A 72089-nucleotide genomic window follows, 5' to 3' on the forward strand; every position below is an offset into this window, starting at 1 on the left:
AAGAAATAAAGTCTGGGCCCCCAGGTCAAAAACACCCACAAAACACCTACCAGGAAAAATCCTCTGACTAGTTTCAGACAACTCTGAGGTGAAAGTCTACACTAGAGCATAGCTGGGCAATGACTACAATTCTCTCAGAAGAGGAAAAATGTGAATGAATAATTTTTACCCAGGCAAAATATTATTCAAATGAGAAGATAAGAGTCAAATATTTTGAATTTGCAATAACTAAATTAATACATTTTCATGATCCTTTTTAAAGTTAGCTGTGATGAATTCTAGCCAATAGAGAGACAAATGAAACTATTGCAAAAGACAGACATTGGGCACAGAATTCATTTGATTGGAAGATTAAAAGAGATGTGGCACTGGGCACTATTGGGACAGAAGATAAATGTTTCAAAACCTAAAAATGTGGACATGATATAGGAAAATTCAGGAGTAGAAGGAGGAAGGGAAGATGAGAAGTAGTATCAGAGCTTTGGTTCCATGGTCTTTTATAACTTGGAGTATAAAAATATAGAAGTAATTGAAGCAGAGGGATATTTAAACTATTGTAGTCAAGGATTGACATTCCCTGAAGTGGAGCAGTATCCAACATGAATGCACATACATGAAGATTCTATTTCAAGACAATGGGCTAAATACTAAAAAAAAAAAAAAAAGGTACAATCGGCTATAAGTGGGTGGTGATGTGCTGGGAAGGCATGGAGAATAGAAATGCCTTAGTTTCATTCTTGCTCATGGTAAGGGCCAATAAAAACTACCTAAAAGCAATAAGTTCATTTTGTTAAAATGTAGTAGCTAAAAGCGCAAATCTTTCTGCCTATGGAAACACACAGAAAACAAAGCAAATACAGGATATATGGTAAGAGGAAAAGGCAACGAGATCATAAAGCATACCATGAAATGTGATAATACAGCCAAGACTATGCATATATCCTGTATCTATATTTCTAAATGGACTAAATGAAAATATTAAAAGAAAAAGGATTTTTTTTTAACCATCACAGAACAAAACCCAGTTATATGATGCATATGCTGAAACAAAGTAAGTCAGAAAAGATGAAATTAAGAAGACAGGTAAAGGGCCGCCAGGCAAGTATATACAAAGAGAAAACACAAGGAGAATATCTTAGCATTCAACGAGTGAACTTCAGGCAGAGAGGGTTAAAGGGGACAAAGACACGTTATAATAATAGGAATTATAATCAAAAGATCTCATAATTTATGAGTATCTAGGTATTTTATATGTTCACCAACACTTAGTAAACAAGAATGGAAGAAACCCAAGGAGGAATTTGCAGAAACTCACTGGTAATAGATGTAATCTCCAGGCTCTCAGCCCTGGCCCAACCAAGAGCTGATCCTGAGGACATAGGGACATATGCAAACACATGGCGTAGAGTAAGTGATATCCACCTGACATTGTGATCTGCAAACAAGGCTTACAATTTCTTTTGTTTTTAAATTTAAAAAAAATTCATGTTAGTTAACATATAGTGTATCATTAGTCTCAGAGGCAGGGATCAATGATTCATCAGTTGCATATAACACCCAGGGCTCATCACATCACGTGTCTCCTTCATGCCCATCACCCCATGACCCCACCCCCACCTCCTCCCCTCTAGGGACCCTCAGTTTGTTTGCTAGAGTTCAGCATCTCTATGGTTTATTCCCCTCTCCGATTTCATCTTACAACTTCTTCATGTAGGTAAGGACTAAATTGTCATACATAACAATTGACCACAGGGGGAGAAAAAATCTTGTGAAAACAAAAGAAATAGTTCAGATTATGTTCTCTGGTCACAATGCATTAAAGCTAAAAATTAACCACAAAAATCGCAAGACCAAAGAAAAGTCTCGCTACATGGAAGATTAAAAATAAAATGAGGGTAAAAAAGGGAGTGAAAACTGAAATCTCAGAATCTCCCAGAAATAATGACTATAAAAAATTAGATGTTGGAAGCGGTGGGTCACAGTAGGGTTCAGAGGAAAATTCACAACATTAAATAATTATATTGTCCTCATACATGAGAAAGAATAAAATAAATTAAGTACCCAACAGGACAAGTTAGAGACTTATTAATTGAATGAGTCTTAGGGAAGCAAAATGAAGGAATTAAGACAATAGAGGAAATTGGTGAATTTTAAAACAGAAAGTAGACAAATAAATACAGTGGAAGGTAGTTCTTTTGGAGGAAAAATAAAGAAGAGGAAACACGACCTATTAAAATCTCTTCCCCCCATCCTTGCCAGCTCCTGCTTGACACAGATGTTGGGCAGACTTAAACTCTCCGAGAAAACACTCTGCCTCTGGAGCTCCATGCAGATGTGTCTGATGGCCTGTGGAAAATGGCTGAGTTTTCTGGGACTGTGACTTACCAACACTGAGTCCAGAAGATAGAGAGAATATAACTGGGCCAAGCAACAGAGGAAACATACAGAAATAGGGCAAGTATGTCAGGCCTGATCTCATAGGAAACCAGAGAACCTTTAAGAAATAGCTGTTGGCAAGGACATTGAAGCTACGTCCATGTGGAAATAGACTTCCAAATTCTCTTGGTGGAGTAAAGCCTGATAGCAAAATCAGACAGAAAAGAGCAGGAGAAAAGAGAGCTTCAGCCACGAGCTCGTGTAAAAGAGCAGCACCTTTTCTGAGCAGAACCCTGGAGAACACAATCTGATGATGTAGAGAAAGAATCATGTTAACTTATGCAGTGGGGTTTGTTTCAGGAAGCCAAAATTCAGTATTAATATATTGTTAACAGTGTTCAGTATATTGATAAAAATTTAAAATAGATGTGAAAAGCACTTGATAGCATTCAGCACCTCTGTGTGATTAAGAGACACCTTTATGATTCTGCTTCTTTTTTGTTACAAGATCAGATACAAATTTCCATGGGGCTGGAACCTATACGTTCAACTACATGGCATTGTGTGTGATGGGAAAACATGGGAGCACTGCCTTTGAGGCAGGAAAAAAAAAAAAAAAACCCACCGGGGATAACCATCGACATCACTGTTGTCTGGTATGCTGCTGGATGTGCTGGGTCATATAGTCGGATGAGAGCATCCCAGGTGTCCTAAAAATTAGAAAGAGTTAAAATCATCATTATATTCAGAAATACAATTATTTACTTAATAAATACAAGGGAGTAAATTGAAGAGCTGTGACAAATAAAAGAATTTTGTGAGGTGGCGGGGCATGAAGTATATACAGATTAATACCACTCACATGTACCAAAAATATTCAGTTAGAATCACTGGAGAAATTTGCAATTGCAACAGTCAAAAAAAATACCAAGAGATGCACGTCATGAAAAATGCTCAAATCCTATCTATCTGGAAATTTAAAACGTAGAGTGGGATCCAGAAGGAAAACTATAGAAAAGCCTACCCGCTTGGGAAGACTCATCATAAGGAATCACTTTTCCCTAAACTAATCTATAAATTTAGTAGCAATCCCAACAGAATGTATTAGGGGATTCCAAGGTTATATTGAAAAATTAGCAAGAATCGCTAGGAAAAATCAGAGCAATTTAGCACCGCTAGACTTTAGATTCTAATGTTGTGTAATGGTTGTGGGATATTGGATTGAGGGATGGTAAGAGATGTGAGGGCATGAAGACAGAGTCCGGAAGTGGTCTCAGTCTACACTGCAGCTTATTACACGATATTACACGATAAAGTTCAATTGCCCAATACATGCCATTGGGACACTGGGTAACACTCTCCTTAAAAATAAACTAATAAAATAGATACCCCTACCTCATACCTTCATTCAGAACAAGTATCAACTGGACCAAAGATTAACACAAAACTAAGATAGTGTCCAACACAAAATTAGTGTTTTCCCCCCTGAATCTTGGGATGGGGAAGGTCTTTCGAACTATAAAACCAAACCTACAACGTATAAAGAGTAGATTAAGTAACTCAACAACATCAAAATCGAACAACTTTTAACACTATGAAGCTGAAAGACAAATGACAAATTTTGGGGAAATATATATAATTAATCTCACAGACACAAGGCATTATAATTTTCTTAATATGTGAAGGTCACCTACAAATCAGTTAAAAGATACCAGTAACCCCAAAGAAAAATGTATACGAACAGTTTACAGAGAAGAAAACACAAATGGATCTCAGACATTTTAAAAGATGTTCCACCTGAGTCATAACTAGAGAAATGCATTAAAATCATACTGAGATTTTTTTCACCTGTCACCTATGCAAAGACGAAAACTTTGGTAATACAAAGTTTTGATGAGACAATAGGCAGACGGGAGGCCTCATTTATTGCTAGTTGCTAGTTACGGTATAAACAGGCCGAGTGTCCACAGGTGGCGATTTGGTAATGTCTAAGAAAAACACAAAGCTGCATATCCTTTGACCCAGCCAGTCAGCATGGGAGGATTTATCACATACGCACATTTAAGTGTGTGGAAGAGTGTACTTGGATATTCGTTGCCTTGTTTTTAATAGCAAGAGTCAAGATTCAAACCATCTAAAATACCCACAAAGAGGGGACTAGGTAAGTAATTCATGGTTCATTTATTTTTTGGAAGACTCTCTGAAGATGTTAAAAATACCAAGCAATGGGGCGCCTGGGTGGTTCAGTGGTGGAGCATCAGCCTGTGGCATGACCTGCGGCGGGGGGTGTTCTTGGGATCCCACATTGGGCTCCCCGCAGGGAGCCTGCTTCTCCCTCTGCCTGTGTCTCTGCCTCTCTCTGATTCTCTCATGAATAAACAAATAGAATCTTTTAAAAAAAATACGAAGTGGTTCTCCATACATTCCTATGGGAAGATCTCCAAGAAAACAAACAAAACACCTCCAGACACATGGCAGGCAGGCTGAGGATTCTGGTAGTAAGACCCTCTAAGGCCTATTGTTGGACATGTTCCCCATCAGCCCCTGGGCCGTTAGCTTCAGACAGGGCTGGGGGGTGGGGAGCCTGCCGGGTCTTTGCCCAGACCTGGAGGTGCCGGTTGGTAGGGGCGCAGCAACCTAGTCAATAAGATCAGATGACATCCGGTTGCCGCGGAGAGGAAGCCAGGGACAAAAGTTGCCCTGCCTCCTGCGGCATCTATGATGGTGGCAGAGCCGGTGAGCTCTGGCAGGTTTCCGGCTGGGGCGGGGGCACTCTGCAGTGATGGGGTTGGTGTCCTCAGTTCAAACAAGAGTCGTCCTTGCAGGATCCTGAGCCTGGCTGAGAAGAATGGGGCTCAAGACTGTCAGGCGTCGTAGCTGCTGCCCCTCCACACTGTCAGTGGCCTGCGACCCTCACCACTTCTGCACCTCTGCAGGGTTTGAGTCCCCGCGGTAGCCCCTTGAGGACCCAACGCTACCAACAGATAATTTCCTGCAGTCGTCTTGTAAACGGAGGACTTTTAGTGCTGCTTTAGTTACTTCCTTTCCTTAAAAAAATGTTGTAATTGGGGACGCCTGGGGAACTCTGCGTGTGCCTTGGGCTCAGGGTGGGATCCTGGGTCCTGGGATCGAGCACCACATGGGGCTCCCTGCTTCTCCCTCTGCCTGTGTCTCTGCCTCTTTCTCTGGGTCTCTCATGGATAAATACATAGAATCTTTTTTTAAAAATAAGGTGGTAGGCTTGGTTAGCTTTGCAGGGCTGCCTGTCCCTGGGAACACTCCCGGCCCTCGGGTGACCGCGCCCGCCGCAGCTCGGTCCGCTCCGGACCACCCCGCCTCCCGCGGCTGAGGCTCCTGCCCCTGGTTGGTGGTCCAGGCCCTCCCGAGGTGGAGGGAGTCCCCGCCGAGACGTCTGCAAGAGGCAGCGCGCTGGAGGCTTGCAGGCCGCCTGCTTGACAAACACTTGGTCTGAGGGCCCGAGACTGACCATCCGCGCCATCTGCCTGGGAAGGTGCCCGATGCCCCACACCCGCGGCCTTGGCCGTGGCGCTGACGACCCGGCGGGCGGGTCAGGGGCAGGCCCAGCCCCGGGCGTTGCGGGGCGCCGCGGTCGCGTCCTCGCTGAGCAAACCCCGGAGAACACGCCGCGCAGTTGCTGACCGACTGACACGGTCCCGCGCCCTCCAGGCCCACGCGCGCGGGTCTCCTGTGCTCCCCGCGGGTCCCGGGTGACACCGAGGGACGCGGGCGCAGCGGCTGGGCGGGGCGGACGCACGGCGCTGCTCTGCCCGGCTCGGGCTTTGGGGCGGTTCCTAGAGCAAGGGGAGCTGCAGCTGCTGGGGGCGGGCGCCCACCCCCAGGGCCCGGAGCCCGCCTGCAGCCCGCGCCCGAGCTCCCCGCTGCAGCGCCGGGGCTTCCCGCGCGGTGGGGCCGGGGCCGGGGCCGGGGCCGGGGCCTTGGCTGCAGGCCCACCGGTTCCGCCTCGCGTGCGGCCTCAGCGACTCCGGCAGAAAGAGCTGGAAACGTTCCGTCTGCGGATTATTGACGTGCGGCCGCGGCCGCAGCACCGCCCCGGGAGCGCTCGCGCCACCTCGAGAGAAGGCGGCTGCGTCCTGAGCCATCGGGGCTGAGTCCTCAGAACATGATACGGTCCTTGGATTTGCTGCCCTTTGCTGAGCCGAGGGGCGAGGGGCGGGTGGGGGGGGGCAGGCGGAGCGCGACTGTGCCGGGGACCGGGCGGGACAGCTGCCTGCAGTTCCGGGCTGTGTGGCTTGCAGAGGGGGGACTTTGACCGGGACGTCGGGGGCCTCTGCACGGGCCTGGCCCCGCGCCTACAGGAGCAGACAGATGAGCACGCGCACCACCCGGAGGACCTGGGGCCCGAGGGGAAGCATGAATGCAGCGCCGGGGCCATGGGGGGCGTCTGGCTCTCTGGAGAGGGGTGGACATGCCGGCAGTGCACGGGCCTCCAAGGTCTCTGGAGCGAGCAGAGGCACTCTGGGCACAGGGTGTCACCAGACCCTGGGAGGAGGGCAGGTGGCTGGGAGGGTGGATCCAAACTCCGCAGAGGCTAAGCACTCCATGGCCTCCACCCGGTGGACCTCATTCATGCCATTACTGACATCCTCCATCCACCTCCCTGGCATTGGCGACACCACTTTGGATGCTCACTGTCTCGAGTTGTTAGAACACTTATGTCAGTGATCACGAGGATGCAGGTAGAAGCACAAAGCTGACGCTGACATTCACATCTCCCTTTCCTTTCTGGCCTTTTGGCCCCACCATGCCCCCCGCCTCCCTGTGACTGTACCCAAGGTTGGCTGGAAGCCGTGTGGACCTCAGAGGGGCTGGTCTGAGGATTTGGATGGAGATCAGGCTGGGTGCAGTCCAGGTGCTGCTGGGTGTCAGCTTCCCTGAGAGATTCGGGAACCAGGACACGAGACACCTTCCTCAAGTTTTGTCCAAGTTTTGTCATGTGGCCCCATGGCCGCCGCCCTGGCCTCCAGCCAACACCCGAGGGCCCTTCAGGCACTGACCCGCCCAAGTGTGCCCCAATGGGCAGAGCACAGGCACCCCAGGCTCTCATGCAGGATTTCCCACTGCCCTTCCCACACTCACCCCAGCCCCCCCCCCCCCACTTCATGCATTTTCATGGTTGCGAGGTGTTCCATCTTCAAATAGCCATGTCATTGGCCCATTCCTCTAACAATGGACACTTGGGTCATTCTTGATTTTTCTTTCTCTGTGACGGTTCTGCGCCCTTTAAGCGGCTCCCTCACACACATGCAAGGCTTTCTCTACAGTCAGTGATGAAAGTAGAGCTACAGGGTCAGCATGTATACTCAACTTTAACCTAACTAGCTGTTTCTTCCATAAAATGGCTTGTGAAATATGGAAACACTGTGTCTTGGAGAACGTCTGTGAGCAGGTTCTTCATTCCCAGAACAGGTTGGGGTGCCAGGGCGGTGTCTGAACTTTCTCCCTCTTGTGAGGATCCTCTTCTCTTTGTATCCCAAAGCAGACCCCAAAGAATTAAAAGCAAATCATAGTGTCCATTCCTATAAATCTACAGCTGCTCCACTATGAAATAATCAACAACAAAATAGGCACTGCAGGAGCGAGCATTTCCTGGAAATCATCCTAGGAAATAAACCAAACCATTCTCCGGGACATTTGTTGGGCTGTCGGAACAATGTTATGTGTTCAGAAGACCAACACGGTTTCCTGGAAATGGTTGTACTGTTTCCTGTTCACATCTGCCCGTGGGGCCCTGGGGGCCAGAGAGGTTACTGGAGTCAAAGCTGGACTGACTCTGGTTTGCCCAGCTCCCTGGTTAATGTGGGATTTTCTGGATGGTGAGCTCATCAGGAAGAGGTCTGGATCGCTCACTGAAGCTCCGAGGTGAACAGTAAGGCTGCCCTGCAGTTCCCGTCTTTCCAAGCATGAATATGACATGGGTGCAAGCCTTTGCCCCAAGTACCAGGGTATGTGTATAGGTGGGCAGAGCCAGCAGTGAGGGCACCTCTAACCTGGCGTCTGGAGGCGCATGGCTCTTCTTTCTCTCAGCTTCTCTGGCCTGGAGTCCTGGATACTGGTGCCCCAAGCTCAGCCCTTGAGCTATCCCACCGAATAAAGTCCAGGCCCCACCCTGGACTGCTTCCCCAGTGGCCGGCCAATGCCCACCCCACCTCCACCTCTGTGTGTGCTTCCACTTTGCCTCACATAGGGTGTTACCAGGATGATCTGCCACAAGGCCTCTGGAACTTTCTGTGGGTTCACTGTCCTGGTGCCACCTACTTGTCAGCTCTGAGATGACAGTGTGGAAACAGATTCACTATCTTCCCCTCCCTCCTCATCCTCTCCCTCCCTCCTCCTTCCTCCCTCCCTCCCTCCCTCCCTCCCTCCCTCCCTCCCTCCCTCCCTCCCTCCCTCGTCTTCTTTCCCTTCCTCCCTTCTTGTCATCCATCCATCCATCCATCCATCCATCCATCCATCCATCCTGTGGGGCAAGGTTCATCAGTGTTGGCAATATTTCAGGGGAGAGGATGTTGGTGACGATGAGGTGGTCCTGGAGGGGTTGGTGAGGGGTGGTCATCGAACAGAAACATTTGAAGAAGATGCCGCAGGGTGGGATGTGCAGGGGAGAGAAAGAGGTTGGTTGAGATTTGGGTCTGAACAACCCAGAGGTTAGAGTTGCTGTTTATAGAGATGGTGTCTCTGAGATAGGAGCAATGAGACTTGGTTGGGGGACCCAGTGCCCACCAGGCATCCCCGTGTAGGTTCTGACTGGTCACAGAGGCCATGTGGGAAGCCTGTGTTGTGAAGATTGCAGAGAGGTTGGGGAGGCCCACCCAGGAAACCACAGGAGGATGGTGAGATGGGGCCATTTGGCTTATAGACAGATTTATAAAGTATGAGCCCAGGGAGGCCACTACCCCACCTGAAGGTCCAGGCCTCTGACAAATCCCTAGGGGGCTTCTGTTCTATTTTATTTTGATTTTGGTGAAATGGGTGCTGGGACTGTGCCATTTGGTTACCCTCCATGGGCATCAGTGGCTAACACTTCTGAGGATGTGGACTGGTCTTTCTGTGGTCTCCCTGACAGTGGACCAGAATGGCCCATCTCCCTCCTGAACCTGAATCTCTGAGCTTGGTGGGGATCTGGAGGCCAGGCTAGAGGAGGTGCCACTGGAGGCCGTGGGCCTGGGGGCCTCACTGATGGATTTGCTCTCTCTCTGGTGAAACTCCCAGGCAGGCTACACAAAGCATGATTTTCTTGTTCCATCGAGTGGATTGAGCACATTTCTCAGGCAGAAAATATTTATTGATGGGCTCTTTATCATAGATGTCACCTGAATAAAAATAATTTTCTAGGACTCCAGTTGGCTAAAATACAGGCGTCAGGGCATAGGACAATCATTCAATGTAAGATAGCCACACATGAGGCTTTCCGTTTGAGAAGTGGTATCGTCGTGCGAGTCTCCTGACGGCCATCTATCACCCCAGCACATTAGGGGACCCTGCAATGCCACAGATTCTGCGATGTGCTGCCTCTGCACCCGGCTGCATGGCTGTGCGCTCCTTGCTGCCTCCCGGAGTGGCTGCCCTTGGCTGCACAGGAACCCCCACTGAACCAGGCCAGAAGTTGGCGTCAGTGCCATGGACGAGACCCTGGTGCGCGCACCTGGGGCCCCCTTGGCAGCGAGGCCACCCATTAGCTTAGGTAAGGTCCATCGATGTTCCTGCTGCGTGTGAGCTTGCGTGTTTGCGTTTCCCTGTCGTCAGTGTGTGCCTGGAACCCGGTGAGGGACAGGCATCTGTCCAGTCCTACACCAAGAAACCCACTTTGATCCTCTTTGTTTGTTTTTTTTTTTTTAAATTTTTATTTATGTATGATAGTCACAGAGAGAGAGAGAGAGAGAGAGAGAGAGAGAGAGAGGCAGAGACACAGGCAGAGGGAGAAGCAGGATCCATGCACCGGGACCCTGACGTGGGATTTGATCCCGGGTCTCCAGGATCGGGCCCTGGGTCAAAGGCAGGCACCAAACCGCTGCGCCACCCAGGGATTCCCCCTTCTTTGTAAGGATAATGTGGGTAAATACGTGCTCCCTGCCTGGTCCTCAATGCCAGGGTTGCCCTCTGACCCAGACAAGTGACCAGCTTCCCACAGGCTCCTGCCTGCTTGTCACCTCAGGTCTCTGACTCATGGTAGGACCATTAGACTGGACACCAGAGGTCCTGGCGCCACATGGCCTGTGTCTCCCTTGGGCTGGTCCTCATCCCCACGCTTTCTCGGGCTGCCCTGTGGGGATAGGGCCTGCTTGACACTCCACCTGCTCGCTGATGTGGTGACAGGTCGGAGGAGCACAAGACGAGGGTGATGAGCCAGCAGTGATGGTGGGACGCAGTTACATGGCCTGAGGCCAAAACCCAAGCCTGCGGGACAGTGTTGCCTGACACCTGGCACCAGGGGCTTGGCGTGGCTTTCCTCTACCTCTTCCATCTCATGGGTGCATTTGCTGGGTTGGCTCATTGTCACCTGGGACCAGTGTGGTGGGATGTGACATGGGACTGAACTGGCCCCATGGGGGTGGGGCTGAGAGTGTCCAGCAAACACGGGGTGGCTGGGTGAGCAGGCTGGAGCGCCTAGGGGTCCCTGGCCTGGCGGTGGCCTCAGTCCCGGTCTGACCCCTGCAGGCTGAGAGCCAAGGGCCAGGGCATGGACGCAGGAACGCCAAGAGCCTGACTGTCCTGTCCACTCAGCCCTGGCGCCGTCGGTGGGCTAAGTACGACTGGGGCCTTCAGGCCAGAGTGTGCTCTGTGTGATCACTTGACTTTGAGTGAGTCTGTCCTTGAAGATGATGAGTGATGATTTTCAGAGCGGACCCTGGTTTCTTCCTTGAAAAGGACAAATAAAAAAGTAATTATGGATCTCTGCACGTTCAGATTTAGGTCCCTATTCTGGCCCCGCACTCAGAAAAAGTTTTCATTACCTGGCTCATGGTTGGAAAATTGACTTTCAGCGATAAGAAACCCTTGCTTTTGTGTCAGAAATCGTATAAATTAACTCAGAAATGATGTCTTATGTGCATTTCTCAAGTACAATCTTAGAATTCCGTGTATGACCTGGACGGCAGGGTGAGATTTGCATTCTGTAAAATTTCCATCATCTCGGGTTGACTTGTGCTCTTTTGATCCTTAGAGGATGTTAGAAATGTGGTCAGGGTTTTGAGATGTGAGATTTTGGGTTTAATAAATAGTGTATCACAGAAAGTAGAATCAAAAATAACTATTTTTTTTAAAACCTCTCACACAAAGGGTTTTAAGAGACAGTGAGTCAGGAGTCTCAGATTTGAGGCGTTGAGTCCTGTGGACGACTATGAGTCCTTTGTGTGTCAGGTCCCAAATGGTCAGAAGTTAAAGATGAAGAGGGCAGATGTTGTCAACACATGTAATAGGATTTGAAGGGTTGGCGACCCCTGGTGGGGGGCTGGTCCCCTCTGGAGAGAGCCTGCCCCACTGGCATGCAGGTCCCAGTGGTAATGATGCACAGGATATAACCCCACTTAGGGTATTTGAGAAGAAGGGATCCTGAACAAGCTCTGCATTTTGGGGGATTTCCTGTAACTCTGCAAATGCTCTCTGAGAGGCCCCTGACTGTTAATAATTTCAGATATTTTCCCCAGACTTGTGGATTTTGTTGTGATGCCACTATACTGTTTCCGGTGGAAGCTTAATAGGACCACATCTCAGACACTCAGAAATACGTTCCTCTGAGATAATCTATGTTTGACGGCTCCATCAACCCCAGAGCTTCGTGCTGCATTGGGCTGGGAAGGTGCACAGCGTGCGTTCGCGAGGTGTCATACACTTACCTGCACCACCTGCCACCTGCCGGGCCATGGCCGCCTTGTCCTGCCCTGCCTCTGCGTCTGCTCCCAAGAGACTAACCCCATATCCCGCTTTCTAGATTTAAGGTTATGTCCCACTTAGCATCTCAAAGACGATTAATAATGTCTTTGAACATCCCAAGTGAACGGAACATTTATGTTAGTTGATGAAGATGAAGTTTTGGAAAAACAAAGCAGCAGTAAATTTTCACACTATAGTACAATTTGGCACAGCCCGACTTAGTCATGGTCTTTAAACAAAGAAATCAGAGGCACAGATTGACTGGATGCCAAAATTAGCCAGTCCCAGTGAGAGCTAGAAGCTGATTCAATCATTTTCTGGCAGAAAAAAAGAGAAAAGGAAGAGAATCCATTAGTGACAGTTACCTCTGTCACATACTTAGTCCGGAGGATGAACGCACCTAGTGACCTCGGGCTCTGGGGACTGGGGGGACCCTGGTTGTGGGTGGACTGGGTTTGCTCTCAGATGGGTCTGAGTTTGAACTCACTTTAGCTCTGCTGTGTGCAGCTGGTGACCCCGAGATTCGTGTCCAGGATTCCTGTTAGCCTGGCAGGGCTGGTGTGAGAGGTACACACCACCCTAAATAAAACAGGAAATTAAGTAAAACAGCATGCGGACGACATGCTAGGTGCTCTGTAAATCATACCTAAACTGAACCGCTCACCACCCTGCCCATTCCCGCCTTGCACTTCCTCACCACTCCCTCATCTTCATCGACACCACATGCCGACATATGACGTCATGCCCAGGTTTTGTGGGATGCCACTATTTTCGAAGTAAGAAACAACCATAAGTGGAGCCAAGAGGCCGGTCTTGGCTTTCAGGGCCTGTGCACCTGACGGCAAATACATGCCTACTTGCATGGCGTGCTGCAGCTCTGACCTGGTTCGTGGGGCATCCAGGGTGTGCACGGGGCTCAGGGCCCGAGACTTGCATGTATGGTGTGGCCGTCTTTGGTGCTAACTCCCGGCCCTATGGGCAGTGAAAGCCCAGCAGCAGGAGCCTTGGGGGTCTTTGGAGAACCCGGGACGCCAGGCAGCCTGTGTGACCTCACGGCTTTGCTTCCACATGAGTCTTGTTCAATTGCCGTTCCTGACCTCACTCACACTCAAGTGTATTTTATTTGAACATGGGACCGTGTGGACGGTGCAAACATCTCATCTGCTCTTTGGAAGGAAGAATTGTTTTTCTTGGCTTGAGTATAAATATTTTGTCACTCAGCTTGCTTCCTGTCCCATCCGGGGCTGTGCCCTCAGCTTCATGACACCACGCCTGGCGCTCGAGGATGTTGTAGCCCAGCACGGATGCGCAGGGACGGGAAAGGCAGAGTACGAGGCAGACAGGGGCACATGTACTGGGCTTGCAATCCCCCAAATAGCTTTGAAATGAAGTTCCGTGAAGCCATTAGAGGCTGAAGTAGCCACAACTCCTTTTCGTTGTGTGCCTGCTTAAAACACGAGACAAAACAAACAAACAAACAAACAAAACCCCCAAAATCTACACAACATGCAAAGTTTGGAGCAGAAAAATTAGCCCTGGGAAACTCTGGAAAAGCCCAAGATTATACAAGACATTCATCCTCAAGCTGATTTTTTTCTTTTTTTCTTTCTTTTTTTTTTTTTTTTTTTGGTACAATCCTGTGTTGTGCTCAAAACAAAAATCTGAGCATACTTCTTAAAGAGAAAACAAAGCCCGGCCCCGGCCACACATCTGTGAGTTTTGAAACAAAGGCTTGTTTGTGTGCTTCCCTCACTCCTACCCATGAAAGCAGACACTTACTTGAAAAACTTTTCAGGGAAACACTCTAAACCAACATCCTGGTATAAATTTGCAAAACGCAATACAGGCCTGATTGTTTTTGGAGTGGATGCAGGCCGCATACGAATAGCTCTTTCTGAAACGTAATGTTCTTTGCACGGCTCAGTGGCTAATGTACAATAAATCAACAAAAGAGGGTTTCAATAAAGCTGGTGGGCGGCGGCAAGACCACTGTTATTTTATCTTTTTACAGTATTTAATTGGAAGGTTTTTCCTGAAACTTTAGCCAGCCTTCAAATTACTGGACTCCATATAAGAAGAGATTGATAAGAGAATTTTTTTTTTCCAGGATTTTTCCCTTACAAGAGAGCAAGTTTTTGCAGAGGGAGAATAAAGTTACAAGTGTCTAGCATTTTGCTGAGGGAGAATGAAATTAGATGCTGAATGGGGCGGATAGGAAACGCTGGGAAAATGCAAAGTTGGCAGTGAGCGCTGCCAGGTCAGCGCAGAGCCCCCACTGTCCCTCGCTGCGCCAGGTGTCCGCCGCATTCAAATGATACTATTATTCATAGACGGGAACAGAGTATTAAAACTCCCCCCAAAAATCATTTGCAACTGAATAAAGATATAATCCTGGAAATATAACTCTCCATTAAGGGTCCCCATTAGCAACACAAGAGCCCCATTGTGAAGGAGTTATGTATATTTATCAAGTTTAGAAAAAAAAACTTGTCTTGGTGCTTACATGTTAATAGGAAACTTTTATAGCCCTGGTCTCAGAACTAGTTATGCATAAAATGTAAAGCATCTATTATTCTTTGGCAAACTCTTTACCGTTTGACAGTGAATTGCTAATACGTGAATCGTCTCCTGGCTGTGGATGGGTGAGTCCCCCTGGCTGGGCCAAAGGCTGTGCATGGGCTGGACCGAGCTCCCACGTTGGCGCGTGGGGTCCCGCCTGGACATTTCTGAACATCATCAGCGCTTCCCAGGTGATGGCACATCCTGACTATGGACAGTGGTGTGTCTTTGCCCCTCGCGCTTGCTTTTGCCATTGTTGGGGAGCACCTGCCCCCCCCCAGTGTGCCACCTGCAGTGAGCCAGCTCCCAGCCAAGTCGCGGCCCAGCCTGGCCAGTTGCCGCTGAGTGCCCACGGAGCTGCATGAGAGCCAGAGGGGCAGGTGGGGTAAACACAGTGAGCAGGGTGTGGCCTTGCAAGGAGGGGCCTCCTCCCTCCCCGCAGGCTCTTTCCACTTTCATGCCCGAATATAATAAATAGCGAGCAGTGTTGCGTCTGGGACCACGTGGCCGCCCTGCTGCCAGCATCTGATGCTAGGTTTAGGCTTTGCTGTGTCTGTCGTGGGTTTCCTGCCCCAGCCAGGTGCTCCTGCCGCTTGGCTGCGCTGGGATGAGCTAGTGCACAGCATCCTGCAGGACCCTTTTGGCGCAGACCCTTCCAGGGACCTGTGAAGGGGATTCCCTTGCCCCCATCTCTGCTCTTCCCTTACTTCTAGTGTGTTGGCCTTCTCTCCACTGCCAGTTTCATTGAGTGCCCTCAAATGCATATTTTGGAAGTCCCAGCTTCACGGTCTCTATGAGTGTGACCTTATTTAGATGATGAAGTTAAGGTGAGGTTATCAGAGTGGGCCTTAACCCCACAGGACTATGTCCTTACAAATCAAAGAAGTTTGGACATAGAGTCAGACACCCACACAGGGGCAAAACCGTGTGGCCATGAAGGCAGAGACGGCGATGGTGCATCTACCTGCCAGGTGATGTTGAAGATTGGCAGGACCCCCAGGGAAGAGGGAGCTGGAACACAATCTCAGCCCCCGGAAGGGCCAGCACTGCTTACCATGGTCTCAGACTTCTGGCCTCTGGAGCTACAGGGAAGTAGACTTCACTTGCTTAACCCCCAGTCTGTGGTTGTTCCGGTGGCCATAGCAATGCAACATAGACACACACTGTCAGAAGTCCCAGCCAAGGAATTTATGCAGAAGACTCCATGGCAGCTCATATCCAGACATTGGCAAAACACAGCTCTCCTCTTGGGAGCATCTTTGCCCTACACAGAGCATCCTCATTTCAGCCAGAATGTCCTTGCTGTACATGGAACATGCTTGTTCTACATGGAACATCCTTGCTCTACACGGAACATCCTTGCTCTACATGAAGCTGGTTTCTATATGGACCATCCTTGAGCTACATGAAGCATCCTTGCTCTACATGGACCATCCTGGCTCTACATGGACCATCCTTGCTCTACACACAACATCCTTGCACTATATGAAGCTTGTTCTACATGGACCAACCTTGCTCTACACAGAGCATCCTTGTCCTCCGTGGAAAATCCTTGCTCTTCATGAAGCATCCTTGTTCTACATGAAAGATGCTTGTTCTACATGGAACATTCTTGCTCTACATGGAGCATCCTTACATTACAGGGAAGTATCCCATGGAGGCCGATCATGATCCCATCAGTGCTTAGCCAAAATTCTTATTTTGACCATTTAAATTTCAGGGAGACCACAGTCATGCAGGGCCTGACGTCAGAACCACTGAGAGTACTGGAGATGGTCAGGCCCGAGAACATGATGGGATGAGACCGGAGCAGTGGGCCTGTGGTCTCCCGGGATTCTCACTTATGTGTAGTTATGGGCTGTGTGTAAGAGAAGCAATGCTCTTGAGTTAGAGCCCCTCCTACTTAGCTTGGCCAGTGCATGATGCATGTGAGGAATGTTGTCTAGCAGGGCTGAAGCCAGGCACTAGAGGGCCTCACAAAGGAGGGACAAAGCCACCCAGGTGTTCCTGGTGGGAACCGGTGCTCAAATAGTGTGTAGTGTGGCTGCCCTACTGAGCTTCAGGAGATAGGACCCACCTACGTGTTCACCTGCCTGAGCTGGCTGTGGGAGCAGTGCCTGCGCGAGAACTCTGTGCCCCTTCAGGGAGCTGACACCGTCTTCCCACCTCTTCCCCTGTTCAGTCTGTCTCTCTGTTAGTAATTTCAGAGGTGCATGCAGTGTAGGGGAGCCTGGAGGGGTCCCTTTGCTCTCACTGGCATTCTCTCTATAGCCCCATCTATAACGTATCTCTTCTCCCTCTTACATGTTCCCCAGAAACAAGCAACCTTAGCACTACAGCTGTGTTGTGACACTTTCTTGGCCTTCATGACAATGAACAGGGAAGGCTGGCTGGCTGGTGGGCCTGAAGGGCTCACTGTTGGGTACTTTCCACCTGGACCTGCAAATTCACAAGTGCCACATGAGGTCCCTGGCCAGGTCCCTGCTGTTCCTGCCTTGGACAGCTTTGTTTGCAGAGCTTCACTCTGCATGCACCACAGTAGATGAGAGCAGAGGACACAGAAGCTGCTTTTGGAAAGCTGTGGTTACATTTTCACCTGAATCTGGGCAGCAGCTGATTCTCCTTTTCACTCCTGATTGTGTCAGTGTTGCGTGAACCTCCAAGAGGCTGATAAAAGAACTGTGAGCAAGCACATCTGACCTAAGGGCAGAGTCTCCCACAGGGGACAGAAGCTGAGGGGTGTGAGCAGGGAGGCTGGCCGAGTGGGGATGGAGCATGCCAGAACTAGGGCTAGGTGGTCTTACACATTCGAATTGAAGCCATTTTCATTTTGACTTGTTGCCCAGAGCATCATTTAGCCATTTGGAGACTCAGTTCCTTTATTTGCAGATGGGAATAATAGCACATCTCAAAAGTGATGAAAATACCCAACAAGAAGCGTGGCCCAGATCTCGGGCACGTTCTCATGAATGTCTGCCTCTCTTCTCATTTTTTCTTGCCCCTCCCTTCTTCTTGCTCAATGGAGAAGTTGGCTAAGGTGATAATGAAAAGATAAAAGATCAATTTTTCTTTTATTCTTGCTGCTCAAAATTCCACAAGTTAAAGTAAGTACATTTCAATGGAAATAATGTCACATGCATTTGTCGCTCCCACACATGACAACACAGCACAGCAATGCAATTCCTCAGCCTCCTCCCTTATTAAATACAACCAAAATTAAAGAACAGTGCTAGTTTAGTGGCAAACTATTTCTTTCCATCCATGTAAACTCTGAAGAAAGCTGAATCAATAATAGCACCTACTATGTGCCAGATATTACATATTTAATCTCGATTTTCTTTTCCCTTAGACCATTGTTCATTCAAAGTAACTCATTTTTTGGTGGTCTTTAGAAAGGGAGCACTCAAGATATCTTCTCTGATTTTACTTTGCTTTAATGAGTGGATCAATTTTATTGAATGCCTGCAGCATTATGGGAAGGCTATCCTTGCCTGATTTTATCTGGGAGGAAGCTCGTCCCCATTGGTGCATACTGAAGACCCAACCCTGGGGGTTGGCAGGAGGCATTCCTGCTGCCCCTGGCTGCCTCCCGTTCAAAGTGAGAGGCAACATTCAAGGGAAAGGATCTCAACTCAAAACCAGAATTTTTTTTTTTTTTAATTAATGTCCCCTGCAGTGATGGAAGAGCCAGGAGAAGCTGGCGCGGAGGAGGAGGGGAACAGTAAACACAAGGCAGTGGGAAGGGCTGGCTTGTCCCATGTCACCTGCCCTCTCTCCCTCCTTCAGGCATCTGAACTTTTTTGGGCCCATTTTCTGCTTGCCCCTCTTGTCAACATAGGACAGATTTGCAGATTTCCCATAGTTTAATCTTTGTTTACTTCATGATTTTTCTAATTGAAATACAGCTGACACATGATGTCATGTCAGTTCCAGGAGGGCCTGCAGTTTGTTCTGGAGCCCGCTCCTATTCTTTAATTTTAGCTGGACTGAAACATGGCTTAAATCGTTGTTTGTACTTCTGTGCTTTCACTGAGAAGTAATACAGTTTTTGGCAATTCTTAATAGCAAATATATTTATTAATTTGAAAAATGGATCAGCAAATACATTTATTATAGCCTGTCTCCTACTACTAGGAAGTGTTTTGCGTGTTGTTATTATTGTCTTATGCTCTTTAATACTCTAAAATCACAGTGAAAAATTTTCTGGTATTTTAAGTCTAATAATCTTGCAGCAGAACATAGAGATACAAAAAACAAAAAACAACAAAAAAAAAACAACCCCACATTGTAAATATTCACTACTGTAAATTTAATCTAATACCATACTTTTAAGATGTAAAAGTACCAGATCACCAGGTTTCAAGTTCCTCTTGATCACGTTGATGCCAACATTTCTAAATACAGCAGGTTATTTTCTGAAAAGATCCAAATAATTTCAGATAGCTCAAATGAACTCTCAAAGTGTGACAACTAGAATCAGCCTGAGTGCTCTTCTGTGAGCAGCCCTGACTAGCGTGCATTTGCTCCATCACCCCCAGGGGAAGGTGTGGGCTGCAGCCTTCCCTGTCTGGGTCTGATGACCTGCAACTCTTCATTCTTTTCTCAAACTTTGCAGATAATCTTTCCAATGAACTTCCCTCCTTTCCCTGTTCTTTGATTGCTCTCAGTGGAAGTGATATTTTTAGGACTTTTCCATTTAAAACGATTGCTTGGAGTAGAATTATTCTTCTCTCCGAAATAATACCTCTCTACCCAAAATGTATGTTTTCCACTGAAAATACATTAGGGTATCACTGACCACAAGCAGCAGCTAGCCCTTGGGAACTGTGGAGTTTCCCTGGGTGCTCACAGCCCTGATCAAATAAAACAGGCAGGTGCATGTTAAAGGAGTACCCGATTATTTATGGCTTTTAGATACTTTGTGGGTTTAGCTGGTGAGAAAAGTTTTATTCCACTCACATGGACAAAACCCAACCAACTGTCTGGGCTGATTAAATTCACATTGTTGCATGAGCACATGGCAGGCAGGAGCAAAGTTATGAAATCTCACTGCCTGTGCCATGGCAACTGGGCAAACAGCTCATGGGAAGAATGTGGATAATAGGAAATAGCAATATTTCTCTTTGTGTTTTCACTGCTGACAGTTTTATCCGTACATCTGCCCAATGTCCAGCGCACAGCAGCGGGCGTCTGGGGGGCTCTTGCCGTCTTTTCTGCCTTCCTCATCACCCTCATTTGCTCAGTGAGCTGTCTGGAAGGTAACACTGTGCACTGAAGTTTCAAGGACACAGACAAGGAAAGTTTACCTTTTGAGTAACTGAAGATGGAGTGAAAAGCAGTAATGCAGGCAAAATAGCTGCAATCAGCCATTTAAATGAATCTGATGCGGTGTTATTATGGCTTTTTATTTACTAGGACAATCCATGTCTGAGGCAATGTGAGCTCAAGAGACCACAGCGCTCAGAATATTTGACCCTGCGTGAAAGCCTAGGAAACTTGCACAAATACATCTCCCAAAGTACTATGTGAATTACTTTTTTTGAGAGTAAAATTGAAAAAGATGCACTCTTTCCATTTTTTTTTCAGAAACAAATAGTGTGTGTGGTTATTTGAAAGCAAGCTCTCTCTTTCCCTTTTGTAATGTGCCAGTGGCCATGATACTCCAGAATGTTCCCTCTGCTCCCACTCTTCCCTCACCAGTGGCTCCTCCTCTTCCCCATCTAGGTCTGCATTCCTGTGGGGGAGATGGGCAGGACCCCAGTCATCCTGGACCAGGAGGCACGGAGTTGCCTGTTGGACAATAATTCTCCAGGACCATGGACAGCAAAGCAACAGGGGCTGGGGGGCTCAGTCCTCAAGTTCCATCTCCACCAACAGCACGGTATCTGTTTTTAATTCTACACACCCTTGATGCTGTGGCTACGATTCTCTGATTTTCTCTTCTTTAAAATTTGCCTAGTTTGCATGTATGGCTGTGTGTCCAAATATGGGTGGAACTGTCCATCTCTTTGACAAAAGTCCTTGCCGTGCCAACTAACTGACTTGGTGTGACCTTGGACAAATTACTTAGCAATTCTCTTAGTTTCCTTGTTTGTAAAATGAGAATGATAGAATCCTGTGGGTATGTCGTGAGCATTTGATGACGTCATTCACGAAGGCACCTTGACACGCACGTGATGTACAGGAAGTGCTCACTAAGGTAAGCTGCTGTGGACACTGCTCTCAAGTGTCTGGGGTTCTGGGTTGAGTAGCTCCCCATCACCCCAGCTCCCCGTCACCTGCACAGTGTTGTAATGCTCCTGATTCGCCAGCACGAGCGGGATGCGCTTGCCCACTCATCGAAGCAGCTGGCCCCCTTCATAGTATTTCAGGCAATTGCTTTGACCCTTTCTCCCTCTGGATGATTCTGCACCTGCTCGGATTCTGGTGCCAAACTCCTAGGCCTGCCTCTTGTACATGGTCTCCTGCCCTGACTCCTGCATTTACCCTGGATCTGATCTCCCCAGGACCTTGGTTTCAGGCTTCTGTGAGTGCTGACTTTGCTGCCTCCGGTTTTGCCACCATGTGTTTCCTTGGTGAGAATCTCTCACACCGAACAGCTTGGACAGCATAGTTTCCAGGCTAGTTCTGGTCCCGTACTTTTAGGACAGAGAGGGTGGGGGAGGCTAGGACTCTGGTTTGTCTTGTTTTTTCTTTTTGGGTACTCATTTCCTGTGATCCTTCATGATGCCTGCTGGTTTTTAATCTGGGCTTTTCTGCTTTCTGTAGCTGCCGAGATCCCAGCCCATTCTCATCCCCTCTTCTCCCTTCTCTTCTCTGGTTCCTGCAAAGAAAGGCTATCTGTTTATCAGTCAGCCAATCAATCAACAGAGTCAAATTAGCCAAGATTTACATGTTTATTGAGTGCCTTCTATGCTTACTTATTTTATTTGGTTCTCATCTACCCAGATGACCTTTCCCTCTATACTCACCTGTTTAGGTCCTCTTTGTATTTGGAGTCTTGTTTCTTACAGGAAGCCCTCCCTAATTCCCCGGGGTTGGGGTATGTCCCTGTGCCTGGTGTTCCTACGGTTCTTACCATGCATCCCGTCCTGTGCCATGACGCTCACAGGCTGCATTTCTCAGCAGCGCCTCTGTAAGCTCTTTGAGGGGAGGGCTGTCTTGATCACTGTTACATCTCTTGCCAGCACCTGACATGGCTTAATAGGTATCAACAATTATGCTCAATGAATATTGGTTTGAATAAATGAGTGAACGATCATGAGCTTTTGAGACCAGTGACCCTGACTTATTTAACTTTCTATTGCCAAACGTAGCATTTATCTTGACACAAAGTCTTTCATTCAAAAAAAAATGAAAAAAATGTAGTTTTGGTGACATTATTAACTCATTTATTAATTAATGTATGCATCGATTAATAACATATAATAATGCATCTTAATAATTCAATATGCTGGGATCCCTGGGTGGCGCAGCAGTTTGGCGCCTGCCTTTGGCCCAGGGCGCGATCTTGGAGACCCGGGATCGAATCCCACGTCGGGCTCCCGGTGCATGGGGCCTGCTTCTCCCTCTGCCTGTGTCTCTGCCTCTCTGTCTCTCTCTGTGTGACTATCATGAATAAATAAATAAAATCTTTAAAAAAAAATAATTCAATATGCTGCCACTATAAATGTATAGGAATTTTGAGATGGGTAAGGGATAATGCACTTTGAATGATTCTGTGTAGTTTAGAACATGTTTTTTCCTATGCTATTTAATTTAAACATGGCTGTAGCCCTGGAAGTACATTATTATACTCACTCATATCTGGAGAAAACAGGGCTCATGGAAGAAAATATCACAGAGTTAGGAGTAAAGACATGAGCTTCAGCCTTCTGATCCCAAATGTGGGGATCTCTCTACCTCCTCAACATGGCTCCCACTTGCCCATAGATACATTTCCTTAGGTTCTGGCTCCTAGTATGACAGAAGGGGATCTGATAGCTAACTTGAGAGGGGGTGTCAGTGTATTTTCTCTGCATGAATGTGACATGTTACGTCTCATGAATGGGGACCAGAGGTCTTCTGGAAGTGCACTAGTTTAAATAAATGACAGTGTAGAAATCTCTTTTGTGGTAGCAGGTTGGGGGCAGATGCATCTCTCACGTTTGTTTAGTAGGGACGGTCCCATTCACACAGATGGTGCAAGTGGGGATGAGCCTGGGGACACTGGAGACAGGGACAAGGTGGGCAGGGGGTTGGGGACTAATGGTAAGACAGCTTTAACTTTGGGTGCTGTTTATGCCAAGGGGAGAGCTGATCTCACTGCTTAAATAAACAAGAAGCTTATAACGTTTCAGGTAAGTGTATCACCCAATGTTGCATAGGTTTTCAGATCCCTGATGGGAATTCACTACCGTAGAGGCAGCCAGCGGAGAGCTCTTGAGTCGTACAACATCTGTGCCATGCAATGTTGACCTGTAATGTGTTGGCAAGGTGTCTGTTTATCACACATTTTTAGTAGTATTTTTTTAAATTTTTATTTATTATTTGAGAGAGAGAGAGGCACGAGCAGGGGGAGGGTCAGAAGAATAGGGAGAAGCAGACACCCTGCTGAGCAGAGAGACAGATGTGGGATTTGATCCCAGGACCCCGGGATCATGACCTGAGTCAAAGGCAGATGCTTCACTGACTGAGCAGCCCCATATTTTTGGTAACATTAAGAAATTTGCCATAATTCATTATTTTTTCCAGAAGAATAAAATGTCCTGGATATATTTAAATCTGGAAGTATGTAAAACATTTTCAATTGATCAAGACCTGGGATTCTCAACAGGAAGTGATCTTGCTCCCTGGGTGACACTTGGCGATGTCTGGAGATGTGGCTGGCTGTCAGGACTGGAGAGAGATGCTGTTGGAACGGATGGGTGGGGGCCAGGGCTGCTGCTCCTTGCTTGCAATGCACGATGCATCCATGGAAGGAAACTTATCCCCAGATGTTAGCATTATGAGGTTCAGAAACTCTTCTTTCCAGTGAATTTCCTCATTGGTAACATCTCTCTGTTTCCTGTTTTATTTTAATGGATTTTTAATCCATTGTAGTTTTTAACTACAAGGATATGTCCTGGTTTTGGCAGAGATGGAGTAGTTCTGTCCCTGCCAACTGCTTATTTTTCCAAGTGGGAAGTCTCGGCCATGACACAGCACATTCGCATAAGGAGACTGCAGGAGGAAGGCAGGCAGGCAGGGACCTTGACACTTGATGAGTGACATCACAGTGAGTTCCTTGGGTTTCCTTATTGTCTGCCTGATGTCTTCAGGAATGGAGAGGGCACAGCAGCAGCCCCCAACCCAGAACTGCCAACAGCGCAGAAAATAAATCTCCAGGGAAGCCAGGTTCCCTCAGCCAGAAGGACTAGAAAAAGGAAGCTCCCCCGACAGAAGAGCTCACTCCAGGTGAACACCAACAAAACTGCATGGCTTTGCTCCTTCCTGGGATTTCAACAGGCTTGTATGGGGGACGGATCTTGTCCCCCACACAAGCCTCTCCTCACCCTCTGCATGAACAGTCTGCATGGTGGAGTCTGTGGGCTGAGCTCCTTGCTGACGATCACTTACCCTCCAGTGGGAGCAGAATTATATTTTTTTGGATAAAAATAAAAAGTAGAAAATCTCAGCAAAGAGGTAGTAGTTATAAAGAAGAACTGAATGGAAAAATAGAACTGAAAAATACAATCACATAATAAATAATAATAATAATAATAATAATAATAATAATAATAATAATAAATCTCGCTGGATGGGCTCAGCAGATGGAGATGACAGAATCAGTGGACCTGAGGATAGATCAACAGAATTTGTCCAAATTGAAAAAACTTAAAAATTTCAAGCACCTGTGGATCGATAACAAAAGAGCTAACTTACCATTGATTCCCAGAAGGAGAGAAGGGAGGGAATAGGACTGACCAAGTATTTCAAGAAATAATTGCTGAAAACCTCACAAATTGGGCAAAAGACAAATATACAGATCTAAGAAGCTAAACAAATCCTAGATTAGATAAATTCAAGAAAACTACACCTACATTTTAATTAATCTCTTGAAACTAAAGAGAAAGAAAGATGTTGAAATCAGCCAGGGGAACGACATCTCTTGAGGTGCACACAAGCCCGAGCAGAGCTGGTTTCCCCGGTCCAGGGGCTTGGCACTTCTTAGGAGCTGAGGGAAGACAGGTGTTGGCCCAGAAATCTGGGTTCCATGAAAATGTCCTTCAACACTGAAGGGGATTTGAAATGGCACCTGTGTCCCAGTGTTTACAGCAACCATGTCCATAAGAGCCACACTGTGGAAAGAGCCCAGATGTTCATCAGCAGATGAGTGGATAAAAGAGATGTGGTCTATATAGACAATGGAATATTATTCAGGCATCAAAAAGATGATATCTTGCCATTTGCAATGACGTGAATGGAGCTACAGGGTATGATGCTGAGTGAAATAAGTCAGAGAAAGACAGTTATCATATGATCTCACTCATATGTGGAATTTAAGAAACAAAACTGATGAACATGGACAAGGGAAGGAAAAATAAAATAAGACAAAATCCGAGAGAGAGGGACAAACCATAGAGACTCTGAACTCTAGGAAACTGAGGGTTGCTGGAGGCGAGGGGATGGGGGACAGGGTCTTTTGATGGGCATGAAGGAAATGTGATGTGATGAGCACTAGGTGTGATATAAGACTGAAGAATCACTAAATTCAACCCTGAAACTAATAATACACTATATATTAACTGAATTTAAATAATAATAAAAAAAACGGGGATATCAAGATATTTTCCCATAACGGAAATCTAAAGGAATTTGTTGCTAGGAAACCCACCCTGGAAGAATGGCTAAGGGAGGGTCTCCAAATGGAACGAGAAGGCACAGGGCTTCAGAGAGGGAAGAGAAATGGGGGTGCAAGGCCCCACAGGTCTCCTAAGTCATCCTTGACTGTGAAAACATCAACAGTAACACCAAGTGGTGCATGCAGAGGAAATGGCACAGTCACTCAAGGGGACCTCAGGGGAATTAAGTTTTCGATACTTAACTCTAAGTAGTAAAATGTTGACCCTAGTAGACTGTGATAAATTATGTATTTACTGTCATACTAAGCAAAAACTCATAAAGTATTATTTGAAAGACACTATCAATAAATTAAGATGAATGCCTAAAACACCCCCAAGTAACCCAGAGGTGGGCAAGAGACAGACTGGATGAGAAGTAGGAGAAACACAGAACACAACCTGACCCGAGCCCAAATATGTCATAAGGGTAAATTGTCTTAAGGGTAAATGGTCTAAATACAACAATTAAAGTCTGAGTTTGGGAGAAAAGATTTAAAAAACCAAAACAACATGATCCAACAAGGGTCTGCCTACGAGCAACTCACTTCAAACACAAAGATGTAGGTTGGTGGGAATAAAGATGGAGATTTCTCCCAAAATTAAATGTGTGGACTGTGCTTACCGTGTGTGCCAGCTGTCACACTCCTGGGCACCTGTCCTCGAGAAAGTCTACGTTCACTTCAAAACCCATACACGCGTGTTCACAGCAGCCTAATCTTTAACAGTGAAGACTAGAAACAACCCGGTGTGCTCCAGGACATAACTGGTTGCTCACATTGTGGGATGGGCATCAGCAATACGGGGCCGGGACCCATGTATCCATGCAACAAGGTGGATGGATCTCAAGGTTATTTTCCTGAATGAAAAAGTCAGTCTCAAAATGTTTTAAACTTTAGGATTCCATTCCTATGGCATTTTTGAAATGGCCAATCTACTGAGATGGAGACCAGGTCTGCTGTTGCTGGGGGTAGGGGTTGGGGAAGGAGGAGGCTGTGTGATGACTTGGTAGCCCCAGGATGCTGGCGATGGAGAGGTTCTGGGTCCCTGCTGCGCTGGTTGTGGCAGGGCTGTGCTCATAGGATAAAACCACACGCTCACGTAAGTCACGTAAAACTGGTGAAATCTAAGGAAGGTTTATGGATTATAGCAACGTCCATCTCCTCATCGTAATAATTCTACGGCTTGGCAAAGTGTCATTGTTGGGTGAAACTTGGGTCAAGGGTATTCAGAATCTCTCTATCATTTTGTTACAGTGGCATATGAATGGCACTGGCAATGATCTTAATGTAAACACTTAAGAAATTATAAGAAAAGCAAACTTCTAATTTTACAGTTAAAATATCTGGGAGCTTCTGGGACACTTGGGTAGCTCAATAGATTTCTCTTGGTTTCAGCTCAGGTCATGATCTTGGGGCCCTGGAATGGGATCTGTGCTGGGCTCTGTGCTCAGTGGGGAGTCTGTGTCTCCCTCTCCCTCTGCCTTGCCCTCCCCACTTGTGCTCTCTCTGTCTTTAAAATAAATAAATAAAATCTTTAAAAATATATCTGGGAGGTTCCAATGAATGAGCTGAGCTTTGGCCATCCCCATCCCCATCACAATCACTATCTTCCCTTCACCTAACAGGGTGTCCCGAGGAGGGCAGGTGGCTGGCTCCAGGAGGACCCCAGGGCTCTCACACCACCTACCGCCACGGCCTCACTGACCAGAGCTGTGCTGCTAGTGCAGTCACTAAATAAGCCACCTCATACAGAGATAGACATAGGGCATCTCCTCTCTGTCTCTGGACTTATGAGATCCTCAGCCATCCCTGTGTTTGAGGACCACATCTGGTTTCTACATGCATCCCCAAAATGCCTCAGTCCCATTAACATTGTTGGCACTTTACTGAAAGCTCCAGCCGCAGCTAACACTGCAGCTTCAGTCTGTGTCCATGAGGTTTGGACAATCGGCTCTCAGATCGCTCACAGCCATAATACAATATGGTCTGGAGTGGCCAGCAATCAATTGTTCTATTACAACCTTAAATTTTTAAAGTCTTGGCAAGAGGAGGAGATGAAACAGCTTTGCAATGCAAAACCTGTGAGGAGCACCACTGGCCTCACAAAGAGAACAGTTTGACTTTGAAGTCTCCATCAGTTCAGTACGAAGTGGGATGTGCACTGCATTGAAGAGCAAGAGCTTGGGGTCTGGATTTTGTTGGCCTCTTATTGGGTGTCCTTGGGCAAAGCCTCCACTGTTCTGGGTCTTAGTCTCCTCGTCTATAACACAGAGTCTAGCTCTTTCATTCCCTCCAGCAAAACAGTCTATGGTTGTGCAAATCCTTGAGGTGTTTCCCCAGCAAAGCATGGCTCTCAGAATGCATCTTCACAAAGCAGTAGCCTTGACCTAAGGAGACAACAGATGTGCAATCACCCCTCTCTCTGCACAGGTAATATTGCTCGAACAGGTTCAGTCATTGCTGCAAGATCTGACCTCAGCACTAGCACCTTCTGAGTGCAGGTAAAACAGATTGGTGATGGCCTCTCCAGGAGGTCATTGTGCTCTAGATGGATCCAAGCCATGTCCTGCAGGCATGACAGAAGGTCCCCACCATCAGCCCTGCCTCCCCCTCCGGCCTCCTTTGATCTTTGGGCTATGAAGTCTTCCTTTTCCTGGCTGTGCACCCTGGGCCTGGTGGCAGTTGCTGCCCCTGTGCCTCCACCGTGCTCCACCAGGCACCATGCTCACGGCTGCTCCCCTGTTGCAGTCTAGCTTTGCGGGAGCTTTGGTTCCTGGCCCGCTGTACATCCAAGGCCCGGGGTGGCCCCCAGGGCTACCTGCTGCAGCCTGTACTGCTGGCTGGTTGGCAAGACGTGCGAAGGCTGTGCCGCCCCCAAGCTCAGGCAGCGGCTGCAGGAGGTGGTGCCACACGGAGGGGGCCCCTGTCAGGAGCTTCAATTCTTTCCACAAAGTGCTTTTTCTTTTCATGCTTTTGTTGTTGTTGTTTGACTTTTATTTTCTCTCTCAAACTCACCACTCAGAGTCTAGTAACTTTAAATACCTTTTGAGAACAAAACAAACCTATTTTCTCTTGATTGAGCTTTAATTTACTGTATTGTTTAAATGTTTTGTTCTGGTAATTTATAACTTGAGGTATCAGAAAGTTGCCTCCAAGTTCATGAATATTTGTCATTGTATCAAAGAGATGGACGGCTCAACGAAGCCACTTGTGATGGTATTTGCTATTTTGGAAGGTTAGAGAATCACCCCATCTTCACTGAAAGTCCATTTTGAGAGGACTTTTTCAGGCAGCTGGGATTTCTGCTCATACCTGTAGAGACTGTGAGTCCCTGACTTTGGTCTGTAATTAAGATCCACTTGGATTCATGATATCATTTCTATTTCATGGGGATTGCCTTCTCGAATCTGGTAGCCAAGCAGATATGAATGAAAGTATGTAGTTCCCATTTCATCTCAACATCTTTTGTAGCTCAGCCATACACACACGTGCACACAGACTCGTATTTATGTCCTTATGGAAATAAAGAAATGTAGAGACAGAGATTCTGAATGGGCATGACCTGGCCTCACCTCTACTGTGTCAGCATTGAGCCAGTGCAAACAACTTCAATGTCCTAAATCAAATTGTATTGAGAATCTGATGCCCCATACTTAAAAAAAAAAAAAAAAAAAAAAAAAAAGAAAAATCATGTTAGTCCTCAATCCCTGGATATAGAGGTTAGTGCCTAAGCCCTTCTTCTGTGAATCGTGCAATAGGCGTAAATGGAAGAATGTGTGCAAGACTCTAAGAGCCAGAATGTGAACAGGGCGGGTATGTGGAGGAGGGACAGTCCAGGGGGGCTTTTCTGCAGCTTGGAAGGATTCTAGTTAACGGATTTTTGAACAACAGAAGGGCATGTCAGCTTAGCGGCCCTTTAGCTGTTTCTACCAGGTAAGCAGCGGCTGACAGTATGGGTCTTTGTAAAGATCATATATCTTGAATTGCTGCTTTCCCAACAAAAATTACCCCAGAAGCACACTTTTAAAAGTTCCCACACTAAAAAAATTCAGGAGAAGCAATTTACAAAAAAAAAAAAAAAAAAAAAAAAAAAAATCTCTTTCACCGCTCAAAAGCACTTTTTTTTGGTAATTTATACTAAGCCCTTTAGAATGTCATATTGGTCCTTTATTAGTAACCTTGACAATATGATTAGACTCCAAAAAATGTCTACTTGTTAGTGAATAGCATTCACTCGCTGAACTTTAAAGAGCCTGCTTGGCTATCATCAGAACAGGCTTTCATTTTTTAATTTTTTGCAAAAAAAAAAAACCAACAAATCTGCAGATGATAATAAAATATATGTTGAGATGGGGCATTCAATGAAACATATGTGCTAACAGTTAAATAGTGTTGCAGAATCGTGGATTTATTTTAGCAGACTATTTAGACGCCATAATTTGGAAGGGACTCTAAGTTTCATTTTCTGAATTAGAGTTAACTTTAAATTATAATTGCAAAAATGATTTTGCTAAAATGCCGAGAAGTGTAGCTTTTAGAAACATTCATTTAGTAGTGACAAAAGCATTTTTCCTCTTGAATGTTATTTCCTCTTTATTATGCGTTGAATCGCATTTGTGTTCTGTTTAGATGTTGCCACAAATAGTGTAAACTAAGTTGCTAAGTTAAAATAAGCCGGGGAAACCTGTACTTGTATTTACTAAAGAAGACAATGAGAGCATTAGCTACATTAATTGAAAAGCATTTTGACAACACTGATCAAGACCGAGGGGCAAAAAAAAAAAAAAAAAAAAAGGAAAAAGAAAGAAACGGAAAAAAAACAAATCAAATCTCCCAACCAGCACCACCAACAAACTGAAATCAAAACTCCAGACTTTAACCTTCACAGCGAGATCTTGTAGTGCTTTTAAGAAGTCCCTAATATTTTTCTGCCTCTCCCCCCAAGTCACTTCACTGTCCATATGCTATTTAAATGCTGATAATCTTGTTCATGGTAATTTCAATGAGCCACAGCAGACATATAATGCTTCCTCTTTTAATAGGTGCAAAGTGAGTTATTGTCACCAAGCAGATATGAAAAAAGGACGTGAAAAGAGAATCTTGCCTCATCTCTGTAATGCGGGTGTGTGAGGGCGCTAACATGGTCACCTGAATTATGCATGTCTATTGTGCTCGAATATCATAAATCGGTGCATGAATACCCTCCAAATCATTTTCAGTTCGTGAACATTTATATACAGAGCTCTTGAGTACTGCAAAGACAATTAGTCATATTTGTATGCCGGAATTAATTGGGAGTGAGATGCAGGAGGCAGAACAAGAGAACAAAGAATGCTTTTTGTCAGTTCTTCCAACTGACAGGGATAATTAGATATATGAAATTGAAATTCCTCAGCAGGGGGTTTCTGTTGACAATGAATTTTCTTTTGATTCCATTCTGTTATTCTTTTACGCTGTCATCTGTGGCAATTTGTTATTCAGCTTGAAGCTTAAAAAAGCAAAGCATTCCGCTTTTATGAGTAGATGATGTCAGTTTGTACACTGCTGGGAAATAGATATTAAATGTAATCTTTAAACTAAAAAAAAAAAAAAGAAAGAAAGAAAGAAAAGAAAAGGAAAAAAAAATAAAATCAGTTAAAGAGACAGTGTGCTGTTTACCCGGCCTGAGCAGAGAAACTTTACAAGATATTGTCAGAACTTGTTCAGTGGTATTTGAAGTTGTTCAAGCTCCATTAATCCAGGGCCTTCACCGCAGCTCCCACTATTCTTCTAAGTGGATGCAATTTAGTGCAGAGACTCAAGTGCACAGCGCCGAGGTGGCCCCGGACGCTGGGGGCTGCAGAGTGCCGCCGCTTTCCTGCCTAATCTCGTTTCTTCACCACTCCTTCTGTCTCCACGACACCAAGAGCATTATTCACAGATTATCTCTTGTTTTGCTTCCGAATCAAATGTCTTCTTAAGAAAGGGATCTAAAGAAAGCCTTAGAGCGTTCCCCTTCCCCCAAATATGGTCCAATTCTAGGCTCCTTGGTAAACTCACTCTGGGCATATGTCAGATATTGGGCTTCAGGATAATGGCTGTTGGCCTGCAGCTCGCTGATGCTTGGGGTCCTTCGGTCTGCAGGGAGCGGGCACCTTGGTGCTGGTGCAGCGTGGCTCCAAGTCCCCATCTTTTCCCTCCAGCTCCGGCTTGTGGGCCATGCTTTAACACCCTTGGACCCCTCCCCTTCATCCGCAAAGAGAGGTCCCTTGAACAGCTGATTCTCCGTGATGTGAGGAAGACTGGTTCGAAACCTGGTACCACGGGGGCCCTTCTGAAAAGTCCGACCCCAGCTCCCCTCCTGATCACTTACCCACTCATCTCTGTTTTGTGCTCTCCCCATTCAGTCTCTGGAAACACACCTGGTGGGTCTCTCACACCAAAGGCGCCAGGCTGGATCCGGGGCAGAATGAGGCGCGTGGGTGCAGCATTGTGGTGCTCAGACAGCAGCGTTTCCCCGTCTCCTCCGAGTGGAGGCGGCTCTCTGGCCTCCAGCACCTTGTGTTTATACGAGGTTCCTTGAGCACTTCACCAACCCCACCGAATGGGATATTTGGAGTAGGGCACAGGACTCTGAGTTTACCCACTGCTCGGGTGGTTCTCACGTGCACTAACGCCCGAGAAGCATGATCTGCAAGGTGCGAGGGGCTGCAGGGGGACCCCACTTCACCACCAGGCACCCACAGAGACTCCGATCTGTGTTCATATTGCTTCTGTGTCATTAACTGAAATGTTCATGCTGGAGGCGACACGTATGGACACCTGGATCATCGCGCAGGAGCAGGTGCACAGGGTAAATGCACCTTCGGAACAAGATGGCACCGGGGACTCCAGCTCCCACCTCTGATTAAGAGGACGACCCACCCAGGCCTGTTCAAGGAGTTTCATGGATGCTGAGGAGAAACCAGAATATGGAGACGAGAACAGGCTTTGGGTGGAGCCCGAGGATGGAAACACAGGGGGTGTGTCTGCACTATTTGCCCAATGGACAATCAAGTCTGGGGATGCACAGGTGACTTCTGCATGATTCTCCTGTTCCAGTTCTGAGGACAAAGTAAATACTCTCCGTAGCCAGTGTTGCTTCCTCAGATCCATCTCCACACACATTTCACTGGCTCTGGAAATACAAGACAAACAACTGTATCCTTTTTAATTGTTATCTATTTCTTTTCCTTTCTTACTTAACATTTTCCATCCATCTTAAGTTCTCAATTTCATCCATCCCGTGTCTCCTCAGAGTTGGGAAGGCTTGTTTCCTGAAAACGAAACTTTCTTAATCAGAAACAGCATCCTGGTGACTGAATTAAAAGAAACAACAACACAAAAATGTAACTTTAGTCAAACCAAAAATCTCATGAGGTGTTGGCCAACCCTGCATTCCAGTTACCACTGTGCACGTAAATACGCCTTCTAGAAGCTGGCGGAATGAGCCGGTGTTGAGCTCAAAGAGCCTTATTTAACTAAGGAAACATTTTATGCAAATGTAGGGAGGGAATGCCAAGGAGAGGAAGAGGTCTCCCATTGATACAAGGAACAGTCAAGACAGAAAAACGTGACTGAGCACATACCCATCTGGAGAAGTATTTTAGGGAAAGACTCCATGAATTTAAAGCCACAGTTTTTTTTTTTTTCCAGGACCAAATTAAAGTGAAGATCAATGTTTGTCCACTTCCCATTGCAAATGTCTCTGAAGTGTCTCAGGCCCACCTTTTGACTTTTTACTGTTGTGATTACAGCCTCACAAGCTGGAGCCTCCGAAATGCAGGTCAGCGGAGGGACCTGGAGCCTGAAACATTACTTGCTATTCTCTGGATGGATGTAGCTGATGTTGGTAGGGCAATAGGGGCAGGTAGCAAGACTATGGTGAATCAGACCATGCCCACCTTCGTGCCTGAAGGAGCAATGAGTGCCTCCAGGCTAGGGCCCACCAGCACCGCCATGTTAGTTGGGGCGGACTTCGTGTGGTGCCACCATTTGTTCTTGGGCACCTGCTCATACCCAGTGGTCATGGGAGACCCAGTACAGGTAGGACGGGTCCTTTCCACACGAAGTTTAACAGAGTATCCAGAGAAACTCATTTTGGCGCAGCTCACATTTACACGCCTCCAAGAAAGCCCGGGTAGCCTGAGCTGAGAACAGCTAGCATTGGAGTCTGAGGTAGTTCTTATCTGCTCAATGGTTGCCAGGTTTTTGGCCATTTCTGTGACCCATCAGATAGTTGGAATGAAGACAACACTTAGAAGATAATGACCTGAGCCATGCATATGTCTGATCAATAGAAATAAGTAATTGGGATTGTTCACCCTGGAGTAGAGGAAGCTAAATAGTGATTCAGTGATAACCATTCATAAATTATGGAGAACATGGGATGCCTGGGAGGCTCAGTGGTTGAGCATCTGCCTTTGGCTCAGGGCATGATCCCGGGATCTGGGATCGAGTCCCACATTGGATTCTTGCTTCTCCCTCTGCCTGTGTCTCTGCCTCGCTCTCTCTCCCTTTCTGTGTCTCTCATGAATAAATAAATAAAATCTTTCAAAAAATTATGGAGAACAGTTTTATAGCCATCTCCCTCTATTAGAACAGGAAATTTTGCTTAGATTTCAGCAAGAAGAGGTATGTTGAAGGATTTCCTGGTGGCAAGGTTTACAGCCATGAGAATGGCTGCTGTGGTGTGTGCAGATGTGCTGGATGCAGCAGGACGTGCTGGTCACTCACAAATGCATCTCAGGAGCCGTCGTCCTTCCAGAGCGCACAGCCCTAGTGAGTGAGGCAAACTGGGAGTGAATAAACAGAGCATGATCAGTTTTGTGCTGGTGTTTATGCTCCGAGGGATCTTGGGGAGCAGAGTGGAGGGGCTTCCTGAAGGAGCAAGTATCTAGGACTAACTGAGTCTGTTGGAATCAGATGTTTTAACGGAGGGAGAAAGTGATCAGACTGTCAACAACAGGGGTGACCAACGCCCAGTGGGCTGGCGTGGGGACAGGCAGAGGGCATACCTGAGACAGACCCAGGGATGGTCCATCCAAGCAGAGAGAGAGACAGACTTCACCTGTGGTGGCCCGGTTCTAGGGGCGCTGCGGGGAGCATACACCTGGCACGGTGAGAGCATCCTTAGTGGACAGTTCGCTCTGTGCCGGGAGTTGCCAACTCCCTCTTGGGAACCGATATCGACAGCTGTTAGGATAGATTTCAGAGGAGAAAATGTAAACTTGAAGGCACGAAACATTTTGCTTCCATTCACACAGCTCACAGGGTTTCACCCCACTTGCCTGACCCTAGCCCTGTGCTCTTCACCAAGGCGGAAGCTGGGGGGCAGCTGGAGAAGGTGACCACGAAGAGCCTGCACAGAGGAGACACGGGGGGCGTGCAGAGGAGCCCAGGCTGCAGCCTGCAGAGCTGTGACTGCCACCGTCATCCAGCTCCCGGGTCACCTTCCTGCACGATGGCAGGAGATGGGTGCTGCAAGAATAGGTTTTGGTGTCCCAACAAAATATAGAATTACAGCTACCGAAATGCTGGCATTTACATAAAAAATCACCTGTGACTAGACCGATTTGTTAATTGATGATGCTCGCACTTGCCAGTTGATTAAGTACTTTGAACTGGCTTTCTTCAGAGATAGATATTTAAGGACATTAACTTATAAAATTTTTTTCTCTATAATTTAAACAAATGATTATCCATTTTCTTATCCTCTCATAACCATTTTTTTAAAAAGTCAAATTTAGCTAAAACTTAGACCACTAGATTTTGAAGTTTTGTTATGTCAAGTCATTTGTCGATGGTTGTTCAATATGTGTCTAAAGGGGTTGTTCTTCCAAGAAAAGTCCCCAAATAGTTAGTCTGTAGGCTTGTCCCATGCTTAACTCTGGTTTTCTTTAACGATAACAGAATACTAAAAACGGCAGGATAATTTATTAATGTAGTTTATTGGCCATATTTTGACTTTGCTCACATCATTTTATTATTATATGGGATGTGGTAAGATTTTGGTTATCTTTTTCAGTTGTTTCCTATAATCTGTTCAGGTGTGTATGAGAACAAAGCCATGGAAGAAAATCATCCAGAGGCTGCATCATTCAGTGAGTGTAGAGATAAGGAAATTATTTAGATATATTTGAAAATGTCTTACTCAAATTTTTAAACCATCAGCATCCAAACGGTTAACAAAGGTTGTGATTTTTAATGAGGTCTTACTTTTGAGAACTGTGACTCTGACACCTCTCCCCACCTGGGCCTGGGCTTGGCCCTTCCCAGTTCCTGCTTCCAGATTGTCCTCGTGCACTGTTGCTTGCCGTATTTATGACTGCGTTTGCCTTCAGGAAATCTGTTCCTCAATAATGATCCCCAGAGATGAGCAGACTGGTGGATAGTAGGTCCTCAGTAGGTAATTATCAAATGATTTAACATATGAATCCTGTGATTTATTTTTTATTTTTTAAAAAGATTATTTATTTATTTATTCACGAGAGACACAGAGAGAGGCAGAGACACAGGCAGAGGGAGAAGCAGGCTCCTTACAGGGAACCTGATGCGGGACTCGATCCCAGGACCCCGGGGTCACACTCTGAGCCAAAGGCAGACGCTCAACCACTGAGCCACCTGTGCATCCCTGAATCCTGTGATTTAAATTCAGGGAACATGTCCTGAATGCCCACTGTGTGCAAAGCTCTGCTTTAGGCTTTTTGTATGGTGAACCCAGAGGGCTGACATTCCTCTGGGGAGTCTGCATGATGTGTAATTTGAGCAGAATGTGACTCAGGACATGTCGCAGCTCAGAAAGCTACTCCATGGGTGCGCATGGTGCCCCTAGATCCCGGAACCAAGGATCTGCTGTCAACAGATGCTAGGTTAAGTTAGCACGGTTTCCTGTTTTCTTACATTCTTACGGAGCTGCGGTGTTCATCGTATCCAGTGGCTGACGATCCATGGAATTCTTTGAACACTAGAAAATACCCGAGAATGTGGGGAGGTGACTGTTATTCTGTGTGCTTTTCATCGGTGTATAATTTTGGACACAGAGGTTCTAAACTTGGATAAAGATGCTATGTTAAATTTTAGATAATTTGTAACAGGGCTTAACTAAAAGGATGCTCTAGTTATTACCGTTTTTAGGTTCTGGTTTGGAATCACTTGCCAGTGAAAAAAGCTCTGCAGGTGGCCACCAGAGGGGTGGTGCTCAGGGCTGACCAACTTTTGGAGTAATTGAGTCAATGTCTCCAAATGGAAGTTGCAACCTAGCTTCATCCCAGTGGTTTTCAATAATGTGGGAGGTAGGATAGACTTTGGGGATAAATTTACTCAATAATCATTTATTTTCCTGGAGGAGGAAACTAGGTTTGAAATTTCTAGTCCAAGGAAGTGTGAGATATCCCTCAAAGAAAACCAGTCTCCCATTCTCCAGAAAGCTCTTGTATTAAGGGGATAGGTCAAATGTGTTTGTCTCCTCTAAGTCAGAGGTTCTCCCATCTTAGGATCGTAAGAATAATGGGAGAAACATTTTTTTAAAAGATTTTTATTTATTTATTCAAGAGAGACAGAGAGAGAGAGAGGCACAGACACAGGCAGAGGGAGAAGCAAGCTCCATGCAGGGAGCCTGATGTGGGACTCGATTCTGGGTCTCCAGGATCATGCCCTGGGCTGAAGGTGGCGCTAAACCACTGAGCCACCGGGGCTGCCCAGGAGAAACATGTTAAACATGAGGAGTCCCTTCCCACCACCCAGCAGGGATTTGGGCTCAGGAAACCCTGGGTGGGGCTCAGCAACCTTACTTCTGAACACAGACCCAGATGGCTCTGGTCCTCATCGTGCCTGTGCAGACAGCGCTGGTCTCCGCGACCAGGTGTCGGGGAGGACAGTGTGATGTGTCAGCCAGGGTGGCACGGGGCTGTGGGCTCTCTGCCTGGGTCTGAGGGAGTGTGGTGATATCCTGACTCCCTTTGCCGACACGTTAGATTCCCACATGCCCTCTCAGAGCATTTGCTCTTATTTTCCTTCTAAGACTCCCTTCCTTTCCATGTCCAAGCACGCAGGGTTGCATATCACCTGGGCAAACAAGGGAGACCAGACAGTCCTCTTATGGCCAATGGTGAAGAGCACCTGGCATGGAGCCCATGGGTCACACGCTGCCATTTGTGATGGTAGGGAAGCGCACTGTGGGCTTCACATTGCTGACATCTTTGCTCTCAGAGTCACCTTTTAACTCCTTGTGGCTCTAAAGGAGGCTGACAATAGTGAGGATGACAATGCTGATGAGAAGATATAAGTCCAAAATATACCAGCTTGTGCACTTTAGGGTTGTGCCAAGTGCTTTAGATGGATGGTGTCGCTTAGCTCCTATAGTGACCCTGTGCCATGGGTTATAGATCCATGTACACACACATACACTCATGTGTACATACACACACTTGTGTGTATATATGCACACAATGTACTCATATGTATATGTCATACACACATATACATATACACACACTCATGCTCATATGTATACACACATATACACACATGCCCTCACCTGTACACACATACACACTTGTGTGTATATGTACACACATGCACTTGCATGTATATGAACACACACTCACATGTACACACACATACTCTCATGTATATATGTACACAATGTGCCCATACACGTATATACACATATCCCCAGTGTGTTATGTGCACACATGTGCTCCTATGTATACACATATACACACATATACTTATGTATACACACCTCTATACACATATACGTATACACATTTGCTCATATGTATATGTGTTATATACACAAGCACGTGCACTCTTATGTGTATCTATACATATATGCAAATATAGTTTTATTCACACACACAATATGTACACCTGATCTTCATTGTTTGTGGATTCTCTGAGAATTCATTTACTCACTAAAATGTACTATGACCCAAGTCAATGCTCACGGGGCGCCTATTGTCATTTGCAGACACTGAACAGAGTGGCAAACGTGATTGTGTGATGTGTTTGTTGCCAGCTGAAGTGGTACAAGATGATGCTGGGCCTTCTTGTTTGGCTCTCTGACTGTGGATACATGCCCTTTGCAGGGTCTATTTAGTGCATGTTTTTCATATTTTTGTGGGTTTTGTTGGTGACGCATCATTTAAGATGGTCGCCAAGCGTAATACTGAGGGACTTCATCCCGGTGGGGGTTACAGGGAGTGGGTCAGCAGGATATTTGAGATGCGGTGTCTTCAAAATGAAACACACACACGGCGAGGTTGTGTATTGTCTGACAGATTAAAATGTTGGGACCTGAGGACCAACCCCCGTGTTGTTTAGGAGCAGTGGTGAGTTGTGCACCGTCAGTGTTTTGTGACTTTATAGACGGTAATCGTCGCAGGGATCAGAGATGCAGGGTATGTCACTCCTGCCAAGTCTTTTTGAAAGTCCTGTCTTCCCGCCCCGGGGTAGCTGGTGTCAGAGTCAAGGATACGGACACCCTCCAGGGACTCACACACATTCCCTGGCCTATCCCTGGGGTATCTGTGGAAGGGGGCACAGGACACTGTCCCCATGGGTTTTCTCTGGGGAGGCAGGGAAAGACCTCACTTGTTATTCAAGAAGCTAAATGATAAGTTAAACATGAGAAGAAATGACATTGTCCAGAACGATTTATACAAATGAGGAAATCCCATTACAGCCTTTGTGGGTGGACGTGTTCATAGCTTGGACAGTATGAGGCGCCCAAGGAACAATGTCAACCAGGTGTTTCATTGGCTTGGGCTCATTAGACAAACACTTTTTCACAATCCCATCATCATCATCCACTTTTCTTATAAAAATAGGCTGAATGGTTAACCTTTTTCTTTCTCTCACAGCGTTCATTATACTTGTAGTGGTGAACATTTTACCTTAGTGAGAATATTACATTCAAGCATACCTTCCTTCCTCTACCATTAAATCATTACGGAAACATTGACTAGCACTTCTAGTTAATATTTTTGTTTTATTTCTCTGTTCACGGCATGTGAGACCCTGGGCAAGGTGTCCAGATCCTTGAAATATCACTTGTATGTGGGAGCTGTAAAGACTTTTTGAAGAACACTTGCTCAGGAAACTGAAATTTAGATAAAAAGTGAACAAAGACCTCTCTCAAGATCCTTCTTGGGTCTTCCTGCACATTTAGCATTTTTTACAGTTTGTCCAGACAGAAATGAAAGCCCACTACCAAGTTTCTTGGCACAGCACGGATGCAGCGAGGAGGCACTGGCCTGGATTTTCTGTCCACCCTGCCCGAATGCCGAGCCCAGGCCTTGCAGAAGGCACACAGGTCATGTTTACTGGAGAAGTTAAGTGCTGTCCTCCCCCCCACGTCCCACAGCTGAGGAAGTCTCAGGCAGCACAGGGACATTCGCTGTACCCTGACACCGCTGATGCCTCTCACTCACTGCCTAGGGCCCTCCGTGTGCCACCCTTGGGAACTGGACGGTCGACAGTGCCAGTGAATGTCCCCCTGCCCGCCTGCACCTGAGGAGCAGGTTCTCTGTTTGCAGCCAAGCTTTATACCTTCATCCCTAAATGTGCTCCTCAGTGGTGAGATGGTGCCGGCCAGCGGTGACGCCCCTGAGGTCACTGTCATCTGAGCTATTTCAGATGAAATAGCTAATCATATAACCCTTCTGAAGAGCACACAAAATCACCCTGCACGACCACTTTGCTGCAACAGACTCCCCTGTAGTCTGTAGTCTTGCATCCCAGTGGACAGCACCCACTTTGCCCTGCCAGGGTGCTTGCTGCTGAGGACTGTCAGCGGCTTTAGGGAGGGCAGAGTGCAGACCACATGCTCTTTTCCTTGCCTGTGTTTCTGAGAATATGCAGGCTTTTTGTGTGCTGTCCCCTCCATGCCTGGGGGACGCCTGGGTCCAGCCCCAGGCCCAGCTCCAGCCCCAGGCCCAGCCCCAGCCCCAGCTCCAGGTCCAGCTCCAGGTCCAGATCCAGTCCTAGCTCCAGTCCCAGCCCCAGCCCCAGCCCCAGCCTCAGCCTCAGCCCCAGCCCCAGCCCCAGCCCTAGCCCCAGGCTCAGTCCTAGCCTCAGGCCCAGTCCCAGCTCCAGTCCCAGTCCCAGCCCCAGCCCCAGCCCCAGGCCCAGCCCCAGCCCCAGCCCCAGGCTCAGGCCCAGGCCCACCCCAGAATCAGCCCCAGCTCCAGCCCCAGCCCCAGCACTAGCCCCAGCCCTAGCACCAGGCCCAGCCCCACCTACAGGCCCAGCCTCAGCCTCAGGCCGAAGTCCAGCATTAGCCCCAGTCCCAGCCCCAGCTCCAGCCCCAGGCCCCATCCCAGCCCCAGGCCCAGGCCCAGCCCCAGCCCCAGGCCCAGCCCCACAAGTGGAAGACCTCATTGTTGTCCAGCTGTTGAGGCCACATCCTGGTGCTTGCTTCCAGCTCTCCTGGAAGGAGAGAACCAACTTTGGTGACTTCTGGAGGGCGTGTTCTCAGGTGGAGGAAAGGAGGGATTCTCGTGGAGTGAGTGGCAGGAGCAGGGATGGCACCAGCGATGGGCTACCATCTCCTCCAGAGGGGAGGGCAGCCCAGGCACACATTATACTGTGGGCCAGCCCACGCCGAGGCTGGGGCTGCCCTGCACCAAGGCAGCGAGTCATTGGCTGACCCTGCTCAGGTGGGGGTGAGGGGCTGGCCTTGGGAGATGGTGTCCCATCCCTTGGGGGATGGTCAGCCACACCACAGGAAGGGTGGAGAGGGTGCCTCGTGGTTAGTCGTGGTCAGCGGAGCAAGCGGGCCTCACTCGCGGGTGAGGACAAGGTGTGGGGGGAATCGAGGTCATTGTGCTTGTCTCGAGGGGATCAGGGCACCATAGTGAGAAGGCCCAGAGGAATCGCAAAAGAACATTTATTTAAATCATCCCTATGTCTGTGAAGACAGTTACAGGAAGATATGGAAGATGAACGTCGTACCGTTGGAGGCTTTAACCTGCAGTTCACACCCTTGGGTCTGACGGGGACCTGGGGAGCGCGTGTAGGGGCAGAGCGGCCCTGGGCTGCTCCACCACCTGGCGGTCCAGCTCCCTTCTCTAAAAACCATGATGTCTCCTTGTCATCCACTCCGCCACCAGCTGAGAGTAGGGTCCCACGGAGGTCAGGACAGGTTTCCCGGCCCAGAAACCACCGCATAGTCCCTCCAACTTTGAACTTGGTTCTACAATATTACAGTGAAGAAGGGCAGCCAGCATTCCCGAGTAAGCGATATACCCTCTCGAGAAGACGCACTTTGTAGGTACGAAGAGGTCAAAAGCACCTCATTAAAAATATATTGTCAGAAAAAAAGGAACCAGTTATGGTTCACCTGATATGAGTGATCATTATAATTAAGAAATGAATTCTTGATAAAAAGATGGACGGACGCTGAATTCTGGAAGAACTGATATTGTATGGGCTAATTAAATATTTATCGAGCATCAGTGGAGTGCAGTGCGGGATGCTACGGGGTGCACGGGATGTATTTCCGTTACCAAGGAGCGCCAGCACAGCAGGGTCGTGCATAATAGAGTCAGGATGTGGCCAGGGTCACCAAGTGGGTGGGAGAGCTGGCTCTGGAAGGTCAGCTGAGGGTCTGCAGCATGTTGTCATGCCTGCCCTGAGTCCCTAGGCTGAAGTAGTCAGAGCAGGTGCATGTGATTAACATATCAGTCATACTGTACTGCAACCTGGCATCTCTGTCCAAAACTATGGATCCCGTGCTCTTGGAGAGCAAAGCTGGCTGGGGCGATGCAGCACACATCCCTGCCTTGGTCTCAAAATGGAAATGGAGGGAGAAAGTCATTCGGAGTTTTGGGAGACACACAGAATGATTTTAGTGACAGGAAGTGTGATGCACAGTGTCTGTCCTGAGCCAGTCAGGACAGGTGATGCCAGCTGCCATGAGGGGCCCTCCCACGTGTCAGGGATGCCATTGGGACATCGGGCCAGTGCCTTCCTCCGTAGCTGCCAGATGCTTGCCATCCTGTCCAGCCTGCGCACATGCAGGTGCTGGGCTCCTTCCGTCTGGGAGCTGCTGTCTCCGCTCAGGGCCACCAGGGCTCCGCCGCGTCCTTCCCTTGAGGCACGTGGTGCACTGAGAGCATGAGGCTCACACAGGCCTTTCGTCCACACTCCATGAGCAGAAACCCATTCACGTGGTTCCAGCCAGAGGCAGAGGAGGTGGCTTGTGTGTGTCCCAGGAAGAGGAAAACGGATCAGTGAGGTTAGCGTGGCTTCAAGACAGTGTTGGTTAGAGAGGCCACCTGCTGCTGATGTGAGGAGACTCAAAAGGGCGGATTTAAGAGTCTAAGGATCAGCTGTAAGGAGAGAGGGAGCACAGGCTGTTCCATCAGGAATGTTTCCTCAGCTCCGCAGGCAAATCCAGCAGTTCCCTGGATCCAGACGGATTACAAGGGTCCTGCAGGCCGAATGACGGGGTGACGGGGCCCCGTAGAACATAATCTTGGCAAGCGAGACATGGCCCACGGGGGGGCATTCTCAGGAGCAGGAGCGGATTCCTGTGTCTTGTGGGGACAGTGGGAGATGAAGCTGGTGGCAGCAGCGAGCACCCGTCACCTGGAGGCCGCCTACCTCATGGGGCCTAGCCTGGGGAGAGCGTCTGTTGGAGGCCCCCCTGTCCAGGCCTTGCTGCTCCCACCGTGGTCCCTGCACCTCCTGGCCAGTGACTCAGAGCTGCCCCCCGACAAGCACCTCGGTGACGGCGATGGGGTGGGAGCAGGTAGGACTCTGGCCCAAGTGACACTGTCCGGGCCCGTGGCTGGGCAATTCTGGGGGCCGGTTTCTGGAGCCTTCACTTCCTTGTGGGATGAGACAGATGGAGATTTGCTCATCAAGGGTTTGCAAACTGCTCTTTTCAGTGGAGACAACATGGAAATGGTCACCCGCAGAGAAGGGACCATGCAAACAGTGCCCTTATCGGGGGGGCCACCCAGCCTCCAGGACCCGTCCCCAGAGCCAGCAGCCGCCCCGCTCCCGACTGCTCCTGAACCAACCCCGACCAGGAGAGACTAGGGGTCCCTCCACGGCCCCCTCCAAGGGGAGACCTGACTTTGGTGTCGTGTATATTTTGGATGACAGACTCTGCATCGTATTATCAGGAATATCCAGGTTAATACCGATAGCATTTTACGACTGTTGTTCTCCAGGGACGGTTATGGAAATAAGATGTCTGTCTCACAGGGTTCTCTCAGCGAGGGGAAAAAAGTGTTAAATAAATAGAAATAAATAAATAAATCTGAAAAAGTAACTCACAAACATTTTTGCAAATATAAAGTGCGTGAGCTATTGTGTCCTCAGGGTATGGAATTAACTCGCATGATGATAATTTATATTTTATGTGAGTTTTATTTTTATACACCTGCTTTTCTTTGCAATTCATGAAAAAACATATTGATATCAAGGCAATTGTGCTGTCACAGAATTCATAATCCTAACTGGGAGACTTCACATCAATATGACACGTCTCTTTTATGCTAACTCTAGCAATTTAGAAAAAAATACAGGTTATAAACAGCTAATAAAACTTCCCCATTTGTTCATCTGATACATTTTCTTTCCATCCACCCACAGAGCTCCTGTGGGCTCCGGAGAAATTTGTCCTTGCAGGAGGGGAAGGGCTCACCAGGCCCATCAGAGAGCTACCCGCACAGCCTCTGCTCTGTTGACTTCCGGTGGGTTTTGCTTGATGGCTTGGCTCTCCAGTCGCAGGATGAGAGGCTTTGGGCCAACGTGTAGAGAACACCAGGGGAGTGTGACTCAGGTTGTGAATGTACTTGGGTGGCACGGGGTAGTGGTCTGGGGAAGATCAGATGGTGCTGGCCATGGCTTAGACTTTGTGGGTTGGCTGGCTCCCATAGCAATCGCTTAGCTCCGTGGCTGCGGCCGATAAAGTTTTGTGGAATGAAAGGAGTTTTGAACTTTGGATTGTTTTCACATGTCATTAAGTGTGATTCTCTGCATCTTTTCCAACTATTTACATATCATTCTCAGTTCACAGGCTGCACAGAGCAGGAGGTAGGCAGGCTTTGGTGTGTGGGCCGCAGTGGACTGGCCCTGAGCAGGGCATGGGCTCCAGACCCGGCTGCCACAGAGGGATGACCCTGAGCAGGGCACGGGCTCCAGACCTGGCCTGTGGGGTCCTCGTCTGCCTGTGCTGTTTGCCAGCTGCAGGGCCGGGTGCTGTTTGGCCTATGTAGCACCCTTGATGCCGGTTCTGGTGTCCCACAGTCTCCTTCTGCGGGCGACTCCGACATGTGGGGCAGCAATGTCCGCAGGTGAAAAGCATGCTCTCCCCACGCATGCTGCCGTGAACTGAGACGCTCATGAGCTCCCCAGATTTAAATAACTTGGCTCCAGGTGCCCAAGACAAGCTAGTGGAGGAGACAGGCAGGGACCGCGCTGTTCTCTTCTCTTCCATAACTGCCCCCCCGGCCTGCTGTGTGTGCAGGGCCTGCTGCCGAGGAGCCTCATCTGGGGGATGCTTTATGTTCAAGAGCATGTTGATGTGATGCAATCACACAGACGCGTGCACACCCACATGAACACGGTGCCCCCCCAGCCACATGTGCACATGCACATGAACACAATGCACATGCAGGCACACGTATCCCCCAGATACATGTGCACATGCAGGCACTCTCACCTCCCCAGGCACACGTACACACACACGAACATGATGCACACGCAGGCACACACACACTCCCCACACACATGCACATGCACATGAACATGATGCACATGCAGGCACCACACGCACCCCCACAGACACGCACACACGCACATGAACACAGTGCACAGGCAGACACACGCAACTCCCTTCCCCCCGCCCCAGACAAACGCACACTGTCACTTTCTTTCTGGTCTTTTTTAGCATTTCTCTTGTAAACACAACAGCTGCAGTGAACACAGGACTTGGCTGGACCCTATCTTCCATGGGCCCTGCACACGAGTTGCCATGTGTTTTTCAGGGCCTGTGGCCTGCCTGGCCCTGCAAGTTGGCATGGGCTGGTCGTGGGTTCAGGTGGTGCTGCGTGTGGTCACTGTGGGAAGCAGTGGAGTGGGCAGTGAGTGACGGGAAGGTCTACGCAGAGACAAAAGACAGAGACGCCATGAGCATGATGGAGCCTCGGAGCAGGGAGCATGCAGAGCTAACAGCTATGTTCGATCTGGCCAGGTTTCCTACAGGCAGCCCTGTAGGTCCGAGGACCCCCTTCTCCTTGACAGGCACCCTGTCCCTCTGCTGGTGCAGCAGATGCCAGAGCGTGGGGTCTGCGGATAGACACCCCGAATTAGCCTTCTGGAGCAAAGCTTGTGCTTTCCAGGAGAAATGAAACAAGACAAATGTGCAAAGAAACAAGAAAGAAGCTCAAGCTTTCTTTCAGAAGCCAGAGCAAGTGCACTGGGAGGCCAGACGAACCCAGCGTTCTGCTCGGCTCTGGAAGAAGACGGACCCACCACCAGTTGTGGCAGATCCGGGGTCCCCTGCACCCCAGCACCCAGCAGTGGAGACTCGGGCAGGAACCTGAGGGCCAGGCTCCCGCCCTGAGCCTGAGCCCTGTGGACGGCATAGACGAGCCCCAGGCAGGCATGAGTTCCCACCAACCTGCTGCTCTAGATCACAACTTTTCCCCTTCCCAAGAAAAAACAGTGTTATTATTATATTTTTAATTCCCTGATGTGCGACCCAGCAGCCAGTATCGTCTTACAGAGGATGAATAGAGGGTGGGGGCAGGCTGTGTGGCCGGGTTTCAATATCCCCCCTGCGAGCCATTACGTCATCCGGCTACTCTCTAAGAGGATTTTCAGCAGGCTTGGCTTCGTTATTAAAATAGTAATTAATTTTTTCCTCTTCACAAAACCCAGGGACCTTCAGATGGAGGCCTCAGGAGAGAGGGCAATCTCCTTTTGAAAGTGGCCTTTCTGGAAACGGTAATCGGCTCTCCAGCCCCGCGGTACACATGTTCCCCAGTAAATGTGATTAAAGACCCGCACAAAACCCCCTTGCAGAAAATTAATTCAGTTTCCAGAATAAAAAGTTTGATAAAGTTGTGCAATGCTCCAGTGACAACACATAATGGAAGGGTGAGTTTTATCCCCTTGAAGGGTAAGTGAACGGCCAGAAAGGTCTGGTAGTTCCCAGAGTAAAAACATCTGCTCGAGCTAAGTGACTTCAGCGTTCGCTTGTAAAATTCATTAGTCATATCGGGCAGCGATCACTCCCGACACGCTGCTGGGAGGGTGGCCTCACAGACCGGGTGCCGGGTCCTCGCAGGCCCTGGTCAGCATCCACCGGCGCCCGACTGTGGACCCGCAGGGGCCGGGCCAGGCCTGGGTGCTCACCTTCCTCCCTCTCTCCTCCAGGCAGCTGTGCAAGCAGGGGTGCCCAGTGCCTGGCGACTCCGTGTCTCTAAATCTCAGTTTTTGGTTCTGCAAAATGGCAGTGATTGTGTCTCCTTTCAGGGTTATCATGAGGATTAGATGAAATAAAAATCGACAGCATTTAGCCTTGTTCCCGGAAATGAGGGGAGTCAGTAACGGCAGGAGGCCTTCCGTTGTCCAGATTCCTGGCGCTAGAGGTGGGGAGAGAATGAACGTGTTACACTGGTTGGGGGGTGGGGGGGGCTTCTTCAGGAACAGATTGTGCCTTGTGTCCCGCAGGGCATCAACCACTGTCCCCTGAGACGCACATCCATCTGGGGCTCGGAATGTGACCTCGTTTGGAAAGAAGGTCTTTGCAGATTCAGTGAAGGGTCTTGAGACCCTCGGAGTGCTCTGATGGCTGCGTCCCCACGAAGAGGATCGCTCGTGGTCCCTAAGGAGGGGTGGCAGCGGCCACCCTGGCAGAGGCAGGGAGGTGCTCCGGGGAGGCCCCAGGTGGAGGCTGGCTCTGCCCGCACCTGGATTTCCGGGCTGATTCCATGGACTTTTTCCTTCTTTCTCCTCCTGCAGATGAAGAGGCCGTGGGCAGGGCTGGTGGGCGAGCAGCGGAGGCCGCAGCCCAGGACCGCCAGCCGGTGTATGTGTGGCCGCGGCTCAGCGGAACCCCCTCCAGGCCTCACCGAGCAGGTGTCCTGGGCTCTTCCCACAGTGTTCACAGAGCGTGCCAGGCCTGGGGGCAGCTGCCAGGTGCCACAGCCAGACCGTGGTGTCTACAGCTCCCCACCCCTTTCCCGGACTGTGAAGAACCACCCAGCAGGTCAGTTCCGTGCTGAAGCAGCTGCTGCGAGGGGATGTAGAGGGGCAGAAGTAGCTCATATCCTGCATCCTTTTTCACTAAAAAAGCGTCTCCCTCTTTCACATTGACATGAAAACACGCTTCGCTTCTCAGGCAGAATCATGTTTGTGGGCCAGCCTCCTGATATGGACGGAAGGACAGGTGGACAGAAGGAGCACTGTGCACCGAGTCTCTCACGTCTTCGTTGCTCCTGCAGAGACGAGAAACCACACGCTCCTCAAGTGGGAGCACATTGCGGGTGACTCATCCTGAGGGTTTCCTTGTCGACACCATGACGGTCAACATCAGCCAGGAGAACCTTTTATGTTTTCTTTGGCGACAGGCCCTGAAACTTCCTGCATTCATACAGTGTGAGCACCTGTGGCTGCCTGTGCTCTCCGGGTCAGGGCAACAACAAGGGTGCGAGGGCGATGGGTGAGGTGCATGGGATTCCCTTCCAACTACGCATCCGAGTCGGGGCTGCCCGCGCAGGGACAGGCGTCACCTGCATGAACACTCTCAGAAGCAACGGGGATAGTAAACTAAAGGAAAACTGAAGTGCCAGAAGCACTTTTTCCTTTTTCTCCTTTACTTTTCCAGAGTATATGCGGGGACTCTCGCCTTCCATGGTGAACAGAGAGCGCTGGGCGTCACTGCCCGGCCTGTGCTCCCCACACACCTGCCTGGCGCTGCCCACAGAGACTGGGTTCCATTTCATCATGTGTGACAATTATGCGGTTAAAGTGGTTCTGCGGGCTTTTTGACATATGTGTTATGTGCCGAGCCGTCACCGTGTGGGTAGCATAGCTAGGATGCTCGGCTTGCCTCTCCAGCAGGCAGCCCGTGTGCGGTTTCTGCAAGCATCACACGGAAGTGGAGAATGGTGCCCGGTACACAGTAAACACTTAATTAGTGTTATTTATGGTTTTAATTCACTGCTACTACTCAAACTACAAGTATTCGAGTCTTTCAAATTTAAAACTGAAAACCCTCAAGCTTCCCTTCCTTAAAAACATACAGGTGTGCAAGATTAATTTTTTTTAATATCTTGCAAAATCTTCTTCCTTTTATTCACAGTGATGTCAGCCCAGTTTAAACTCTTCTCGCCGTGTTTGGAGACCGGCATGACAACGTCACTGAAAGCCCGGGTGCCCCACGAGCCGGCCCTTGTTGGCTCCTTCAGGTATGGGAGGCCAGGGGTTCAATTACTGGTGAGAGATGAAAGGACAGGAAATGGCCGTCCCAGCCCCAGAGGAAATACCTGTGGAAAAAGGAGCAAACAGCAAATAAAGTGCTAATTAATGTCCAATTCCAGCGCGGAGAAATGGACCACAGTCGTCGGCAGAAACCACCCCGCTTTCTGGGGGCTGCAGGGACCTTGTGAATTGACGGCCCGACGGGGCTCCCTCCTGCTTGCACAAAGGCTTCTGAAGGATGGGGCCTTGTCGCGGTTGCCGACCACAACCTGCAGAGTTTATGTTCCAGGTTCATTCTCTTCAGGGAGGATCTGTGAACTCCCTGCCTTTTCAGGAGCCCTTGATCCCTCTGGGAAATGGCACTTTGATTGCTCCTCTAAGTTCTGCCCGGCTCCCGGCCAGCCTGGAGCTCGCAGCTGCTCTGAGCTGAGGGGAGGGCTGGGTCTGCAGGAAGAGGAGTCTCGCCTTCACACTCGGCTTCAGGCTCCACGGGACTTCTCAACACACATGAAAAAAACCTGTGTTTTAAAGGGAAGTGCAAGGAAAGTTAATGTTTCTCTGGACTCTTGTATCTTGGCTGTTTTGCACCAAGGGTGGGTGTGTGGCGTGGGGTGGAGGCCGGGTTAGGAGAGGGAACGAATGTAGAGTGGAAGGTTCTGCTTTGGTCTAACACATGCACTTCATGCTTTGCATTCAAATGGTCACAGATCACTACGCTCAGTTTCAAATATGAGGCGGAAACATCAGAACCTGAGAAAGCCATGTTCCTTACTATCAGAATATGGTGAGTTCTTGGAGTCATTTCCGCAGAGCATGACCTGCAGATCAAGGTACAACCCAGGGAGACCAGATGCTCACAGTTTGTGATACGCGATTCGTCTTAGGCCAGAGGCCACCTGGAGCCTTCAGCAGGAGTAGGGATTTTGGGGGACACTGGAAACACATCCATAGAACATAGACTCGTGGTTTGAAGGAGTCAGGTGAGTTTTATCTCCTGAACCACTAAATCCTTTACCACCATTGAGTGAGAACAGACTTCCAGCTCAGTGGAAACACTCACGGCTTATGTGATGCACAATCGTGCCCATATCTGACTAAATGTGTTACTAAAAGAACAAAATGAAAACCTCCATTAGCCAGGAAATGTCAAGATGATCACTTACTTCCAGTTGCGGCGTCTGAGATTCACATCCTAAGGTGGATTTTTGGGAGGTGCTGATGAGTGAATGCCAGAAATAATCATCTGACATTAAGCTTTTGTGAATCTGACCAAATGAATGTGAAAGAAGAAAATTTATGAGAAGTCAGGTTGTGCTCCAGCTCGCGGATGCTCTTCTCTTAGAATGTAAATGACAGAACAATTATTCGTTACACCTATAATCAAACTACAAGTTTAATAAGATATTGAGAATGCACACAGAAACTATTAAAATGACACCAGAAATATAGCTTCCATCAACAAGAGGCAAGACATGCCGAGTGAACCTTGAAAACTAACAAAATGCTTTCATTGCCCTGGATCCCGAGGCTCCTAAAGGCAGGTGGGGGATGGGGGTTGGGGGGTGGGGGCGGTGGTTTGCTGCATGGCGCTCTGTGAATGCCCAAGGGAAGATCATGCCCTGTGAAAAGCACGTTTAGGTAGCATTTTCTCCTGATCTGAGTATTCCAGAGAAGTAGAGATTCATGAGGACAGACAGGTCAATAGATTGACCAGAGAAATCTGGGCTAGGCAGGGAGGCAGCGTCGGGGGGAAGGGGCTTTTGTGACAGAAGGACGTCGGGCGCTGTCTGAAGGGAAGATTGTGTCCTCTGAGCTTTGTGGTGTGTTTGACTGTCCACAAGACACTTTTCCTGACCTGTGTCCTCTGGGCTCCGAGAGGCCAGAGGGAACCCGGCTTGGAAGGCCCTGGAGTAGTTGCCCACGTGGGGGAGCGCACAGTGCTCTTGGCAGGGCTGGCGGGTCCTGGCCTTCACCGCGGGGACCCGCTCGGGAGCTGGCTGCTCCATCCGTCCGTGGGTCCCTTCTCCACACCTGGCAGCGGTACGTGCTCTTTGTGTTCTAATTGTTCGTGGTCTGCGGTTCTCCTCTCGCCCCGCCAGGCATCAGCTTGCCATCCTCAGGCTGCTTGATTTTTCCATTTGAGAGAATTGATTGTTTCTCCTGGGAGTGGTGTCGTTCCTGGGCTTCTGTTGACAGAGGGTATCCTGAGTGGTCATCTTCTTGTTCTTCCTGTGGATGCACTTGGCTGGCGCCTCCAGTGGTAACGGACTCAAACGGTGGTTCACGGTCGTCTTCTGGGTCTCCACCAGCTTACCATTCATTGACCCGTTGGCTGAAGATACTGCGTGTGCGTGTGCACACATGTGTTTGTGTGCACACGTGTGTACGTGTCTATTTCTCTGGCTCCCACTTAATTCTGAGTCATGAGCTCAAAATTGCATTTACCTGTTCTAGGTCTCCCCGCAAACTGTCGGGAGCACCTTGCAGTTAGCACAGCCACCACGGGAGGATGGCTGTCCCTCCCACCGCTGCTCTCCCCACACCCTACTCTGCTCATGCCCGAATCCCCCTTGTCTGTCCCACCCCGGCCCCCCAGCTGCTCGTGTTGAACCCTTAGATGTTGTGATGGATTCATTGGTGGCTCCACAGGACATGTTCACATCCCAACACTGGGACCTTGTTTAGAAAATGGTCTTTGCAGAGCTGATCTTGTCCCAAGACCAGGCTCTCGCTGGCCTCCTGCTGCTGCCTGCTTCCAAACGCTTCCCTCAGTCCCCGAATCCTTGTCTCATGCCCTGCATATAGAAATGACCCAAAATAATGACCCAAATAATTTCTTTACTATTATTATTATTCTCAAAATTCTCTTAGGAAACTAGTTTTAAGGTTTTACTGAGGTAAGAATAATTTTTTTGGTAATTTTAAAAAATCAGACATGCATTTAGATAAATAATAGACAAATTCACACCTAGGTTTTCTGGAAAAGTGCGGTGCCAGGACCTACATCCAAAAAGGCAGATATGATAATTATTTAGTGTCCTCCATTCACTGTAAAAAAATTAGATCAAACAATTCAGGGGAAACGTTCTGGAATCTGAGTTATTTTATCTGATTTTTCTACATTAATAAAGTATTTAAATATTTACTACTTCTCCATTTCAGGGTTTTAAAAATATTTTATGCTACTAAAAAGTGTGCTTGCCATGCTATATTTACTTACAAAATTGAGAATAAATATTTGGGGATAAGAGGGGAATTAAATTTGAATTATCCAAATGAAAACGTGTTTTTGCTTTATTCGCCCAGACGCAATGCAAGCATCCAGTTCGTTGGCTCTACAACTCACTACTTTTTTTTTTTTTTTAACGGAGCAATCTGGTGGTGGTTTTATAATTTCATCTGCACAGACTAGCTGAAGGAGGAGCTATACATTGAAAAATTAATTCTGTGACTTCGTCTTAATCTCTTCAAAAGTGAAGTATATTTGATTTCTCACTCTCCGTTCTCCCCTCTGGTGATGGTTTCTGTTTACTGGTTTGAGCAGCGTGAGTGGACACACCCAGAAATGATCCCACTGAACAGGCTTCCTCAGCGAGGTACTCTTGCTCTGGGCTGGTCTGGGAAGAATCTCAGGGTGAGAGCACAGCTGTGGAAACTACCCTGACAGGCGTAGTGCCACGTTTCACACACGCACACCCTGTAACTCCAGCGCTGCGACTGTGGGACGTGGAGTTGGTCTACATATCTGTGCGGCCGACCCTGCAATCCTGGGGCAGGATCTTAGAGCAGGAGGACGTGTCTAAATACTATGTGAACCAAGCTCAAATAGTGTTGCTGTGTCTCCTCCCGTTTCCTACCTTGGCCGACATTCCCTCAAAATGACAAAACAGGAAAGCAAATGTGGAGATACTTGCCCCAAACAAAACAGTATCAAGGGTAGTTGAAATTATGGGGGCAGCAATTTTGGGTGAATGCTACAAAGGCAATGTGATCCATAATGATTTCACGTGTAATGTGTAAAATTCATATTTCAGGATTTTATTTTAATAATACCACGTATTGCAATCAAGATCATTACTTAATTTCTCTCGTATTGGCTAATGATTAAAGTGGGGGCCAATGCCCCTTGGGCTTGTTTTATAAATAAAGACTTGTTTTGTAAATAAAGTTTTATTGGAACACAGCCTTGCCTATTTGATGACATTTTATCTGTGACTTCTTTTAGGCCATGTCAGTACTGAAAAGTGGCTGTGGTAGAGACCAATGGCCTGCAAAGCCTAAACTATTTATCACTTGTCCTTCTACACCAGGTGTTTAACAACCCCTGACTTAGGAGACTAGAATATGTGAAGTGTATCAAGTTTTAATATAGTTTTTACCAAAAACATAAAATAAATAGTAAAAATGAAAATTGTTTAAGTTCAAATATGTTTCTTTTTTTTTTTTTTCCAAATATGTTTCAAAGTTGTTTTTCTCCCAGATTATTTCAATAGCTAGTGAGCTCAAACGCAGCTGAGTGGACGGCCAGCTCTGGGCATCTTCCCACTGGAATCAACTGCTGGATTGCAAGCGTTTCGCGGCAGAGAAGCCAGTCTCGCCACAGAGCAGATTCTGACCTTAAGTCAAAAAAGAAGGAGGACATGTGGGATGGGCCCACAGTCCTTCCTCCCCTCTCTTTCTGTCTGCCTGCTGCAGTCCCTGGCCTATGCCTCTGTCTGTCCTCTGCACTCTGTCCCCACTTTGGCCAGATGGTCCTTCAGGATGTCTCTGACTGCAGCACACTTGGCTCGGAGACCCGCTGTGGCTCCCGTGGCCTCAGAAGGAAGCCTGCACCATGGACATGGCTTTGTCTCCAGCTCCTGCACTTCCTTCCTGTTGAAACACAGCAGCACTGCCCCCCTTCCCTACCGAGCATCCGCTGTGCCAGTGTAGATGCCTGGCCCCCAAGTTGCTGACCAAGAGCCTCCTCATGCAGCCCACTCAGGTGCTCCACACTGCAGCCCTGGAAGATAGGGTGACCTCCTCGATTCCCTGGCCTGGGGAACTGTGGTCAGGCATCTTCAGATGCTGCTCTTCCTTAGGCTTCAGCGGGCACCATCCAGGAATGGTCCACGGGGTACTTCCAAGAACAAACATGCCAGCAACATGGAACCACCTGTTGCCTGAACCTGGAGTGTGTGTGGTCTGATCTGTTTCTGCAGCCGTTTGGGACATGGGTGTCAGCATCCAGGGTGTCTCCTCTGGTCCAAGCACAGGGAGCCCTGCTCTCCAACATCTTGCTGTTTCCTTGATGGAGTCGCTATGATGGTAGTCCTTGGCATGATTTTTAAAGATTTTTATTTATTTATTTGAGAGAGAGAGAGAGAGAGAGTGTGTGCAGAGTGGTGGGGTGGGGGTAGAGGGAGAGGGAGAAGCAGACTCCACTGAGCAGGGAGCCTGATGCAGGCTCCATCCCAGGACCCAGGATCCTGACCTAAGCCCAAGGCAGACGCTTCACCGACTGAGCTTGCCAGGGGCCCCTAGTTGTTTAAATTTTTCTAAATGTTTCTACAATTCCGTGTGACTCAAGAAAGCAGGAGTGAAGGCAGCTATACAGAGTAGCTCTCCAAGGCACAAATGTGGGTATTGTACATCATGGACCACACGTGAAAATCTATCAAAAATAGGTTTTGAAACTCTCAGATCTGAAAGGCACAGGGAAAATCTATTTCCTACCCTTCACTTCGGGGTTTGACACCTTGGGTCCTTGGCCCCAGGGAGAGCAATTGCCGAGAGCAAAATAAGTCAGGGAATCCTGTCACCTGAAGTTTGAAAACACGCGTTTCAGTAAAGTGAGGCATGTGTTTTCATCGTGATCTTCCTCGGACATGAGAACCGACCGGTTAAACCCTGTGCATCTGCAGAAACAAAGGCCCGGAAGGACTGACTGCCCCGGGGCCACATCATAGATAGATGGAGGGGGAGAGACAGTAGGACCCCAGGGATGGGACCCCTGCCTCAGTCTCCCTTGGGGAACAGAGGGGGCAGAGTGGAGATGTCTGCAGGGAGGGCCTGTCTCCCTCTGGGTCTTGTGTCTGCCTTCATCACCTGCACGGTGGTTCTGCAAAGGGTCTCGGTGGCCCACGGTTGAGCCCTGTGGTCAGGACATGGGTCCCCCGTTGGGCGGGCTGGGGCTTGGAGCGGGGCCGCGGGGCCGTGCCTTCATCTTACAACCGGAGCAGTGGGGCCAGGTCCCTCACTGTCTGCAGACTCCAGTTTCCTTGTGTGCATGCAAGGGTTTGGTGTCGGGGATTCTGTTTGTTGGGACAGGACCTTCTGTACCGGCACGGGGAGTCTGTCCTGCTGGTGAGGTCAGAGTGAGTTGTGCCTGGGCCGAGCTTTCTGGGTGCAATCAATGCAAATCATCACTGCAGAGACCACGCCAATGCCCCTGTTCAGGTTAGACCCATGCACATTTGCCGACGTGCTCACCTTCCCCGACGGTGCTCCGTATCTTCTAAGATAAAATCAAGTGTCCAAAGGGTTGTCTGTGCCCTCGGTTCAAGGGTACTAATGCCTCTGTACGGATGGCGGCGGCCTCACGGTCTTCTCTGATGGAGGTGACCTCACTGAATTCGATATTGGATACCACCCCAAGAGAAGTCGAAGGAAGGGTTGGAGCGGATGTGGCCTGTGGGAAGGAAGAAGCCTCACTGGTCGTGGTGGCGAGAAGAGTGTAGAAGGGATGTGGAAGGAGGGACGCTGAGGACAGCCTGGGTGGATGGAACAGCTGGGAGAATATGAAGGCACGTGTCCACCAGAGATGGGGCCAAGAGGCGCCTCTGTGAGCTGGGTGGGCAGGCGTTTACAGGGAAATAAGGAAGCAGGCTGTCGGTGTGCACACTTACAGACACAGACCGTCAGAATGGGGACAACCGAGGTTCCGTTGACCTCAGGTGAGCTCTGGCATCATTATATTTTTGAAAGCGTTTGTCCTGAAACAGAAAAATATAATGCACAAGCGTCGTTTTAAATCATCACGAAGCTTCCCTATGCCCTGCTTGAGGTTGGAGGGTGGTTCCATCCTGCGGTGAGTGGGGGCTCGGGACGGAAGTGCGGCTGGATCCGTCCCCAGTGAGCTACTTCCATCGTATAGACGGGGAGTCCCGGGGACCTGGGCCCGAGCCTGAGTTCCACGCTCTGACGGCTCTGGCGGGTGCTCCGTCCACACTGCGTGTGGGCTCCGGGCGGCAGCGAGCTGCGGCCAGGTGAGCTCCGAGGGCCAGCTCCCTGGCTGAGTCCCAGAGGCCCCTTGCAGGTGGCCACAGATGCCTAAAGGCAGCAGCGCCACCACCTGGCCCAGGGCGAGCCCAGCACACGTGCCCACTGCAAGTCCACGGCCAGCCAGTGACCAGTGAGCAGCCCAGGCTGGGGACTGTCTGGGACCCGGCGCGGGTCTCGCTCCAGGAACAAGGCCATGGCGGAGGGCGGGGAGTGGCCACTGGGATGGTGTCAGCAATGGCCGGCGGGTGGCATCTAGAGGGGCGTCCCAGGGCGGTCAGCTGGCGGTCAGCTGCAGGAGGAGGAGGACGTCCTCCGGGCAGCTGGGATGAGGGGTCCCGGGATGTCCTCCACACTAGCTGCGGGGCTCACAGAGGTGCTGGCGCACACAGCCAGGCTGAGGACCCGCGGATGCACAGACACGGTGCGCTCTGCCTCCCCCTGGGCCCCGGCTGGGGGCGCCTTTGTCTTCGTGTCCCGCTGGGAAGGCTTGCAGCTTGCCGTTTCACAGGAGGGGCTCCTGCCCGTGGCCCCTGGTGTCAGGTCCCCACAGAACAGCCGGCAGGGGCGCAGGGGCCCTGGCCTTGGCTCTGCTGGCCCCGCCATGTCCTCACCTGCGCGGGCTGGGGACGCAATTCTGTCAGGGGCTGTGTAGAGCCACCTGCGCCCGAGTGCCTGGGTTCGGGCTCCGTGGGCCACGTGGGACATTGGGCCCACCATCCTGGTACCGAACGAGGCCACTCGTACCCTGGGGTCCACCCTGTGGGGTTGGGCTACGTCTGCATGGGGGCCGCTGTGCTTTTCCCGCTGCTGGTCGCCTTGTTCCTGCGATGTCACAGGTGGTTTGCTCCGAGCACAGTGGCCCCGGTGAGTCGTGGCCGCACTGCCCTGGTAGCCCTGTATGTGCAGAGTCCACGCCTTCTGTGGAGAAGGTCACAGTCCTTCTCTCTTTCTCTGGCTTCTCCTTGTCCCTCGCCCCCACTCTCGGCAAACATCTTCTGTGTGTTCAGCTACTTAGACAGCAAGTTCTGTTAACATAAATTGTTAATTACCATTGTTATCATTCTTTTGTGTTCTGGGCATTTGAACCTTGTTCTTCTTAGAGGCAGAAGGGAACCAAAGGGAACAACATGGTTCTCTATCAATTATCGAGGGGTTGAGGAGGTGCTATTACTGCAGGAGAGGCAGACCACACAGTGGCGTGGATGACAATCACATACCGGTCATAAGAGGCCAGAGTCTATGAGGATGTTTTCTGTAAGGCGACGAAACGGTCCCTGTGCATCACACTGAGACCCAGCACCTGGAGCGTAGGGCACAGACCCCATTGCTGTGCACGCACCGGGACTCTGCAAGCTTGTGTGCAGAGTACGGAATTATTTTCTCATTGTATGTGAGATCCTTTTGCTGCCAGAGAAGCTACTTTAAAAAAATATTTATTCATGAGAAACACAGAGAGAGAGGCAGAGACACAGGCAGAGGGAGAAGCAGGCTCCATACAGGGAGCCCGACACAGGATTCGATCCCAGGACCGAAGGCAGACATTCACCTGCTGAGCAACCGGGTGTCCCCAGATAAGCTACTTTTGAAAACAGCTTTATTTATTTAATTTTTATATTTATTTATTAAAAATGTGTAACTTGGCAAATGTTGATATGAGCATATATCTATTAAGCCATTGCCACAATTCAGATAGTGAACGCGTCTGTTCATCGGCAAGTTTCCTTGTGACTCTTTGCAGCTCCTCCCTCCGACCCTTACATCTTCGACTCTGGGTCCCAGGTCAATGCTGACCTATGTATATGCAAGCTTCATCATTTCCTTTAATTTTATGTAAATGGAATAAAAAAGTGTGCACTTTTATTTTTTGGCCTGTCTTCTTTTATTCAGCAAGATGACTTGTGCTTCATCCGTGTGGCAGCATATGCGTCAACAGCTCACTCTCGGGCTGCTCGACAATCCACTGCATGGACGGGCCGTGGACAGATGCTCTCACATCTTGCGGGCGAACACCAACAGGGAGAAGCCGGATCAGAGGGTAGCTGTACTTTTACCTTCTTAGGATGTTGCCAAATTGCTTCCCAAAAAGGCTGAACATTTTACGTTCCCCTCAACAAAGAAGGAGAATTCTAGTGTCTCCATATCCTCAGCCACACTTGGCATGACTGCCTTTTAATTTTACCTGCTCTGAAGCTGTGTCAGTGTGCCTCTGCGTGGCAGCCACTTGCATCCGCCCGGTGACCAGTGATGCTGAGCATTTGTGATCTGTAGATGATCGTCGGTGAAGTGCCTGCAGATATATATTGCCCATTGAAAGAATTGGGTTGCTTCTTTTCTTACTGTTGTTTTGGGAGTTCTGTATTTATTCAGGATAAAAGTTCTGGATCAGATACATAATTTGCAAATATTTTCTCTCAGTTTTTATAAAAACAATAAAGTCAGAGTTCTTAGTTTTAGATCTTTGTGAATATTCAGTAGGTGTTGCACAGTATCTAACATGGACAGAGTGGTAACCTGCGTGCACACGTAATATCCAGTGTGCACATGCAGAACCCACTTTGCACGTGTAGCATCCACTGTGCACCATGTATTCAGTGTGTGCAAGGCAGTAAGGACCCAGTGTGCACAGGGTAGCATCCAGTGTGTGCAGAGGGGAGCATCCATTATGAGCACAGAGGAGGATTCAGTGTGTGCACAGGGGAGCATCCAGTGTGCACAGGGGAGTATCCTGTGTGCACAAGGAAGAATCCAGTGTGTACAGGGGAGTATCCATTGTGCACAAGGGGCATCTAGTGTGTACAACACCATATCCAGTGTGCTCAGGTCAGCACCCAAAGGAGCAGGGCATCGCCTGGTAGGCCCTAGGTGCGTCCCTCAGAGGCTCTAGGGCATTGGTGTCCCAGTAGGTGCAGCTTCCGTAGTCTGTTGCTCTAAGAAACTGGGATTAACTGAGCAGAGATGTCATTTTTGAATGAAGACTTTGAAGCAGAGGGTTAGGGACTTCCTGGGGACTCTCCCTGGCCCCTGGACGGGGTTCAGCAGAGCTTGGTAATGTGCCCTTGGCTTCCGATGGTGCCCAGGAGGACCCCCTTGCCCAGAAGTGAGAAGACGGGTCCCTGGGGTCTTCTTGCCATAGTTGCAACTTAGATTCTGGGATCTGGGGAGGACCTGGAGTCTAGGTGTTTCTGCTCAAAATAAATGAGCATGGACCTGACACGGTGTGCCTTTTGGGACCCGGGTGGCCAGACCAGCTGCGGGTCTGGAGTGCATCGCAGGGAGAGGCTGCGGGTGGAGGCCGTCTGCGATTGAGCATGGGGTCAGGGGAGGGTTCCGTGGAGCATGGAGGTGGCATAGATGCGTCGCTGGCGTCATGGGAACTCCGGGATCATGCCCTGAGCCGAAGGCAGATGCTCAACCGCTGAGACACCCGGCATCCCTCAGTATGCATTTGCCCAAAGAATGAAACTCTGGGAAACGAACAAGGGGTAGTGGAAGGGGAGGTGGGTGGGGGGATGGTGGTGAAAAGCAGGCTGCTGCACTTGGCACACTGAGCTGGGCTGGAGGATGCTGTGTGGGCGCCTCGTCGTCGTCTGTGCAGGTGACACAGCCCTCAGGTTGGGCGCCGGCACCCCTGCTGACCCCGTGCTGCTCCGTCGGGGGGCACTGGTCTCCCCGGGGGCCTCCAGGAGGCGTTTCTGCTCTAGCAAAGGTGTGTGGTGCCCACGAGGCGCGTCTCCGGCTCCCGCAAGGCCGAGCAGTGGCTGGAGTTGACGAAGGAGACATCAGGGTGAAGACCAGCAAGCGACTGCAAGGCACCTACAGGAAACCAACCTGTACTTGGATGCCACCCCCACCCTCCCGCGTGCGTGTGCATGCGTATGTGTACCCCAGCAGACTCGGCAGTGCCACTCGTGCACTGGACAGAGGCCATGCACTAGGGGTTGCCCACGCTCGTACTGAGCCCGTGGGAGGTGGCCCTTGCTCCGCACACTCGGTGTCTGCTGACAGACCCAGGCTCCCGCTGCACTCTGTCCACCCCCTCCCTGTCCTGTGTCTAGGTTCACACGAGTCTCCAGGGGAATCTGAGTCCTTGCACCTCTGTGGCCACCAACGTGTCTCTCTACATGCTTATTCGAAGGCCAGCAGGGCCTCAGGGATTCTTTTGTGCCGACTGTCTTTCTGTAGCAAATTCTTGCAGGTTTCCAACAATTTGCTCTTTTCTGGTGAGCACCCCCTTCTGTGACTTTAGGCCCAACAACGGGGTGAATGGAAGAGGACCGAAGGTGAGAGCTGAGGAAGTGGAGTCCTGGTAGGTCAGCGCTGTTTCCACGGGTGCATTAGGCAGCAAAGGCTGGGCTCCTGGGGACTGTGCTCATAGACCCCGCACGACAAATTAATCCTAAGAGGGAACCGCTTAGCATGTGGTTTTAATCTATAGGTAGAACTTCCAGAAGATTCTTCACTGTCCAGGTGACGTGGGAATAAGAATGAATTGGTGTCTGCCAGCAAATGTCTGTCTGCCAGCAAATGTGTCTGTCTGTCTGCCAGCAAATGTGGTCACAGAAACATGAATGTGTGGGGCAGCGTGGAGAGCTCTCTGCTGAGTCTAGGGCCTCAGCTCCCCTCCCAAGACTTGTCTCCCAGTTACTGCTGGTCCTTCCAGAGGAGTCTTCACGGCCACGTCTTTGGGGCCGTGGTGTCAGGGCCATGTTCTCGGGAACGTGGTCTTGGGGCCGTGATCTCAGGGATGTGGTCTCAAGGATGTGGTCTCGGGGCTGTGGTCTCAGGCCTGTGGTCCCATAAAGCCACGCTCTCTCTCTCGTCGTCACTGCTGTATCTGCTCCCACTGGTGGCCTCGCCTGTGCCAGGGGTGCTGTGTTCAGGAACCCCCAGTGTCCTGTCCACAGGGTGCTATATATCTGCAATAGGTGTGGCCCCTCTTTATCTCTGTGCTGCACTGTCACCCAAGCCCTGTGGCAGTGACAATCTGTCTGATCCTGAATCAGACATCTGAGGATCCGCATTTCTTAGACTCAGTTCGGGCTCTGTGTGGTGGCTAACAACCCCTGACCTGAAGCTGACGGCCTGATGTCGCAGCCCTGCTGACCTGAGCTGTCTGACCTCTGCAGGTCAACCACCCCATTCTGTCTTCTATTTCTAATGGGGTTAAAAACAGTCAGAGCTTCTGGGGTGTGGGGCTGAAGCGGGAGTGCTGTGAAGTGCTCTGCACAGGTGGATACCCACCTCCTGAGATGGCAGCTGTCATTGCTTCCTGGTGCCATGGAGGATGGTGAGAGTGTATTGGGGGGCAGCCCCTCCTGCACCTGGGCCCCCAACGCAGGTCCACGCTGGCCAGCGGCTGCCTTGCCACTCCTGCATCATCTAGTTCACTCCTCGTTTCAGGGTTTTTGAAAGAAACAACTGCAAAAAAGCAAACAAAACAATCAAGCAATAAAAAAATGTGAACTGCAAAGCCATCCCGGGCACCAGCATCTCCAGGTCATGCCTGTGTGGTGAGCCAGGCCTCTCGTGTGCCCTGCCCACCTGCCTGGTGGGGTCCGGGACGTAGCAGAGTCGGGGCCGCATCAGGGGTGTCTGCCCTGTGACGGGGTTGGGGATGGGCCACGTTGCATCTGGCCCTATGCATCTCCCACCTCACAGTAGTCATGGTCACTCACTGACCTGCACACTCACGCATGTGGCGCTTCTGAGGACCCTCCTCATTTTGCTCCTTTTGAGAGTCAATGGCCTGGATGCAGCGATCGCGGCACGGCCTGGGGATATAGGTGGCAGGCAGTGGAGGGAGTGGGCTCTCAGCAGCCCCTGGGCCCTGGCCCTTGAGCCGATATAACCAGTCCTCCCATGAGATGCCCCTGGGGCCTGACCAGAGCTCATGGGCCCACCAGGGGGACCTCGTAAGCAGACCCACCGTCCACACCCATGGGTTTTGGGAGTGCCCGCCCTCCTCACCCCTCCAGAAGCTTCTTCCCTGGAGTTCCTGGCGCCTCTGGGCGGGCTCCATGTGGAGGCTCAGAGAAGCCAGTCTGGGACCCCGAGCATGAAGGCCCTTGTTCCCAGTGTTCCCCGGGCATTCCCACTGGGAGATGCAGCCAAGGCGCGGCGTGGCCCATGGATCGGGTGTGGCCGGAGGCCGTGGTCTTGTCACCCATCCCTGGAGGTGGGGCTCAGACTGCCGTCCCCAACTGTGGACACAGGGACTTGGCAGGAGCCTTGAGGATGTTTGCAGGAGGCACCAGTGATAGGGGTCATGGGCAGAGGAATGCAGGTGTATTCTGCGGGTGTTGGCCATCAGGGTCACAGCCGTTGGGGTGGGGGCCACATCAGGCCAGCAGACAGTGGTCCATACCCTTACTGTTCCTCCTTCCCTAGTCTTCTTAGCCAGGTGGCTTCTTGTACCATGTCCATCCCTGAGGTAGCTGTGGGGACAGTGCTGGGCTGAAAATGTGCAGCAAGTTTCCTGAGCTAAGTCACTTTCCTCAGCTGACCTGAACCTGGACTCAGGATGTCTTTCTCCCAAAGTGCTGCATGTACCCTTTACTGGGTACTTTCCATTTTCTGGTCTCGGTCCCAAACCAGTGATGGAGAAGGACATGGCTTGTACCGTGACACTGTTCCTCAAAGTGGGTGAGCTTAGCTATTTTAATTTGAGCGTAGACCTAAGTCGACCCATCCCGAGTGTTCCTAAATGCTGGGTGGTCAACCGGAAGAATCAGTGAACTTCCCTTATGGAGGCCAGGTTATACCGGATGCAAACTCTATTGTCCACATTTGAAAATACAATATTTAAGACTCTATGTAACATGTGACTGTTATTGTACACATGATGGACTCAAGGCTGAGGCACAAATCTACATAATTTGCGGAGCTGAATGGTGTGGTGCTTTCATCTCTTTACATTCAGTGACCTGGGTGCAGGAGCCCCGTGACCAGATGGCCTCCAGGGCCCCAGCTGGACACTCTTTGCCCAGGTTGATGCAACTTCGGCACTTAAATAGTTCCTTCTCCACTGAGCTTTTCCCTGATTATGTAACGTACGGCTTTGAAAAATATTCCTCCTGCAGATCAAACTTTCTGTTTCTGTTTTACAGGGAGGAGGGCACAGGCGGAACTGAGGTGGGGGGCCCTGAGCAGACAGGAGGGTGGTCTACAGCCAGCGGGCCCAGGCCACAGGACCCAGGGCAGGTGCAGCGGGGAGCTGGGCAGTGCCACCCGGGTGTGTGCGGCCCAGGGGCTCAGGCAAGGCTGGGGTCTGGCTCCATGGGAGGAGGAGGCAACCCAGCCTCACTGGACCCTCCCAAGCCTGAGACCTGCTACTGTGGAAGTGTTCTTTTAAACCAAAAGGAGGATTCCAGGGTTTGGGCCAGAAAATGTGTTTATTCTAGGTTTTGTGTCTAATTGGCTACTTGTTATGGGAAAGAACCACCTGCTTACCTGATGCTGTCCTTGGAGACAGTTGGGACGAGGACCTGGTTTCAGAGAAGATAGAGAGTCTGCAAGGCCCAAGTACCTGCAGCTCATGTGCAGCCTCCGAGATGGACCTCTGCCAGTGACTCCATTGTCAACCTCTGCCAGCTGACCCCACACGACAGCCCAGAGCCCCTCTGACAGCCCCAGATCTACAGAGGCTCAGTCCCTGTGCTGACCGTGGGTCCCCGCTCCTGCAGAACCCAGACCTGAGCCCCTCTGACAGCCCCAGATCTACTGACAGACTTCGCACCTGTGATGACCCTGGATCCCCCTTCCAGCGGGGCTCAGACCTGAGCCAGCAGTGTCTGGAGACATGTGGGGTACCCAGCTCCTGGGATGCACGTTTCCTGACCTGGACCTGAGTACCCAGGCACCAAGTCATATTTCTTCCTCTGACCCCTTTGTACTCTTTGGATGCCCCACAGCCCATTTGGCAGGTGTTTATTGAGGGCCCATGGTGAGGCAGTCACCCTCTGGTCTTGGTGTAGGACGCTGGTGATGATACCCAAGTCCCCCCACTGGCCATGGAGGGTCCTGTCCTGGGCCTCCGCCCTGATCCCCAGGTAACAGGTGCACCATGGCCAGTCCTGTGGGAAGACAGACTGACCACTAATGTACCTTCCTGCCCCTTTCACTTTGCCTCTCCACTGCTCAGCGCCCTGCCTCCCTAACCCAGACACCCAGAATCTTGATTCCTATTCCTGGGGCCACTTCCCAGGACCTGCTCAGAGACCTGGGTGAAATCCTCGATGCTGCTCCAGCAGCCCTGCCGCAGAGCCTGCTTCTTCTTAGGTCACGCAGCTCCCCTGCTCGCCTTTCCCTAACCATCACCGTTCCCTATTGGGTTGCGTGCCTGGCACGTGTCCCATCCAAGATGAAAATCGCATGGCCTGGTCCTTGCTCGTGGCTCTTGCTTTCCTGCCCCATTTACGGGAATGATAAACTCTCACATATGAGGCGTGAATTAGGATCAGCAAAAGGTGATGCCATTTTTATTTTAACTGTGAGGTTAATGTGGAATTATTGTTCTAATTAATTCACACTTCCTTGGGTGAAGATCCTCATAGACAGAAGTTGAGAAACGGAGATAACATTGATTTGTTAGCAAGATATATTACCAGGGAATTTTGGAAACGGAAGAGATTCTTGCATAAAAGAATTGTTAAGGTGATTGCCATTAAAATATAATCTATATTAGCAATTAATGACATGATATGTAATTTGGAGCAACTAGTTAATTTGGTGGGATCATTTTGTCAGAATTTCTAGGAAAATAATGCTTTAAATCTTTTTAAACGATCAAAACACTTTAAAATATTCGACAAACACCCAGCTGTGTGGAGATTGCTGCAAGAAATTAGGCTCGCCTGTGTTCTCCACCTCCCGTCCCTGAGGTCCGCGCTCCGTGGGACTCGGGGAGCCTGGAGGGCGGGAGCTCCGTGGCCGCTGTCGCTGTGGGCCCGTGTTCTGCTCGTTCTCTCAGCCCTAAGAGGTCAGATATGCTTGTCACCGTGGTTACCATCCTTGCGTGCAGAGGGAAACTTAGTAACAGAATTTCTATCCTTTATTCTGCAGCTTCACAGGCTTCTCTGAATTTCGTTGGAACATCTAGTAGGGTCCTAGAGAAAGGGAGATTTTTTTATTTTTATTTTATTTTTTCGAGGGAGCCTCCCTTTTGGCCAGTGAGGTGTGTGAAGGGTCCTGGCGTCATTTTGCACAAAGGGCCTTGACGCAGGACCCTCACCGGCTGCTTCGCCCGGGCGGGTGGCCCTTCCCTGTCCACGCCGCCGTAGTCCACATTCCGCGGTTCTGCATGCCCCAGCCCTGGCCCCTCCGACATGACCCCCCAGAGGGCATTCCTCGCTCTGTTGACAGTGACATGCGTTTGTTTATACTGGTATCGCATTTCTGTGGTGAGGCAGCTAGCCCCTCCTCAAATTAGGACCAGACACAGTACCTGTTTCTGCAGAGAGCAAGACAAATGACGGTTCGGATGTGCTTTATTCTCCCCTCCGCCTTTGGAAACGGCTCCTGCGATCATGAACCTCGCTCTCAGCCGTGGTTGCCAGTTAATGAGCACAGCGCTGGTCAACAGAAAGCTTTGTTAGCGTCTCACTCATAACTTATAAACAAATGCAGCCACGGGAAAGGTTTTCTTCAACACATGGATGCCAGATATTTGAAAGGTTCCTGGGGATTCTGGACGGGGAGCCCTTGCTGCGGTTAATGCGAATGTCAAATCCGTGTGACAATTACAGTTGGACAACACTCCCAAAGTGGGCTTGGCATGTCCCCGTGATCCTCTGCCAGCACGCATTTCTCATGGATGGCAGAAAATTACTCTTTGCTCTCTCGCTGATCTTCCTTAATGAGTCACGTGCCATGGCCTGGCCCCTGCACATCTGTACCACCTTCCTGGTGGCAGGCACACGCTGTCCATAGACCGGCCAGCTGATTTTCAAGCCTGTCTGATGTTTATTAGTCATGATTGAAAGAAAAAAAAAAAAAAAACCAAGACCAAAACCCATTCTATTAGAATTTATTAATCTGTGGTCGAAGCTCTTGGGTAAACAGTGATAATTTGAGAAATAAAGGACGTTTCATAGTTCCTCAGACTCCAGTGATAGGTAACCTCCTCGCCCACACTTTTGTTCTCGATGGGTGGTCGTGTGGCTGCCTTGCTGTCTCAGGGCCCCTGTTGGTCTCCAGTTGCCCTGGAGTCCCCTGTTTTGGGGACACGATGCCCCTCTAGTGGTTGGACTCATACCCAGACAGCGAGGGTGATGCCCACAACCATGACTTACTGAGACCCTTAATGACTCTCAAACACAAGTACCCCTGTTGTTAGCTGGCCAAGCTAACAAATTTCGCTGCTATAGGTAAACTTCTTACTCCAGAAGACCCTATTTAAAGACATAACTACTGACGAGTGATACACTAACCCTCTGGGGATCTATGATTACGTTAGCTTGAAACAGCCCTGAAATAATGAGAGGTTGCAGGATGGCTTAGCCACAGCTTCATGATGACTGTGATAGAATATAATGGTGCTTGTCCATTGTCTTCCTGAGATTAAAAAGTACAATCCATCATTTAGAAACTGTGGAACTGGCCATGGTAGAACAGGAGAGACCCCACATCACCGTGGGTGAAGTAAATTAAGCATTTGCCTTTGCAGGGATGAGCAGTTCAAGGCTGGTGGGGTGCGTGGGTCCATGGTGTCACATGCCCTCCTTACCGCATGCTCAGGTTCCATCTTCAAAGCTGCCTCCTGTCCACAAGATGGCTGCTGATTTCTGGCCATCACTTTTACATCCCAGTTCAGAAGAGAAAGATCCAGTGAAAAGCAAAAGAGGAATGAACCCCAGTTGGGTAAAATCCTTTTCCAAAAATTCTACCAGTGACAAAAATGACCTCTCATGGGAAATGCCTATCTACATGCAAGAGAGGCCGGAAATGAAATATCGTTGGGCATTTTGCCCTGATAGATACAGTCAGGAAAAAAAGGAAATGGGCTTCGGCCAAGCCATGCATGTTTCCTGCCACAAGAGACAAGTGCACATTACCAGACGCGTCTGCAAACGCTTCCTCTGACCGGGGAGGCTCCACTGGAGAGTGGACATGGAGCCTCTGCTGGAGAGCAGACATGGAGAGGTCGCGGAGTGGACATGGAGTGGACACAGAGCCTCCGCTGGAGAGCAGACGTGGAGAGGATGCAGAGCAGACACGGAGCCTCTGCTGGAGAGCAGACGCGGAGCAGACATGCAGCAGTGCTAATGGAGCCGAACACTCGTGGACCAGTGCCAAGGTTCCTGCCTGAGCGAGGAGCTCCCCCTGGGGGTGTGCAGAGGTTGCCAGGGGGGCCTGCATCTCACCACACTCACACCAAGCTGAGGACACACCCAACACGGTGAGGAGTGGCCACTGCACACTGGGAGGGGCTTGGACTTACCCTGTCCCGCGTGAAGCCTGGGCCGGTGTCACACCATTGCCTCCCTATGACCTTGCTTCCGGGTTCTCAGCGCCCTGAAACCCCCTGTCGCTGTAGACCCCTGTCCGTGTAGACCCCTGTTGGTGTAGACCCCCGATGCTGTGACCACCCTGCTCGTCATAAGGTCGCTGGTGAGGTGCCTGGTGGGTGGAGTGCACAAGGACAGCTTTGCCCCAGTTGTGGGGGACAGCCGGCCCTCCTGTCCAGTGGGTGATGTCCTCCTCACCGGGATCTGATCCGCAGGATGACCCACAATTACATGACCCAGAAACCTGGGATGATTAGTGGAAACAATATACTTTTGTCCATGAATTCCATAAGTCTAGCACATGTTTCATTTTAAACTAAAAATGCATGATTGAGATTTGTTCTTTTAAATGGAATCTGAATGTTGTCATCTGTCTACAGTCTGCAAGCACATCCTATCACCCACCTCAGCTGTCTATACTGCAGAGCTGTCCTCACTGCTCACCTTAGCTGTCTACACTGCAGAGCTGTCCTCTGCCCGGCAGCCATGGTGCCCTGACATACAGACAGGGGTGCTGGGGCAGTGACTCAATTATACACTAGCTCCCGGGGTTCCTGCTGTGCCATCTGGGTAATCCCTCCAATTTCCTGCAAAAAGGGGTGAGCAATGCCAGGGTGCCCGCGGGAGCAGGAAGTGTGCACACACGGCAGGAACGGGAGCCATGTGAGAGACAAGTGCCAGGCCCACGGGGGTGCAGGGGTGGGGGTGGGTGTATGAGACGAGCAGGGAGGGTACAGCGAGGCTCACGGGGTGGGGGGTGGGGGGGGACTTGCGGCAGCCTGGGTCCCTTGGCTTCAGCTGCCAGGAGGGGAGGCCTGGGGTACGGCCGTGAGCCCTGGCACTGCCGGAAGCTGTGGTCCTGCGGGGACGCTGTTGTGACCCACGAGCCCACCTGGCACCGGGGGAGAGTGGCCAAGACCACTGCCCTCACCTGACCCAGGACCCCAGCGCGGGTCTGTGGGGCCCTCCCTGGCTTCCCCGCTTCTTCCTACCGCCCCACCCCCTTCACTAGATCATACTTTACAGCACATTACATGATTAAAGAGGGAGGGAAGCAAGCGCCCTCTGTGTGGTCTCATAAAATATTAATGGATTCAGAAAGGAAACGTGAAATCAAAGAGCCAGCGAGCTGGGGGGGGGGGGGGCGGGCTGTGGGGTCCGGCGTCAGTGCGGGCTGGCCGCGAGCGCAGAGTTGGGGGCTTTGCGGCCCTACCCCGCCGGGCGGCCCAGGGGTCAGCAGGCAGGGCCACTGGGGGTCACTGCTGACTCCGAGCCCGACCCCGCCCGCTACCCCCCTGCCTCTCCGAGAGGACCGCAGGGGGTGGGGGGTCACGCGAGGGGCCCGCTGCAGCCCCCACCCCACGTGGGGCCTGGGGTTCAGCCCCTGCACGTCCTTTGTGCTCTCGGGGCCGCCGGTGCCCGCGCCGTGTGGGGAAGCGGGGCTCGCTGGTGAGGGGCAGGCCCCTGGGCAGCCGCGTGCGCGGCGGGTCGGGTCGGGTCGGGTCGGGCCGGGCGGCCGGCAGCCCTCCTCCTTGGTCAGCCCGGGCGTAACTCGGGTGCGTGTCTGACGTTCATGGGACGCGGGAAACCTGTTTCTGCAAAGGGAGCCCGGAGCGGCTGGTTTTAAGCTCCTGAGACAGGGGTGCCCGTTGAGGGCCGCTGGGAGCGGCCACCGAGCCTGGAGGGAGGGAGGCCCCGGCCCGACCTGCGACCTGCGGGCGCAGACTTGGCAGCGTTTGGGAGGAAGGAATGTGACAGTTTAAGTGAGACATTCGCGGGGAAAGCGGCCGTGGCCGTGGTTACTGTGCACCCTGCGGGAGAGCAAGGCGCAGGCTCGAAGGCTCACTTGTGTTTCGGGCGAGCCAGGCTCGATGGGCAGTGCCGCGCGGGGCCTTTCCGCGGACATTTGTAAGGAGGCCGGTGATGGCAGATTGGAGGCTTAAATACTCCATCAATCACTGCTGGGCCCACGCACCGCCCCGTGATCGGTGGGAAATTCAAGCCATCCATCTTACCCCTCACCGGCTCGCCCTGGTCTTCAGGTACTTCCAGTTGTCCCTCGTGTTGGCCGGGCAGCCAGCGTGTTGGGCCTGTAGAGGAGGCCGCCAGGTCCCCAGCAGCGGGTGCCCCGGGTGCCCGGAGGGCACCGCCGCCAGGAGCACCCAGTGCTACCGCAGTGGGCAGCGCAGGGGGCCAGGTGGGTCAGGGCCACCGTCCCTCAGGGGACCCCCAGCTCTGAGCGTCGCACCAGCTTACCCAGTCATGAGAGGCGCCTCATGGAAGCGACATGCTCGAGTCTGCGGTTTAAACCGCGTGTTGATACTGCCTGGATGCTGAGGTCACTCTGTGGTTTGTGGACCGAGGACCCACAAGCCTATGTCAGCTTCTTTATTCTCCCACAACCATTGGCACCTGAATCCGTGCCCCTTGCGGGCTAGTTTCTGATGAGAGCGGTGACGGGAAGCACTGGGTGCCCATGGAGGATGCGCCTTTGTGGAGGGGCCACCAAGTGGGCATGGCCTGGCTCTGCAGTGAGGTCCCGAGGCCCCGGGAACACATGGGGTTTACAAAAGTGACGAGAATGTTACTACTTCCTTTACTGGTGTGTGTGACGTGCAAGGATGTGCTGCACAGGGTTGCACAAGCCCCGGGGCAGCCGTGGCCATGTCCACGCCGGCGGAGGGAGTGGTGTCTGCCTCCCAGGCTCGGAGGGGGACGCGGGCCGCTCGCCCCGTGTAACCGACTGGTTCCTTATCTAAAATGAAGGCCATCTCAGGACTTGGTTAAATTGAAGTTTCGGGTCGAACCGTCTGAGTGACAGGATGTGGGGAAAGGGCGGTGGGAGCCACCAGAGCAACACTGCCCAGTGTCGGCTTGGATGGTTTAGGGAAGAAGTGTGTCCACTTGATCGAAACCATATACCAACCACATCCACTCGATGTGGCGGGGGCGTCGGGGGCGCCTGGGGCCTGCGGGGAGGGCATCCCATCACCAGGTGACACTCACTGCTTCGTCCCATCAGGTTCCGGCCCGGGCTACATGCGGAGCCGCTGGACGTGGAGCGTCTGTCGGGGGACACAGGGTCCCGAGCAGGATGGCTGGGACCTGTTGCCACAAGGCTGTGGTGTAGACACAGCCCCGTGCCAGGCAGGGAACCAAGGGAGCCTGGCCGAGACGCAGGGGAGGCCGACGGGACACAACCCGCGTGCAGCCTCCTGGGAGGAGCCGGGAAGGAGCTGGGCGTCCGGGGTAGGAGGAAGGCAGCCTGCGGTCAGCCTAGGAGGCCAGGAAGGCGCCCGCCGCCCTCCCGGAGGGACCGGGCCTTCCCGAGGAAGCCAGCGCCCAGCCACGCGGTCTGGGGCAGGTGCAGGGATGGGGGGTTGAGTGAGGGGGGCTGCGGGCAGGGTGGGGGCGCAGGGGGTGTGCAGAGGGGCAGGCGCCCTCCTGGGCGGCCGCCAGTTCCGCCTCGGCGGGGTGGGGGGCTGGGCTTCTGTGCCTTCAGTTCTCACCGCACCCTGCCCCGCACCCCCCCGCGGGCCCTGCCCCGCCCCCGAGTCCTCGGCTCTGGCTCTGCGGGACCGCCGAGTCAGCGGCGGAGCTGCCCCGGGTCGCGGTCCGGAGCGGTGGGAGCGCTGGCCGGAGGTCTCAGCCACGAATGAAGACGAGGGAGGAATAGAGTTCACACCGGGATACGCTGCTTCACGCGTGCAAACAGGACATTTTATGAAATTTGGGATCTTTCATGTTCTGTTAAAAATGAGAAGACGTTTCCCATTTGGTGACACCACCGGGTCTCTCTGCCAGCGGAATAGGGCGTAGGTGGGCTGAGCCCATGGGGGGTGTCCACTAGTCCGCTAGAGGAGCTAGTGCTGGGTCCCCCACCGCCACCTGGAGGGTGCTGGCCCTGCCTGCCCCCGTTCTTGGAGGGGGCGTCACCTGGAGGACTCAGCACCAGCCACGACCACCACCAACCGACTACCCGCGGGAAGAGAAGGGGAAAGCGAGGCATAGGCCACCAAGTGACCTGAGTGGAGAAGAAGAAGCGAGCGAGGATTCGGGCCCCAAGGCCTGTCTGTGCCCTGGAGCATGACCAGCCGGCCAGCAAAGGTGGCCACGGTGCGCACTCAGGGTGGCCTGAGCCTCGGCCA

The sequence above is a fragment of the Canis lupus genome, chromosome 1 (genome assembly GCF_011100685.1).
Source record: "Canis lupus familiaris isolate Mischka breed German Shepherd chromosome 1, alternate assembly UU_Cfam_GSD_1.0, whole genome shotgun sequence".
In the NCBI taxonomy this organism is placed as follows: Eukaryota; Metazoa; Chordata; class Mammalia; order Carnivora; family Canidae; genus Canis; species Canis lupus.